The sequence below is a fragment of the Rissa tridactyla genome, chromosome 1 (assembly GCF_028500815.1).
Source record: "Rissa tridactyla isolate bRisTri1 chromosome 1, bRisTri1.patW.cur.20221130, whole genome shotgun sequence".
NCBI lineage: Eukaryota > Metazoa > Chordata > Aves > Charadriiformes > Laridae > Rissa > Rissa tridactyla.
Genome location: NC_071466.1, coordinates 88,800,117 through 88,852,716, shown reverse-complemented (window position 1 = coordinate 88,852,716; position 52,600 = coordinate 88,800,117). Strand labels below are relative to the sequence as shown.

The window sequence follows — 52,600 nt, the reverse complement described above, 5'->3', positions numbered from 1 at the left end:
TTCAGACATTACCATGGAAGACACATTGCAAAATAAAAGTAAAACCAGTCTTAACAACAATTACAAAACCTCTGATGTTAGAGGGGTTTGCAGGTCTTCAGGGAAATTGCACCTGCTCACAGTTCATTGCAGGCTCAGACCTAAAGCCAGCTAAGATGTGGATTTTAGCATGGAAAGGATTGTAAATGTTGCCATTTTGAAGACAATACAATCAGAACGTGACTTGGTTGGAAAAGTGTTTGGGCCTTGAGGAGAGCTAGTAGATATGTTCTGAGTAGTATTAATTGGTTGGGCATTGAGGTCAGCTAAACAGAAGAAAGGAAGGCTGGAATAAAACGTGATTCTGGAAACTTTTATGTTGCAGTGTAACTTGAAATGAAGGGGTGCTTTCATGGAGTATGGGATTGTTTGCAGAAGGAGTCCCTAAGTCTAGCTGAGAATTTCAAGTACAGACAAGAATCATAGAATCATTTAGGTTGGAAAAGACCTTTAAGGTCATCAAGTCCTACCACTGCCAGGTCCACCACTAAACCACATCCCTAAGCACCACGCCTACACATCTTCTAAATACCTTCAGGGATGGTGACTCAACCACTTCCCTGGGCAGCCTGTTCCAATGCTTGACCACCCTTTCGGTGAAGAAATTTTTCCTAATATCCAATGTAAACCTCTCTTGGCACAACTTTAGGCCATTTCCTCTTGTCCTATCATCTGTTCCTTGGGAGAAGAGACCAACCCCCAGCTCACTACAACCTCCCCTCAGATGTCTGTGGAGAGTGATAAGGTCTCCCCCCAGCCTCTTTTCTCCAGGCTAAACAACTCCAGTTCACAGAGTCATAGAACCTATTCCAATTGGGTTGGAAGGAACATTTAAAGGCCATGTAGTCCAAACCTATGCAAGGAGCAGGGACATCTTCAACTAGATCAGGCTGCTCAGAGCCCCGTCCAACCTGACCTTGAATGTTTCCAGGGTTGGGGCATCTACCACCTCGCTGGGCAACCTATGACAGTGTTTCACCACCCTTACTGTAAAAAAATTCTTCCTTATCTCTAGTCTAAATCTACCCTCTTTTAGTTTAAAACCATTGCCCCTTGTCCCATCGCAACAGGCCCTGCTAAAAAGTCTGTCCCCACCTTTCTTATAAGCCTCCTTAGAGTACTGAAAGCCCGCAATAAGATCTCCCCGCAGTCTTCTCTTCTCCAGGCTGAATAACCCCAACTAACTCAGCCTGTCCTCATAGGAGAGGTGTTCCATCCCTTTGGTCATTTTTGTGGTCTCCTCTGGGCCTGCTCCAACATGACCATGTCTTTCCTGTGTTGTGCTGAGGGCTCCAGAGGTGGATGCAGTACTCCAGGTGGGGTGTTACAAGAGTGTAGAGGGGCAGAATCACCTCCCTCGACCTGCTGGCCACACTTCTTCTGATGCAGCCCAAGATATGGTTGGTCTTCTGGACAGCAAGCACACATTGCTGGCTAATGGCCACCTTTTCATCCACCAGTACCCCCAAGTCCTCAGCAGGGCAACTCTCAATCCCTTCATCCCCCAGCCTGTATTGATACCAGGGGTTTGCCTCAACCCAGGCGCAGGACCCTGCATTTGGCCTTGTTGAGGTTCACATGGGCCCACTTCTTGAGCTTGTCCAGATCCCTCTGGATGCATCCCGTCCCTTAAGCCACTCAGTTTGGTGTCATCTGCAAACTTTCTGAGGGTGCACTCGATCCCACTGTCTATGTCATTGATGATGTTAAACAGTACTGGTCCCCATATGGACCCCTGAAGGACACTGCTTGTCGTTGATCTCCATCTGGACATTGAGCCATTGACCACTACCCTTTGCGTGAGACCATCCAACCAATTCCTCAGCCACCAAACAGTCCACTGTTCACATCCATCTCTCTCCAGTTTAGAGAGCAGGATGTTGTGGGGGACTCTGTCAAAGGCCTTACAGAAGTCCAGAGACATGACAACCGTAGCTCTTCCCTTGTTGACTGATGTAGTCACTCCATCATATAAGGCCACTAGGTTGGTCAGGCAGGACTTGCCCTTGGTGAAGCCATGCAGGCTGTCTTGAATCACGTCCCTGTCCTCCATGTGCTTTAGCATATCTCCTAGAGGATCTGTTCCATGATCTTTCCAGTCACAGAGGTGAGTTCCCGCAGCCACTCCTCATATGACTTGTTCTCTAGGCCCTTCACAGGCTTTGTTGCCCTTCTTTGGTCACAGTCCAGCTCCTCAATGTCTGTCTTCTAGCGAGGGCCCCAAAACTGAACACAGTATTCAAGGTGCGGCCTCACCAGTGCCGAGCACAGGGGGACAATCACTTCCCTAGTCCTGCTGGCCACGCTATCCCTGATACACTCCAGGGTGCTATTGGCCTTCTTGGCCACCTGGGCACACTGATGGCTCATATTCACACCTCCAGGTCCTTTTCTGCCAGGCAGGTCTCCGGCCACTCTTCCCCAAGCCTGTAGTGCTGCATGAGGTTGTTGTTGTGACCCAAGTGTAGGACCCGGCACTCAGCCTTGTTTAATCTCATACAAGGATGCATGAAAGAAGAAATAGATGGTCCATTAAGCACTTATGCTGGTTAGGAGATTAGCTCTGGAGGGAATAAAAAGATCAGAGTAAAGAAGAAATCTGAGACAGAAGAAGTGAGATACAGAGAGTGCCACGCTACAGACATGTATATAGCATTGGTTGTACATGTTTGAAGGACAAATATGTTTTCATTTACCTTACTGATATTATGTAAAAATTTTAGTATATGCGAGAAATTCAGGTAATGGCGACAAGTGATTGTGTGTGGTCTTTTAAACTGAGACCCAAACAAGAAAAAAAAAACTTTGATCCTTGGCTGTGCCTAGAAAAGAAAAAAGCAGAATATTATGCAATTTTCTTGATAGGTTTTTATGTTCCAATTACAGTACAAAACAGTCTTGATTTATTTTAATAGAAATGAGGTCAAAGTATTTAGTTAAGGTTCAGGGTTTGTTTGTGGTATTTAACCTGGTTACCAAAAATACATGATGGAAAGGTGGGATTTTGACTCTTAAAAGAAATGAGATTTGTTCTTAAGTCACTGTTCATATGAACAATGTAAGTAAAGGAAAAACACAAATGTTCATAGAAACATGCCTTTACTGGGTTAATCTGCTGTGAAGAGTAGTTGTACATGCTTTTCCACCATTTATTAATTTCTAGTGCTTATCTATAACAAAAAAAATCACACGTTTTTCTTAATTCCTACCAATTTTCAGCATTTACCCATATGTTGTAATTCTGTTAGGCACATCACGACTGGAATTGCATCTAAAAGAAGGTCCTCCAAAGCTGTTGCACTCCAAAGAGAAATGGGTGTCAGACTCTAAAGAAAAACAAAGAAAGATGAGAAATTTGAGAGATGTGGCTTGAATATTTTTCTAGAATCCAGTTCTTACAAATATTAGTTTGAGTCTTCAGCTACTCGTTTAGCTGAGAGTCTTGCGTGCTGACATGTTGGCCTTTGCATCCTCTGCAACCATTTAGAAGTTACGCATGAAAAAAAGCATGGAATATCTACTGTAGAGTAGTTATTCAGCATTAGGTCCTATGTTGGGATCCCTTTACAAATTTAAAAGTCTGTCCTTGAAAATCAGTTTACCTAAACTGCAGAAAAAATAGGCTCAGTAAATGAAGGAGGAGAGCACACAGAGGAAGCTAATGCCAAACAACTATTGTGCCTTTTTTTTTTTCTCTAAATTACCTGTGAAATCCCAATGTACACAATTGCCTACACTACTCCAGAATGCAAAATCAATATAGAATAGATTCAGTCCAACAGGTATTGTTTCATGCTCACTGTAACCTGAATAAATGCACGTGATAGTGTTAGACCTATCTAGTTTGAACCCCAAAACCTGCAGGGCAGCCTTGAACCCCGGGGAAAGAAGTGCACTTTGCTTAAGTCAAAGTGAGACAACACGTTAGCAGACTGTTAAAGCCTTTAGCCCTTCTATTCACTTATGCACATATGGTATTTAGCTGTTCTGAATAATAGGAATGTCTCGCACAGGACGAATTGATGAGTATAACCATCCACCTGGACTGTACAGATGGTTGAAGTAGCTCCTGAATTGTTTCATCTTACAGCTTAGCACTCAGTTAAACCATCACTGATTTTTTTTCTGCCTCAAGGACCAGGCTGTAAGGAGCTGCTTCATGATCACATAGCCCTCCACACAGTTGATAAACTGTAATCTTGACCATTGTCCCAGTACTACAAATCCCCTCTGTCCCTTGTCAGTCTGAGGACCTGTGACCTACCCATGACAAAACAGTGGTTTTTCCTTACAGAGATCAGGTTATGTTAGGAACCTGATCTAAGAACTTCTCCTTTATTCCTAATAAAAATAAATAATCAGTTTGAGAGTTGGCTGCAATAAAGCTGTGAACATCTTTGTGGATACCCTAGTCAGAGTATAAAGATTATGTCCTAGCACCTCGCCGATAGTTGGTGACCACAGGAAACACAGAACAGCTTGTAGTTCTCAAAAGTCATTTCCAGGACAGAAGATTTTGAAGCACCACTTTTAGCTCCAGGTTTTGGGAACTGAACTGTACTTCAAAGGGCTACCCCCTGTGTTGCACAGCCTGACATGACTGAATGAAGCAGCTTAATATGTATAGGGTTTTTTTTCAGGTTTGTTATTATCCTTGGATAGAAGATATTGCCAGTCCACAGCCCTGCTTCATATGGGTATAAAGTAAGATGTGAAGATTTTTAAAACTACTTTGTATAATTTCCTACAGTAAACTGTTTATACTGTTTTTAACATTTAACATTTTTAACATTTTAACATCATAAGATTTGATACTGCATTGGGAAACATCATTTAGAAATTAGCAGCTGGAGGACTTTACTGGTCTTCCTGTGCCAACACTGATTTCTTTTGGCAATTTCTCTCTGAACAGGTACAATATTTGCATGGCAGGAGACCACAGATGATTGAAAAATGTTCCCATAGCAGATCTGATTCAATAAAAGTAAGGTTTGGTATAGATCATGTTGGATTACTTGATAGATAGGTATGACTAGTGGATTTATTCATATCTTCACCATGGAACGCATTCATTCTTAATTGTCTTATTTTTCAGAACGTTGGAGGTATGAGAAGCTGAGGATTTTTTTCCTTGTGACTCATGGGAACTAAGATAAGTGTCCTGATATTGATTCAAACTCTAAAAAACTTCACGCCCACGATTTATCAATCTTCATCTTTTATTTTCTGTTCAGCAGATACAAACCAAAGATAGCAACTGATCAATCATGTATGAGTCAGCAGGTTAATGCAGTTGTCCTTGAATTTGGTAATTTTTTATCTAAAGACATTCAATTCTTTATAATGTCCTTGATATTCTGCTTCCTCCAGCCCATTGCCTGATCTCCCTTATTCTGGGTCCATCTTTCTACCAGGCAGATTTTTCATGTCTCAACCATGTCTTTATTCCTGCTAATATGCCATTTAGATGAGGAATCATCAGAAATTAGTCTCTGTTCTCTTTGTTAGACTGCAGATGATTGCTCTACTCAAGTCTACTGCATTTGCTCTCACAGCGGATTCATAGCTGTGTGTGAGCTGATTACCTGCATAGCTGCAATTTTGTTTCACGCTTTATTGCAAGAGACAAGTACAAAGCTTTGTGTGGTGCTGAGTCCTCAAGTCCTCTGGTATATCAGTACCTTGTTCTTGTACATTTTTGGGTCAGATGGCTGCAGCGGCAAAATTCCTTACTGTACATCAGGTGAGGTCTTAATCTGACCATTGAAGACAAGAGCTAACAGAGTTCCACAAATGTAATCAACTGACGGGGATGGCCTTCATCAAAAGAAGTCTGTTATGGGATTGAAAAAGAGACTAGATGTCCGTTCAGATTATCCTGATTTGTGAAAATTGTTAGGCTTTCTGTTCACAATTTCACCAATGATTCAGTCAGTTCCTATTTTGTCAAACTTATTTCTCCAGAACAAAATCCGATGGTGCAATGTCATGTTTTTTGTTTCTTTTCCAAATGATGCTGAATCACTATAGCAGACAGGATGTTTACAAAATCAGCATGTCATTTAAAATTCATATTCCCTTCAAAATCTGCCAGTACCCTTGCTCTTTCTTACGGTACGAGCTTTGCCAGGTACAGTGGCTAAAATTTCCCAGGAGAAAAGTGGAAACAAATTCGTTGCTTGTATGTCATCATCACATTTCAGTTACTCAAAAGCTTTTGGTAAGTAAAAATTTTACAGAATAAAAAGCAACAGAGAATATGGCTTTTGGGTAACTCAGTGGTCAGAGCTAACTTGTGTGCATTATATTCGTCATGCAGTTTTTAGAACTTAATACAAATTCTTAGATGATGCTGACAATGCTATTAAAAGATGCTGGAACTCTGAAATTTAGAACAAGGTCACTGGCAGCCTCTAATGAGACCATATTCTTAATACAAGGCTAATTATTTCTTGATGGAACAGTCTGTGATAATAATCACCATGCTTTTATATGGAAAAGAAAGAGAGCAAACAGGAGTTGAATTAATATTCAGCAGCTCAGAAATGTCACAGAAACAGAATCATCTAATTTAGATATGTTTGTTGATTTCCTGTCCACTAGATAATAGCAAACATTTTTGCATGCTATTTTATGTCATTCATTATTTAAATAGCCTGATGTTATTGTTGTTGGCATAACTGTACAAGTAGAAACTCAAGAGAAAACGCTTGATTTTTTTCTTGATATTAAGAAACATATAGACAGTAGGAAACTAAGAGAAACAATTGAACAGTAGATGATACTTCCTCAAATAACATTTATTTTGACAAAGCAGCTGAGGTCTGATATTCTTTCTGCAATCTAGGTTTCAAAATTAGTTTCAGTTTAAAGCAAGAGTAAGAATGGGCTCTGATGCCTGGTAATTGCCAGCTCCACTGTATTTTAAATTTTTGTAGTTCTGGCTAACCTCATATGACAGGGTACCATTGCTAAAAGTCTCTGTCTTTCATCAAGCCTATGCGCCAAATCATTGTTACAAGGAGTAGACACATCTTTACTAAGGGAAAAGAGCCCCAAAGCACAAATAAAATCTGTGTGAGTTAGGAAATGGATGGTGTTATTTTTTTTTCCAGGATCCTCTACGTCAGTCCTCTGATAAATCTGTCTGATAGCAGGATTCTTATTTTTAAATCTTAATCAATAACTTAGATGTGTTGAATTAAGAGAATAGTTTATCTTGCACTGCAACTTCAGTTTTCATATTCTTCACCAAACAATTCACATGAAGGTAGTGATAGGAATTAATTAACCAAATACTTATTATCCCAGGCCCACTATTCTTACCTGGTAATAAACTGTAATTTATAGAGCTAAAATTAAGATAGGGAAGCAAAGTTTTGCATTGCCGAATGTCTGCAGTGTGTTGCCACTACTTGGTGATTTGAAGCAAAACTCCAGGAATGTATCTTTTAACTTTTTATTTTAAGAAGTCTTATTTCAAGTGAGCTGAGGTTGTGACTGCTCCTTTGTTGACTTGCATTTTCAGTTGTTGTTTTCATTACACTAAATTGGACTTTACACATTTTGGACTATAATAGAAAAAAATTTTTTTCTTTTGGCAGACTCAGGGAAGTTATAGCTGTGCTCATGAGGTTTCTCAAAAAGCAAAACATTGAAGAAAGCACATTAAATAGTGACAGCTTAAAGAAACAATTCTGACATTATACAGTGAAATATCTTAGTCAAGAAGTAAGATACAACATGTTTCTGTTAACTATCAACTTTGTTTTCAAAACTAATAAACTGTTCCAGAAAGCATGTTAATTAGACAAGCTTGTAGGAAGGAATGCAACAAAAATGTATTTGAACTATATGAGGATTTTCATACTTCAAATAAATACATTGTTACTATGTCTTTTGGATCTCTGTATATGAGAAATAGAGAAATAGCAATTTTATGCAGTGTGTGTCAATGTACCTGGCCCTAACTTGCCAGGCATTGGATCCATCACCTGAAATGCACACATGCCTCATTCTTTACTTACTAAATCATCTGCTGCAAGTATTGAGCAGATGAACCTGCAAGTCATGGGGCTGTGCATCCCAGTAGTTATTCAAAGGCAATGGAACTCTACAAAAGAATAGTAAAAATGTCTATTTTTCCCTTTAAAATCTACTCAGATCTATATTTTCTGATATTAGTGATCAAATTTGAGTTTACTCCATTTATCCCAACAATTTAATATAGTTTAGGTGTGATAGTTTATGGGTGTTAGGTGTGTGACAGAGGTAGACTATCTATTAAATTACTTGTCACTGCTATGAGAATTTGCTGAAGGAAACAGTGTTCAGCTGGTATTTCTTAGGCATATTTGCAAGATGATGGGATTATAAAATGTAAACAATGGCCTACCTTTGCTAAATTAATGACACATGGAAGAAAGAACCATATATTCCAGAGCTGGTTTGTAATAAAACTACTGTAATACAAATCGAAATAAATTCCTGTACAAGACCACGTTACAAAAATATATCGCCTCTTTCATTGCCTTCTAATACTTTTGTTGTAAAGGTGAACCTTCACAAGGGGGTATATAATGCCATTTGTCTGACTCAGGCTTTGCTTTAAGGTGGTCTCAACTGCCTGGAAGGCAGGACCTTAGATGTTAACAGCAAAGTCCTCCATTGTAAGAGGACAAAAGGCAGTTCCATGAGCCCTGTTGTGAGCTTTGCCATGTTTCAAGTGCAGTTGTCTTCTCGTGCCTCAAAATATTTGACAACAGCCATGCTCAGCCTTTCTGAGGAAACAGGCCAAGGGGTCCCCTTGGAAGGAGCTGATTGCTCTACGTATCTCCATCAATCTTGACCATGCAACACAAATGCACGTGCCTGTTGTGTGCATAGTTGTGTGTTCATCTTATCATGGCTCCTTGGGAAGGGGGTGGCTATGAGTAGTCTGCAAGCTGCTAGAGCAAGGCATCAGCTTTATCAGCTGCTTCCAGATGACAGCACTTTTGGGAGAGGGCAGCAGAGAGTGAGTCTCAGGTTTAATGAGGTGCTCTGGGAGGTCGTCTTCCTCTTTGAGATACATGAAATGAAAAGAGTGGTTGGTCAACTAAGTTAAAGTCAAGGGAAATCCTCTCAGAATCACTATTCCAAACATTATTTGTTATAAATATCTTTGGCACTAATTTTGAAAATTGTTGATCATGTAGAAGTTGCCCTATCCTTCTCCAGCAGCAAGTGGCCAGTACAGCGTCACCCATAATGACACTGCTGTTGTCACTGTTGCGGTTGTGGGTCGGGTGGAGAACAGGTACGGTAGCGGAGTGATGAAGAGGAAAGCACTCTTGTGAAGATGCAATAAATAGAAGACTTCGCTTCTGGGAGTGGAAACGTGAGGCTGTGCCCCACACACAGCTTGCTGTGACAGATATCCTTTGGTAGCCTTCACTGAAGACAGCACTCACAGGTAGCATGAGCACAACCGTATAATAATGTGTCACTTCCCTCACAAGCTATTGCATCTCCCTCCCCCCACTCTTCATTTAGCTTCTCTTCATCCACATGCCCTAACATTCAGCCACTGGCTGCTATGGCCTCGCACTGTCAGAGGTCCTCCTCCCCGTGACCTCGGCTCTCCTGCACGCAGCAACACTACGCTGAGACCCTGAAGCAGCCGCTGCGCAAGTTGGCTCCCAACCCAGCAGCGATACAGTCACGTCGGTGTGGCATTCACCTCCCCTAGTTAGTCCCTCCAAGGTGAATTCTTCATAATTACGTCTCCACAATTATTTCCTTCTCTGGTGCGGCAGCAGGGAGGCATGCGCTGCCCCAAACACCATGGGAGGAGTTGTGTGTTACCTTCTGCTGCCGTATGCCTGGCGCTTGTGAAAAGCCCAGAATGGCAGGGAGAGGGAGGGCAGGAAAAGGACCCAAAGGTGTGTTCCTTCAACACCTCCTGCTTGGCACTTGAGCCCTGGTTTTATGATGGTCAAGTGTCACAGGGGACCAAGTTACAGGGTGAATCAAACTCTATATTTAGGAAGAACAACTGGAAGCTATGACAGGAATTCCCTTTTACACTTCGCTTCTCAGCCGAGTCCCACTCCAGCCTGGAGCAGCTCTCAGTGCCGTCCGGGCTGAAAGCATCGGAGCTATTTCAGACACATTAAAAGGATCACAGTCAATACCTCAGCTGGTAGAAGAAGGTGCCTCTTTCAGCATCAAAAGGAGGTGCACATACTCACTTGACGGTTTGGAGCTTTTCTTATATAAGTAAATAAGTAAGCTAATCTTGAAGGGGTCAGTTAAAAACTTGAAAGACCCTTAGGAGAACTCTTTAATAAGTGCTACGAGGTGACTACAATAGTTGTGGGTTTCTGCTTATTTTAATGTTTCGTGCAGTGTATCAGCGTATTCAGAGCAGATTGTTATAGTTATTGCTTCATAGTCTGTGGGGATCTTTAAAGATTTAAAACAGAAAGTCACTTAAATGCCTAGTGACTCATAAGAAGCCTAACTCTGTATTAGCTTGAATACTGTTGTATATAGGTACATGCTTTCTATGTGTTTGTTATGGCGAATGAAATATTACGTGGGGGTTTTGATGGTAAGAGAGATGTTCTTTCACTGTAAACTTAACAGGTAACTGTAGTGGAGAAAACTGCTTTATGGAAAATGTGATCGCATTTGCCTAGAGCATGTAGTAAGTTTTTGTGTAACAGGATGGAAGCTGCAAAGGGGGGGTTTCTCTTCTTTCTTTGTGCTGGCTGGGTCTCACAGTAGCCCAGTTCCTGTCAAAGACTTTTAATAAGATAATACACTGCAGTTCTGTGTCCAAAATACCCGTTGCGCTTGATGCCGTGAGTGCGGCGGGGGGAAAGGACGGCTTCCAGCTGGGGTGGGGGGAGGGCTCTCCCTCCTGTCTGTGTGCTACTGTGCATCTCTTGTGCGGATTACAAAAGCTGGTATTATGATATCTCATCGCATTTAAAGCAAATTGAATAAGTCAGCTTATTATCTTGCTGCAGCCCTGTCAGCGATTATTTTTAGCAGAGGGGCAGAAGATAGATCCTTTGTTTTTCGAAGGTTCTTTTCAAAACACTGAATTATTTCACTGTAGTGGTCCTGTATTTCACAAGTAGTCCTGTTCACGGGTACTTTCATTGCGAAGCCAGGGAATTTGCAAGGGAAGTCTGGCATGAAACAGCTCCGAAGTGCCGTTGCTTTCTGAGTTTGGCTCAGCATGCAGCCCATAAAAGGTAAAAGGTAAGGTGTGGGGAGGCCAAAAAGACACCGGGGAATACAGGCTGCGTGCATCTGCGTTTCTCTGCCTGCGTACATGTGAGACCCTGGTGTGGAAATCAGAGTGAAGAGTGACTTTTGCAAGTTTGCAGAGCTGATTGGAATGCCAGAAACAATACAATCACTGCAGCTCTCTCAACTCTCTCTCCAAGACGCGTGGCCAAAGAACAAAGGAATTTATAAAAATGAAGTAATCACTTCAGTAATAGATGCATCTGTAATCTACGGTTTATTTTCCTGTGGTTGATGGTCAGTGCTGCTCTGGAGGGAAACTTAGGGAAGGGAGGGAAGGGGAGAGAGCCAGAGAAGATCGTCTATTTTTACTCAGTAGCGTGCTGTTGTCCTGATTTCTCTGGCGGTAATGAGGACAGCACGAACTGGTAGGAAAATCACCTCCTCCAAAAGCAGTCCTACACAATTGTATCATCCATCCGTCTTTAGGAACTGGTGTCTGATTGCAATCATTTCGAACACAGGCTTCTTGCGAACCCAGGGCACCTCACTGAGGAGCACTATTGCTGTGCTTCTTTTAAAATCCAGATTAAATATAAATCCTTGCCCATTTAGTTCTAGGTGGCCCAAGAAGCGTGTATCGGTGTTTTTGCAACGCACGAGCTCACAAGATGAAGGAGTATATCTTACCTTGAATTTCTTTGCAACAGTGTTTACAAAGTAGATCCACAGGGTTTTAAAATGTTTTGTGTTAATTTCCTGTGCTTTTGTTTCCATTTTTCATTCTGATTACAAAGAGGAGAGGTGATAAGAAAAATTAATTAAACTTTTCTGTATTTTGAGTCTTATCTTTCCAATAAACTTGGGGATCGTTTTGTGTTTATCTTTGGAATACAACCACTGGTTAACAGCACAGTTATTTCTATGCATAGTAAAGATTTGCAAAAAGAAAGAGAGAGAGTGGAGTAAATCCTTTTGGCTTTTCGAAATCTGTGCGAACTTTGTCATGAACTTCAGTGACTGAGATTTCATCCCCTAAACTAAATTCTCAAGTTTTTTAAGCTACCTCTGATTTTAAGATTGTAAATGTAAATGTAAAACCACAATATAAAACTCACTGGAAGTGTGCTGATTTTATTTTCCATGGTGGGATTTTTTTGATGATTTACAAATTTAGCAGAAGCAATTTAAACCCGAAGCAATCTATGAAGACGCCTTCCTCTGACTTAAGGCTCTGTGTTGGTTTGGACAGCACTCTTCACGGCTGAGAGTGCGATCAGGGAGAGACCTCTAACGGTGGGTCATTTTTCATTTAGGTTCTGCTCAGCATTACACGGATTTAAAGCCTATGTGAGAATATGCAAGGGCAAGTCTTCCATGCAGCCCCAGTGATACAGTTTCAGGCTGACATTCCAGGCTGAAGCCAACCTACAACTGAGCTATACTTTTCCTTTGGTACCGCCTCCATGTGACAGTCGTACTCTTCGGAGTACCAAAGCCTTTGACCCACTTTTGATTTCTTGCTATATTTCTACTATTCCCTCCTACGTCATTTATTACTTTTTGCAATATTTTTTCTTCTCATCTCAGGTTAAATATAGTAGTCAAAATAAGCTGTAGTGCGGTTGTGATCAATGAGTTCTATGGTGAACTCATTTCTCACCTTTTAGTATTACTATCTTATTTTGTATTATAATGGTTAAATAACCAGACTTTGATGAAGATCTAGCCCAGTTAAAATCTTAATTCTCAGTGAAAGAATAAAAAACTGAGGTGGTGTTTCAATTAAAATTAATCTGATAATAAAATTTCTTGCCTTTTTTTTTTTTTTTTTTTACCTTTACAGAATCTTTTGACTTTGGTGTATTTCTGCTTGTTATTGTATATTAATATTGTATCAGTCCATATTTCTCTGCCTACATAAAATTATATGGAAAACTCTGTTCTTTTTTATCTTATTGCTAAAGAAAATTGATGAATCTATATGATCTAAAATTTGGAAGAGACACTACTTTGTGCCATAGCAATTGTCAAAGAGAACTTTACAGTTTGACCATCTTGATTATTTCCAGTCTATAGGTATTAAGGATTTGCAAGGATTTGTGAGTCAGAAAATGGTTAAGCCTGCATTTAACAATGTTTTGTAGTAAGTTGTGCTTTATTTGAAAGAAGGTTTAAACTGAGAGTTCTAATAATTCCGACATACATACTGTGACAGAGATAATCATACGTTGTTTATCCTCAAATGCTTCCCTTAATTCTTACTCATTTTACGATGCTCTTAAGGTATGAGATATTCCTTATCTCTACTCATTATTGTTTTTAATGTGAAAGAGATAGCTCCATTTGTGGCTATGAAAGATTAATTGGAGAAGCTCAGATGTTCGGTCTCCTTGTGATATTCAGAAGGAATAACTAAGCAACTCTGCAACTGAGATGGAAACAGGAGCTGGGCAGATGAAATGGATGCCTGTCAAGAGGCAGTGCGGGTTAAGTTCTAGCTTATCTGCCTTAGCTATCGGAATGTCAGAGCCTGTAACACTTTCCCATTTTGCTTGCAGGGATAAGCCTCTGTCTTAAAAATGTCAAAACAGCCAGCATCACATGTCAAAGCCATTCAGGTAAGAGACGGTATTTATGTTTCTAATATAATAAAATAATAAATCTCAACCTCCATTGCTTGGAAAACTGCATTTTTGCTCAGACAAAACACCACAGAAGTGCTATCTGGGGATTATTCTTTCAAAGTGGAAAGCTTGCTAGATACGAAAGCACTGAAAAAGTTTGACCTGAAGAGCATCTTATGATCTGAACTGATCAGATAGGTTGGTTGATCGCTTGCTCGCATGGTCTTTCGAGTGTTAGGTTATGCCTGTTGGTGGATCAGCTAAGCAAAACATGGTGATACATCTGCTCATAACTGATCAGTATTATGAGTAAAACTAATTCTTGCAACTATTGGATTTTCCACAGTTAATGTAGTGCTGGAAAATTTATAGACTAAAAAGATAGCAGAGGTGTTGTGAAGTTTTTCATGTCTGCAGTCCTTTAGGAAAAAAACCCACAAGTTCCAATGTTTGTTTAAGAAACATTTTATTTAAAAGCCAAGGTAAAATGAGAGAAATGTTAATATTTTCATTAAAAAACCCCTTGTATGTCACATACCTTCTCAAGTGGCATATGCTCATAAGGATGAAGTTGGTTGTTACATACTTGTAAAAGAAACAGCTGAAGAATTATCACAACATCATCATGAAGCAGCACCATGAAAAATGTATTTAGCTCATGCTATCATTGATTTTTCCCCAAAAGCCAAAATACCTCCTGAACTGCAGAATTTTAAAGAATTTTCATGCATTTTGTAAATTGCACTTGCAATGAAATTTTACAACGAGTTCAGGTTGCCTTGGAATTACATAAGAAACACAAAATGGAATTTCTAAAGTCTGATTTGTCCTCTGTTTCCCCAAGATAATACTAACTCAGTGGATTGGAGTATCAAGAATATTAATTACCCAGTGGCTAGACAGCATACTGAAGTTGCAAGGCACTGTAAAAAGGCGAATTCTTTTTGTCATCATCAACACTACTGGAACAGGCATGCAAACTGCTCTACTCTGACTCAGTTGAAATTAGCAGAAGTTTGCCATTGATTTCACTCAGTTCAAATTTTCATCCCTCTTTTACAGTGACTATGGAAATGTTTCTATGATTAATGAAAAGTGTTGATAATTTATAGCTCAAAAGTATTTACATTTTACAAGTAAACTCTATAGGCACATGCAAGCATTTTTAAGGAATGAATTTGGTTTACTTGTTTCCTTAAAGTAAAGAAGTAGTTATAGACTCCTTTTTCATTTCATGATGACTTTCCAACTTCTAAATGTAAAAAATTGCTTCTAGTTTGTCCACTTAAAAACTGCATTAAGCTCAGGTATTAAGTTTAATATTTTAAGAAACTTCAATTTTTGCAAACGTAATTTGAATCCTGAGAAGAATAACAGCACAAACTTTAAAATAAATCTATTAAACATTGTGTCAAAGGTTGCTCCAGCAGGGAGACTTGCACTGGAATTGATGCCTATTACTCTTTGCGCACTCTAAGAACTGTGACTCAAAATGTCACATTACTTTTGTATGTTGTGATTCATATATTATGATGCTTTGCTATTAGGTGCTATTATAGTAGGACCGACATCCCCTGGAGAATATACATCGTGCTGCAGCAATGGAAATGTAATGGCCCTTTACTAACTGAAGTATTGCATGGTACTCCATGTCGGAAGTGAATTCTTTCTGACCATATGAGATGTATGCTAAAATCTTCACTTGCCAACAGCCAGTAAATACAGATGTGAGAGAGTTAACAGTAGAAACTGGTTCCCGAGAGTAGTTTGGAGCAATAGAGGACCAAAGTGGTTCCCAAGAGTAGTTCAGGGTGATAGAAGACCAAAGTAGTGTTAATTCCTGGTAACATTCCTTGCTGGCCTCGCCCCCTCAGTGTGTAAAAGGCTGTGTATAGCTCTGGCTGACAAATATTCTACCTACAAACACCACTCTTGGCTTTCCCCACAGGTAAGGGTGAGGGGTTTCCTATTTTTTTTTCCTGAATTACATTCAGTTTTGTCTGTAGTTCATCTTTTTTTTTTTTTTTTTTTTTTTTTAACTTGCATATGTTTATACTGAAGTGGTTGTCCAGCTTATTCAGTCATCCTTCTGGACAGCTGGGAATGGCTGTGATGCTGTGGAGAACTTACCCGTAACAGTCCTCAGCTCATGCAGGGCTGCCGGTAATTCCAGACCCAACAGTTCCTGGTCTGGATGCCCTGTCTCTAGTAAACAGAAAGAACAACACAAACACATCTCTAAATACCAGTTTAACTGAGTCAAACCAGCTTACAGATATTTTTCCTTTGGTCTGCTCAGGAAGACCTCAGTCCAGTACATCAGTATGCATACCTACTCACTATGAACGCTGCAATGACATCCAAAATATGGTAGGCACTTTCCAAAAACAAAGGAAGATGCAAATCCAATAGTTTTAATAATTAATATGCTTTAAAATATTAATCACACCTAGATAGTCTGTCTAAAGCAATTATTATTTAGGATTTCAGGAGTTTGGAAGAAAAAAAATTCCTGCTTAGCATTTCACTGGATGGGGAGCAGGCGAGGAAGAGGTAACTGAGGCTCATATCTCAGCCCCAGCAGACAGGTGACAAGAGCCCTGAAACATGTTTTAAAAACAAAATTGCAAACTCGTGCTGATTGCAGCACAACACAGTCCTCATGGAGCTACATTGGCGTGCAGAATTTGGTCCACCCATTACACATCTGCTCAGCCATGGGAAGGGACCAGCATTGGATTAAGAGGGAGACTTAGAGCTCCCGACTTTGGTACAGGAACTGTTCGGCAGTCAGTCATACTTTCATTTCATACTAGAAATACTTGAATTTATAGTACATGTTATCAGATCCAGACAGTGTTAAACTATGTCTTAAAGGCTGCTTGTTTCACCAAGTAAATATTTCATGTCTGCGTACGTCTTGTCCAAACTCTGATGCGAATGCACTTGCTGCAGATAAAATAGTTCAAACCGCTTCCGTGTGACACAGATTACTGTGAAAATGCTGAAGCAGACCAAAGAGAGGCTTACTTAATTTAATTAGCAGTCTGGCACCTAGTAGTTCATTTTAGTCCCGGTTGGCCTGTCAATCACAGCAGGAAGTGCAAGGGCCGGGTATCAGAATTAGGGTGTTGTGGTACGCCCCGGGTGGCTGTGGGAGGTTGGCTCCTGCTTTTACTGACTCCGAGGGGAAGGAATGCCTGAGTATATAACAGGAGACATACCTCTTAATGGTTCAACTCTGCAAACTTGTATGACCACGCTAGCTGTAAAGCGCAAAGAAGTTTCTCGTTCCAAAAAAAGAAGCTGCCCAGAGGTACCGGGGCCTGGAAGGGCAGATGCTTAAAATTAATAATAGCAAAGCTGTTTTTTTTTTCCACTCCTAAATGAAATAATGGGTTAAGCACTGCGAGGCTGAAAATGTGCTGTCTCCTGGGAACTTAGGAAGTGCAGGTGAAAGGTTTCACAATATCTAAACTAATGCTTTGTGAAAAAGCATTATGAAATGAATACCCGGTTGTCTATAAAGTACGTGGCCTTACAGGCATTTGCCAGCCCCACTGAAATGGCAGCATCGCCTTGCATAAATAAAATAAATGGAAATAGATAAATAGAATACAGGGAAAGCTGCTTATTTCTTGTCAAATGGATTCTTAATTTGCTTGAGGTTTGATTGCAGCTGTCAGAACAGTTGCTGTTACTGAAAACAGTGGGCTGTTTTCCTGTGGTTGCCCAACCTGGGGCACGATCTGCAAGACCACGATTTGAGCAGAAGGACGGGATTATTCATCTTCATTTAATGCAAATCAGTCAGATGGTAAACTACAATAGCACAGCTTGCTGTTGGAAGGTTCTCCGTTTCCGCTCCATAACATTACTGATTCACCCCCTGGTTTTACCAGTGGGAGTCATGATATTTTGATGACATTTCCTGGGAGCAGCTTCTCTTCTGAGATCACAAGATAAGAATAGGTATAAATTGTGCATTTAGTTGATCATGCCATTTGACTTTTAAAATAATCCAGGCTGGGTCACATCAGGAAATAGATACATTTTAGCTGCTCTTTCCTGAGCAATGTTTTCTGCTATTCTTTTATCAAAATTCTTTATTTTTAAGGTATCTATTGTAAGCCCCATTTATGCTATGGCTACTGGCTTTCGGCCACAGTTAAAAAAATCAGACTGATGCAGTCGTATGGGTACCATTCTGCAGGGAGTTTGCCAAAGCTGGAGGCTAGCGGTCTCTCTGGCACTGGAGCCGGCTCAGCCTGCTCCGACCAGTCAGCCCCCACTGCAGACCGGGCTGGGGTGGCTGGACAAAACCCAGCGGGGGCTAGAGGGTCGTATTTCTAGGACTAAGGCATTGCATTTGCAGTTTGTGGCACCTGTGGATAAATTTTGTCAGTAAAATCATGTTTGAATTGCTCATGGCTTAAGTTGGCTCAGGACGGGCTTTCCTTCCGAACTACCTGTGATTGAATGAGATGAGAACTGGTGTCACTGGGAGAGGGACAGTGGTCCGGTGGTTTGGGTGTTATTGTAGGATTTGGGTGATTTACTCTTAAATGCTGATTCTAGCACTCCCTTTCTGTTTGACCTTGGCCAAGTCGAAGCAGACACAGGTGCCTAAAGACACGTCTCGTACGGATTTGTTTAAAGTCCAATGAAATCAGGGAGCATTAGACTAAAATGCAGAACTTCAAAAGCTTTCTAGGCAGCTTTGTTTTTCCACTTTCCATCTTTAAAATGGAAATGAAAGCACTTCTTTTTCCCATGGGAGTGGTGTGACAATGCATACATTGAAGGCATAAGTGCTCGGAAACCTCAATAATGTCTATACTCTTGTCCCACCCCTTTAGAGTTTTGCCATTTACTGACTGCATGTCTGTTTGTCAGTCGCTATTATATGCATCATAATTTCCTTCTCACAGGCTAATATTAACATCCCAATGGGTGCCTTTCGACCTGGTGCAGGCCACCCTCATAAAAGAAAAGAATTTACACCTGAAGAAGTGGAGGAGGTAAGAAAAAAAGGTGGTGGTGTTTTTTTTTTAGTTTTTTTCTCCCAAGAGAATCTCTGCCATTGATGGAAGAAAGCCTTTTAGTCAAGTTATAGCACTACGTACCAATCTTAGGTAACACAGATGAACATACACAGCTGATTCCATGATCATTCATGGAAATAACTGGCCACCTACTGAACACTTCATATATACATTGTTCTGGTTTTGGTGCCAAGGAACCTACAGGAATTTAAACTGTTTTAAAGGTGTGTAGCTCTGCTTCAACAGCAGGATGATATCTGCTGTCAGGAAAGCCAGCCAGGATTTCACCAGCAGTATTTATCGAGACTGGAGTTGATGGGATGTAGCAGAAAAAGTTATAGCGAGGCTTTGGAAGAATCCGCTACTACCTGCTGCCCTGCAGAGGGATTTATTGATACAGCTTAACAATATTGGAACAGGTTTTCAAACCTGACACTTTTTGGAATATTTACCAGCAAGTAGAAACTGAACATGAAGACTTCACATTTGCAAATTGTAAACAGAAATTGCGAACCCGTTTACCGGCATAGGGTGAAAATACTCCATTTTAGATGGAATTCTGTGTTTGCATGCCTGTATTTTACAGGAGCTATTTAAGACTGAGTTTTGAATAGGAAGTCAAATTTATACCTTAACCAACATCGATCACAAAGGTTACGATTAATCACAGATATCATATTTCTGGATGATATTAAAGCATCTTATTTACCATGAAGTTTTATAATAAATAAGGACTAAAACCAACAGTGGAGAACAAGGTATCGGGATACTCTAAACCAGAAAAAAATGCAAGTAAGGATGTGTGCTTATGGCTTCCTGGACAGCCGGCTTAGTTTGGATTTACAAGCCCCAGCTGAGCACTGGCCCTGCTGGGCCAGAGCTGGGGATGCTCCCCAGAGCCAAGGGCAGGAAAGGCTCAAACCATGCAGCCAGGCTGCCGCTGGCAGGACTCGGCCAGGGGGACGTGCTGCCCTGTGGGTGAAGCCAAGCCGTCGTGGCTGGAGGGAGTCTCACCCTCACAGAGAGCAGAGCCGTGAGGACCAGGAGGGAGGTGGGTACCCACGTCTCTCCAGGCCTGCAGGGGCACCGCTGCTGATTCATCCCCAAACAAGAAGCAGCCAGGTTAGTTTTGGACGAATCATCATCTCCTTCTGACCTGGTATTGGTACTTAAAATGCTCAGGTTTAGTTGTGTAAGAGCTAATTCTTCCCTTTCTGTCTAAATCTGACTGATTTCTTTCTGAATTTCAACATATTTGATATAAATAGCACTGTGTTTACACAGAACTTTCCTGAAGAAATCAAACACAGTTTGACTTAACTCTTCTTAAGAAGATTTTAAAAAAACAAAACCAAACATACAAAGTGACCTTGAACACATATTGTGGCTTTCTCCCCTGGAGAGAAATGAAAGCGTATTCTCTCTGCAGTAATTAAATTGGTGAAGGAATGCATGTTATTAAGCAGAAACTAATATTGCATGTGTGAATTCTGGTGGTATTTAAGAAATAAAATAAATGACTTGCACTGATAATTAGATTTGGTTGGGTAATTGAATATTGCTTTGCTTCTCGGTTATGTGAATACTATATATGAAACAGACATTATGGAAGGAAAGTTCTTGGCCCTGGTTTTGTAGCCACCAAAGCAATGGGAGTAGACTACAGAAACAGATCTTGTAATAGAAATAGAATAAAAATGCTACCAGCTTTGTCACCTCGTCAGGTTTTGCAATACAGCTTGTGATTCTTTATCTAAAGCTTTACACAAATACAGCTTTTGCTAACAGTGCTTAGCATTTCCATTGTATTTTAAAGCCTTGGCAAAGGAGATGAGGTAAATACGAGTCTTACTCAAAGGGATGGTGGAGTCAGAAGGGAACGTGTATTTTGAAGGTCAATGGAGCAGACATGTTAACATGCAAAAGTAAAAGGTGTTGGAAATTTCAGAAAATAACTCTTCTTCAGTCAGAGCATTTCCATACATGTATTTGGTAACTCTTGTCGTATATCTAAGACACTCTTCAGACTTCAATAAAACTGAAGGCTAAGGTCTGATCTCAGCTGTGCATTGCACAGAGTGGGTGATATAGAGAGGGATGCAGTCATAAATAACACACACCCGAGATTAGATGGGAAGCTAACATCAATTTATGGAGCGCAAAGTCTCCAAAACATGGTAAAAGTTTGCACCGTTTGTACTACAAGAAGGAATGGTGTTGTTCATGGCTTGAAACAGTATTTTTAACGCCATATCTGTTATGGGGGGTTGAGGCATGGTAGTTTTTCCTGATTATTCAGATTAGCTAGCTGTACAAGAAAACTGTCAAAGGCACCAATACAAGCTGATGGCATCTTTGACTACTGATACAATTTTGTGCATTCCTTCAAACACCTTCTGTATCGATTTACTTATTCTCCTGCTGTGCTTTGCTACTCTTCCAGGATGTTAGATCATTAAAATAGATATTAGACAGTGTATATAGTATCTGGGGCTGGACTAATGACCGAAATTTTAAATGATCAAAACAGAAACAATAGTATGATGTTATTAGTATTATTTTGAATTAACTAATAGCATATTACCTAAAAAGTGAGAAAAGATGATACAAGTTTACAAAGCCATGCAATACAGTTGTTGCTTTGGTTTTCTTATATCTGGTGATCACCAGAAAGTTCGTAAAGATCAGGTAAGAAGAAAATATCAGTTTTCTAAAATTCCTTGGTTCTTTGCTACTTGACATTGCAAAAAGTCTGCTTCCTGTTTAGCATGTAGTCCATTAGTCAATAGAAGAAGGAGGGGTTTATTGGCCAATAATATTTGACAGATAACTTTGGAATTTTAAAAATGAAGTCAAATATTAATAATTGACTCTTCACAGTCAATACACCTTTCCAAAAAGGGTGGCTAATAAATCTAAATATGAATTAACTCCAAAAAGCCCATACCAATAGGATATCCACAGAGTAATCAAAAAAGAAAAAATAATTTCATTGTGAAACTATTTGCAGTAAAATATGAATTCATCTCTAAACCTACATGATTCTCCCTATGTGCCAGCTTTATAAAATATGGAAAAGGCTGGAACAATCTTAAACTCCCTACTGGAAAACTACTTCTTCAAAACATTGCTCAGTCTAGAATAGAAATTGTCTAAAATACATGCTCTACCTCACCTAGGAGCAATAGTGCAGCTGAGGTACCAAGGGCTGAAATACTGTAGTCCATTGGGAAATTAGCCGAGATGCTCACAATTGTGTAAGTGCTGTTATTTAGCTTGTCTTTTTACAGTGTCAGCAAAATAGCCGTCAGGTGCTACCTTAATTCAAACATAAAATGACAAAAACCCTTCTGGTCTTACAACTAAGGTTAAGAAAAATTAAACATCAACTCAACCTGAGTTTGGATGGAGCTTTTGGTGTCCATAACCTACTATCATAGCTCTTCTCCAGAGCTGCAGAAGTGCATGATGGTTTTCTTCCACAATTGGCTGGCAACTGTGAGACTCTGAAAGAAATTAGATGATAAAAATGGTGCTTCTGCTTCTTTTCCCTAAAATATGAAGGACCTGAGAGTTGCCTTTAGTATTCCACTCTGTTAATTTTCCACTAATGGTCTGACACTGTAAATTCTTCCTTGATACCAAAAGATTTACCACATTCCTCTGCACTGAGCACCTTCTAAATTTTTTTTTCTGAATATTTTTAGACATTTTAGACAACAACTAACAAATTAACCTGTCTCTTCCTGCCCTCCCCCGCTCCAATTTCCATTGGGATTGTATTTAATATAAAAACATCCTTCCCTGTTCCTCAAACAACTGACTTACACTCATGCTCAAGAGATTGCTGTTGCAGCAGTAAGGTCACTGATATCCTTTTGTGCAGAGTGTTCCTGCTTCAACAGAAGAGGAGAAAGACAAGAAACATCTCCCAGGAGCTAAGAAACTTCCAGGTCCTGCTGTCAACTTGTCAGAGATTCAGAACATAAAGAGCGAGCTGAAATTTGTCCCCAAAGCTGAACAGTAGCTGGAACAAGCAGGTGAGTAAAAGAGAGGTTCTTTGCATGGCTCTAGGAGAAGCAGCCCGATCCAGAAACCTCCTTGTGTCAAAAGATGGTTTTCTGATTGCTTCAAAGGACCTGGAGTAACACCCATATTTCAAAATATAAGAAGGTAACTCTCCGTATTTCAAAATATAAGAAGAAAAGTTCATAATCCTTGGAATTCTCTGTTGTTTCAAACAAGGAGCATGTGGGAGACTATACCTGATGATATATGGCACGCACCAACTGGCCTAACAAAAAGCGTATTCAGCTATTAGGAGTATTGAAGCCAGCTTAAAAATCTGTGATTCAAAACTGATATGCTAATGGCTTCATGTATTTGATCGCATAAACATACCCAATGCTACTTGTGGCACCCAAGGACTTGCTATATATCTGTGCAGGGCTCAGAAATACGATATAGGAGCTTGGGGGGATCTGTGCCACGCAGGAGCGGCAGCTGGAGACCAGGCGGGGACCCTCAGGCACTGAGGCAGCACCAGACACCTACGGCTTGAGCCACTGGTCTATGACCAGCACCACAGCTCATAGTTCATCTTATTTTATTTAAAAGGAAATACTCAGCACTTCAAGGCAGATTTCGGGATTATTTCCATCTAATTTCAAACAAGGCCAATAAGCCTCTGTTGTTCTACATTCTGAGCCCTAAAGAAATTAATGATCATTTTTGTCCATGAAATTATCCCCTGATTTTCTTTGAAAAGTCTGAGTCGGTAAAGATGCATCAAGCAATTATGATGAAATTTCAGCTTTAAAAAGAAGTTTCGATTTTAAAAAAAAAAACAAAACTACCCAGGGTACGGTAAGAAAAAGATAGTTGCGTCACATAGTAGCCATCTGAATCGTCAGTTGTGCCTATTGACACAAGTCCTTTTTATCATGAAAAGAGGCAGAGGAGCTAAGCTGAGGAGAAGAACACAATCTAGAATTTACTACACCGAAACATAAAGAAGAAAACAGAAAGCAGTGCATCAGGGTTCTGTGAACATAGAAGGGCTATGGACGAGGAATCTTGAAGTAAATGGCATATATTCTGAGTGAATTGCCCCAATACACACTGCAACATTAGCTTATTTTTTATGTGCAGCATAAATATGTCATTTAGAAGGAAAAAATGTTTATTTTTTTCCTGTTTTTACCCTGCTGTGTCATAATGTTCCTGTTATTTTAAAGAAACAACAGTCTTTCTCTTCAGAAAACTTGGGAAAAGGAAAATTAACATCTTGTAAAATGGAACATTGTAGTCATCGCAATAAAGCAGTGGCCAGAGAAATATGAATTTTTAATGTTGAGGCTTTAAAAAGTTTTTTTCTCTGTAAGAGATATTTAGGCATAAACGTAACCCCATATTTATTTTCAGATGATTGCTATTTTCAACGTTTAAGACAGTTTTTTAATAGTCAGCTCACTGAGAGTCTGACAGAAACATTTAGGGTATGCACAGAGATTCACTCTAAAGATAAGATTTCTATGGAAAGGTCAGCAAAGTAAAGGGCATCTTGAAAGCTGTGAGGTCATTATGAAGTCATTTCTATCTCCATCATTCTTTCAATGTTGTCTTGGTTATCAGGTTCTGACAGTGACACAGATTTCTAGATTTTGGATAGGACAGTCACAGATCATATCTGAAAACTTAGTTTCTAAAAGCGTTGAAGACAGTACTCACTGGAGACTAGGATTTTGGGCTGGGAGTTGCAGCGCAGGACTAAGCGTGTGCATAAATTCGGCATAAAGTTGTGGTGTAAACCAATCACTTGCCACGTCCAGCAGCCTTGAATGGTACTAAATCCAAGGATTGTCCCCTATAGAGGTCAGTCATCACTTCAGTTGTTTTAGGCATGATCTGTAGCCTTGTATACAATGTGATATAATCAGTGAATTGTTTTATGACTGACCATGCCAAGCCAGTGAAGACTTTCTTTATTTGCAAGAAATCCACGCTCACATCTGGCTAATACTTTTCTTCATCTCCAAGAAAGGGTTACTGATCATCCTTTGGATGTGACGCTCTCTAAAGAATGATCAATAGAATATGCCTGTGCAGAGTGTGTACTGATAAATGAGTGCGTTCTTTGGTTTTCACAGTTTGGAAATGAATTCTCTCTCACATCAGTACAATAAACTCTTCAGATATCCACTGTTCAGGGATTTCCCTTTCTTAGTATTTTTATATTTCTTGTGGTGCTCTGTGGGAAATACCCTCTGAAACTGGTATAAGAATTGCAAATTCTCTGGATAATTTCCGTTATGCTGTGACCCTATAACATGATCTCATAAAAGTATCAAAAATATACATAAGTATGTCAAAAATACCAATTTTTTTACAGCTACAACAATTATTTCTAACATTTCTTCCTAGTATTGTCTTTCTTCGTCAGATAGTTTCAGTAAATCGCAAGTCAGCATCACCAATTTTGTTTTAATTTTGATCCAAGTTTTCATGCTTGGTTTTACAGAGTGCAAAACCATCAGCAAAAATAAGAAACCTGCAAAACAGTACGTTGGTTCATTATTTACAAACCCATTCCTACGTAATTTGCGCTTTAGAGTAACTTCTGTTAAATATCTTTGGTCTTGCTCTTTCACCAAATCAGGAAACATGAATCGACTTGCTAAGGTCATAGTTGTGAGTCTAACAGTTTGTGGGAGGGATATAATTAGTAAGATGTCATGAAGCTGGATCCACTGAAGGTCATAAAGTGCTTATCAGTTAAGATATTCCTGTAGTCATCCCCTGCTGCTGGTCTATCACCTATAATTAACTAATTAGCATACTCTTCTGTGTCGTAAAGAATTTTTTTCTTCCACAGGCCTGCAGATGATGTGTTTGAGACAGCTAGTTTTAATATACAACATGAGTTGTATATTCATTTTCCTTTTCTTCATCTACAATTTTTTTTTTTTTGCTGCTCCCTTCACATGTGTACATTTCTTCCTCCACAAGAGCAAAACATATGCAAAGTAAAATAGTAATAAAATAGCACAGGCTAATCAGCTAAACATATGTTCTATTGAATAACTAATAGTAGGAAGCATTCAATTTGTGACAAATGGAGCCTCCTGAGATTTATTGCTGACTGTCGTGATATCTCATGTGGTATCTAGTATGGTGATTGTACCTGAAAACATGCCTGAGCACAAACTGGCATTTCACCTGAGAACATATATAATTGCAACCAGTTACTGCTGTAAATCATGTTTGGGTTCTTTCTTCGTTCTGTACCCCTTCGCGTTTTGTGTCCCAAAGTGTAGGGGTTTGTGTAACAAGACTTTTTACAATGTGCCACGAAGGGCCGTGGAGTCTGAATGCTGGACCTCCCGTTTGAAGGACCTAAACCTTCAGCTAGAGTGGTCTAGTCCTTTCCTCTTGAAGGAGACTTTCATACTTAAGGAAGGAACTTCTGAAAAGGCAAAAAGAGAAATTTAACTGCCTTGAAGTTACAAAAAAAGTCTGTTGTGAACATATGGGCAGCACCCCTGGCACTGCATTCTGGTCGTGTTTGGAGAACAGTGCCTGTCAGGATCCCCATTGCAGTTCCACTCAGAATTTGGTCAGAGAAGGTTGCTGAACCATACCGGGGCGGTTCCTATCTTGTTTAAGGTGTGAGAAACCATGCCACTGGTACCTGTGGATAATATGTTGTCTTTACTTGGAACTCTAGTAGGGAGGGTGGTTTAGTTGCAGAAGCTGAGTGGTAGTTCTCCTGTCAGGTTACAGAAGCAAGGCAGTTGTGTTTTGAGGGCAGAAGATTAAACAGCTGGCAAAAGCTTATGAGGGCAGCTTAGGATTTGTATTACTTGCTGCATTACCTCTTCTATAACATATTAGGAATTCTGCCTCACAAAAAAATGAGAAATCTTATCAGTAGAGCAGTCTCTGAGATTGACATCACTTGGGGAAGAAAGAGAGAGGAAGTGAAAAAAAAAGTAGTCCCTTAGGGAAGAGAACTCTTATATCCCTACTTACAAGGTGTTCCTTGGTGTTGCTATTAATTATTTACAAAAAAATGTCAGTTACCCTGGTCTAAAAATACACATTATAACTTTGTCCACTGAGTACTGCAGATTTTAATTATAGTTTCATGCTATAGACTGCTCTTAAGCTGCATCTCAGTTGACAGTACCTGTCTACATCTCTCGATGTCACTGCTCTGACACACTGTTCAATGGTTGTGTCTTACCGCTGTGCTGCCCTGGACCAGGGGGATGCAGTTACACTGATGTAGAGTAGCAAGCAGAGTTATTGCCATTTTGTCCAGCAAACACATCCCGTGCCTTGCTAGTAGAGGGACTCTGACATGCTGTGAGCTCTTCAAACAGCCCCCCCAGTTTTAAGAAAATGTGTTTGTTTGGTTAAGCCCAAGAAGCCCTCATATGAAAGAAAGGAATTTTACATCCAGAGGATGCCAAGGTAGGTCAAGAGCTCAAGTCTCCTTAGCTGTAATGGGAACAACAGGGTGAAGAAGGAGCATGGGCTGCAAACATTTCTGCAGGACCCTTCTGAAAAAGTCAAAGATGGCGCAAGGGGGAACTCATCAATGTGTCAGTACCTGAAGGGAGGGTGCAAAGAGGATGGAGACAGGCTCTTTTCAGTGCTGCTCAGTGACAGGCCACCCCCAGACCCATTCACTGTTTGGCCTGTGTTCATTTCAAAGTACTTCTTGTGGTTTCCTATCCTTGGTTTCCTACCATCCTGCCGTCTCTGGTTCAGAGTTCCCCAGTTAGTAGCACTTGGGGATTTTATGGCCAGCCATCAATTTTACCAGGTCACTTCTGTTTGTGAAATTGTCCTAAGAAACTAGGTAGTTGAAGGTGTTTAGGATTTCTTAACAGCACGTTTAAGGTTCTTTTGGTTTGCCTTCCAGGTTTTGTGAGTCTACTTATGGCATGCTTTCAGACTTTAAAACAGAAGAGTTAGAAATTTCTTTTCAAAGAGAAAACTGGAATCCCCAGGGCATAATTTAATATTAGAGGAACCTTTGGAATCATATTTTCTCCTTGGGCGAAAAAAGTTATTAATGTTTTTGTTCCCAGAGTTTCTGTGTTCAGAAGTAAAAATTTAGTTCATTGGCTCTAACATGGCCTGCAGCTGTCCATCGTGAACTGAGTCTCTTCTCCACCACTGAGGAAATGCTGTGGTAAGCCCCCAGCACACCATTCCTCAGGCCTTTCCAAGTCAAGGAGAGATTTTCTTCTCCTTCTCTTGTTGAATGGTGGAAGTGAGGAGGAAAGCAAATTGGAGAGACTCTGCCTTCTAGATGCCTAAAAAAACTTGAAGGTATGCGTTAGGAGGTTGATTTTACTGAGTAAACACCAGGGCATATCCTTACAAACAACAAATCATTTTACGTAAACTAGTTAGGAAAAGATTGGTTTTGGGGGTTTTGAAAACTGCCTCTAATAACTTCAAAACAAACACTGAAAAATCAAAAAGCATTTTTCTCCGAAGCAAAATTCTTGTATTTTTTCAAAATATAAATTATGAAAAAAAAAAAGTATTTTGTTTCCAAACTGTGTCTTCAAGCAGAGCGTTTATATTGCTGGAAGAGGCAAGCACAAAGTAATAACTCCAAGAACTCTCTACTAATTTTTAGAACATGAGCATGTTATTTACTCCTCTACCTTTGCCATAGTCAAGACAGTTTGCAGACACGTAGAGAAGAACAGACCTCTACACACAGACAGAAGAATTTTCTGTCACTTTGAAATATTAATGCCCTTATAGTAATAAAATACTTCTGACACTAGCAATTTGGTCCCAAAAATCTTTGCCCCAATCCTGAGTGAGAACTGACAGTTTCTGGGAGAAAGTTTCATGTATTTTCTTTGAAAGATGAAAATTCTCCTTTTTTTTTTCTTAAAAGATAAAGACTCTCTGCTATTCAATAACTGTTTTCCTGTGATCACTCTGTTGATTACTTGGTTCTGAACTTTTATTGTCAGAGTCTTTTATATAGAAACCCCTATGTTCCCATCCATGCTGTTCATGTCAGAATTTTGTAAGGACTAAACTTTTTAGTCAATTCCCTCTGTTGGATGTAATTTCTGGGGTGGTTTCCCTCAAATGAAGCTCAGAAAGGCAGAAGGCCTCCTGAAGATAACAGCTGTGGAGGGATCGGTGAAGTGTGAAGATGGGATACAGTCAGCAGGCTTTTTCTTGCTTATCTCTGTTATATGTATTAAGAGGTAGTATGTATGAACTGCAGCATTAAACAATAAGTACCACTGGAATGTATTCCTCTTGGAAATCCCAGAATAGGATATCAGGAATCTCTAAAACTTCAGTTGTTTACTGTGTGAACAGATCCTGGTATTTAGAGAAGGTCCTGTGATTTAAATGGCTCTTACCCCAAGGCACGTGCATATAAACCCCGGTAACCAGGGAACCCCCGACATTAGGAACCGTTTGAAGTGTGGAAAAGAGATAGTACTGACCACTATTAAAGGGTTAGGAGTGAGATGAGAGCGATGCTGTTCCTCTGTACCTGGGAACTGTCCCGCCAGCCTGAGGTGCGCCTGCAGCATCAGACGCTGTAATGGCAGGCGTCATCAGGAACCCAAAATAATAAGTAATTCCTGTCTCTCTAACCTTGTGCAGTTCAAAACGTGTTCAGCACAAAGGTTTTCAAGTGCCTACATCACAGTAAAAAAGCTAACCGCTTTTCAATGCGTGAAGTGCAACTTCCTACGTTATTAACAGCTCAGATAGTTTTATCAAATCTACATAAATTGTAGCCAATTAAGCTGACAGTATGATCTGAAATATCACAGCTCTGATGTGATAATCAAATGAATTCTCTTCTAAATTTAGTGCCTCATCATTTTGTTTTATAGTTTTTATTCGTTTCATTTGATAAAAGACTACCTAATTATGTTTTCACAGCCTTGTGCTCAAGAACCACATAAATTACTGCATCACTGTACTTTGTCATCTCCTGCAGAGACAGCTTGCTATTGCACGAGCTTTGTGATCCCGGTCTGGGAGCAGGCCATCTGCAAGTGACAGGAGCCCTACTCTGTACTTAGGACGAGGCCTGCTTCAGCCACCTAATTGTTCCTCATCTGCCTTGTTTTGAAAAGCGTAGCTCTTTTTAGTGCCAAGGCTGCCTCTATTCCACACTCGGTTGCAAAGTCCTTCTGAGAATAAATAGCATTGTATAATGGTAGAGCTCATGGTATATAGGTAGAACGTCATATATAGGCAGAGCCCACAATTACGGTGATCCCAACATCTGTTGCCCCAGTCAGCAACACTACCGAGGACATATTATGCTGCAGATCTCCAACTCTGGAGACATTCAAAACCCGCCTGGACGCGTTCCTGTGCAACCTGCTGTAGGTGACCCTGCTCTGGCAGGGGGGTTGGGCTAGATGATCTCCAGAGGTCCCTTCCAACCCTATGCTTCTATGATTCTATGATTCTATGTTACTGGCTTTTGCTGTCCCTGTCTGCTCCTGTTTTAACCTGCTAATTCCCCTTTGACTTGCGGCAGCAGTCTCAAATACACTGTATTTCCATGCACTAACAGAACAAACTGCACGGGATAAATAAGCATTTCCTACAGGAATATATATTGGTTTTACTCTCAGTGTTGGTCATACTTTATTTTTCACACTTGATTTGCTGCAGGGTGTAGCTGGTTGAAAGGAAACTCAGCTGAACTAACCTTTACTTGAACTTGGGAACAAATACGAAGTCTGGTTTTCTCTCCCTCCATTTAGTGGTTATATTAGTATGGCTGTATTTGTTTCTGACCACAAATGACTGAGCCGCATGTACAGACATGGATTCAGAAAAAGCAGAATAAACCCCTCAGACTTGGTGCTCAGAACTTACCCCCCCACTTTGGTAAAGTTGCCATAACATTGCTTTTAATTTAATAATTCTGTCATTCAACTGATAAAAACCAAATTGCATCCTTCAGCTTTTAGCTCTCCCGGGTCTTTGTTCCTGTTTGTTGCCTCGGAGCCAACCTCGACTTAAAATTGCTGTTCCTCCTGCACGGCCTTAGAGAGCCTTTCGTGGTGCAGAAACGTAATCTTGGAGCACACAATAGCTGCGGCCGTGAATGCACTTAGGGAAGAAGCGGGTGATGGCCGTACTTGCCCCGCTTTCTAGCAAATGAAGCCCGGGAGAAGCAGGGTAACCGGCCCACGTCCGCTGCCGTGTTAGTGCATTGTAACGGCGGTGGTAGCAGCAATACTGGTGCGCAGGAGGAGAGAGCGGGGTCTGGCAAAATTGCTTTTGCTGAGGAAATGTCAAAGAACAAAAAACTTCCCCCAAAGCCAAACTGCTCCTGTTCTGAGGGAAGGATGATGACAATAACTAGATGGTGTTGTTTCAAGGCTTTGAAAGGTGCTGCCTTTATATATAAGATGAAACCAACACAAAGCGTGTACTGAAATGGAAGAAAATACAAATCCAAAGACTTGAAACCAAATATTTGAGCTGAGATAGGCAGAATACAAGGAAAAGCAAACCTCCGGTTGTTTCTGTGTTTGCAAATCATGCTGTTCCTGAGTGCAGTATCCTTCCCAAAGATTGTCGGAGACCAGCAGAGAGTATGTCCTCTCCTGTAATTAATTAAGGATCTCAGACCTTAATTTAGCATTTAATTAAGGATCTCAGACGTCTTACTTCTGAATTTCTCAGTTTCCTTTGTTTTGTGTTTTTGTCTGAAAATAGTTGAATTGATCTTGACTTGGTCTGTCTCCTCAGGGTTTGAATGGAAGTGTTTATTTTGGAAAAAAATGTAATTTTTTTCCCTTTTAGTTCTCAATTCAAGAAGAGCTCTCTCTGTGAAGACGAGAGGCATATTTTCAGTTTTTCAATCCATTTTGCTGAAAGTAAATTGAATTCAGATGAGTATATCTCACATGTACCCTGTTTTTTAGTTTAAGACCTTCATTCCAAAAGTACCAAATTATGTAGTATTGCGGTCCTTCCCATTCTATACATGCTTTTCTTTTTTTTATTCTCAAGTCTGGCATGGGATGGATTTGCTATTATATACTTGAACAATTACTTCTGGGGCAAACCAGTGCTGCTTAATTAAGGAGCAGCTAAGTGTTGTCTGTCAAGGTACTTCACCTGAGTCACCGTTTAGGACATGCATGCTTCAAAGTCTTTGACAAACCAGTAGAAACCTCAGTGAAGGTGTTCATGTTCTGCTTCACATGTATAGAGAATAAGAGGTTGAACCTGGCCAAAGACCACAGCTCAGCTGACAAGCAGTAGCTTGCTGGGTCATGGGACGATTTGGTCACATGTCCAAGTGTGAAGTTATCTGCAGTTTGGTTGAAATTAAAGAAATCTGTTTCACTAAGGCAGGATGAGAAATAGAGCAATTAGATCCAACTCCCTCAATGCCTTACCTTAATAGATGCCATAGAGGTGACTGGAGATTGGCTCCCAGAGAAGCTTGTGCTGACCGGAGGCTAGAGGCCTCATTTTTGAGCAGAAGATTGACCACCCTTGAGCAAAGTCAAGTCCTTGGGACTCCACCTGCAGTGAGAGTTTTGGCATCTAACCATTTCCATCAAGGCAAGCCCGTGGTATGAAAATCATGTGCAATGGCATTAGAGTGCCTTGAGCCAATGGAGTGTTTCTTCACGTTCCTCACCAGTGTCTGGGATTTTATTAACAGCACAGGGATGAGATACATTTTGGGCAGAGTGATGCAGGCAGCTGTTTCTGGTAGACATGGAGGGTGGCAGCAACATGCATTACACCACGTCATACTCATTTGCCTCAGAGAGGCACTACAAGCTCTGTGTCTCCCAAAGTCTTTCTTTACCATGGAGATGATCCTCTTGCATGATCTACCAGTGGATACAACTGCCTGGACTCTTCCTTCTGTTAAACACCTACTGGCTGGCTGGCATCACCTTTTAAGAGGGGAGATAAAGTGCCCCAGACTCTGGGGGTAGGCAGACAGGAGTGGAGAATAGGTGGCCAGAGCCTATGACCTTGATTGCTGTGTCTCAAGGCCCGGATGAAGGTCAGTGTTGTCTTCCCCTGCCAGCGTGCACTAGTGTTGCTCAGGGACAAGTCCTGGACCCTTCCAAGAGGAAACTGGCTGTATGGAGACATACAAGGTTACAGAGAGAAGAAAGGGAGGTGGAGACCCCTGTGTCACCCATAGTCCCCAGTGTCTCTGATCACACAGGTCCATTCAGAAACCTTCTGCCCTGCAGAAACTCACTCTTCTGCCATCTCAGGAAGATGGCGCTCCGTACACTGTTAAGAAATCTTGAGCCACTTCTGCAAGCAGCATTGTAAAGCTTGTGTGGAGAGCTGTTTAGATACATCTAATAGAAAAGAATTAAAGCAATCAGGTTGTCTTCTCTGTGGCTTCATCAGTGTCCTGAGTAGAGCCAGGAGCCATTTCCCCTCACACTGGATTTACACTGTGAACCGTTTCCTCCAGATTTGCACCTGACTACTTTTTTTAAAAACAAGAAGAACAATTTGAAAACATGCAAGAGAAGGAACATGCTGGTGGCCCCTCCCTTCTGCCTTGGCTCAGCGATTATCACACATACCCAGCCAGGATGCATGAATAACGCAGGTCAATTCCTTCTTCTCCTCAAAGGGATTAAAATTCACATTTCTTGCCTCCCTGGAGACTGCAGACTGCCTTGGCAGGGGGGACGCTGCCTAGACTTTGAGCTAAAGCTAGGCTGCTGTGCAGAAATGAATTAAAATTAATCTGTAGACAAGTGAGCCTGACGGCAGCTTAGCAATGTGCAGCTCAGCTGGCAGGAGGGAAACCCGCTTCCATGTGCCTTAGCCGGTGGATTGCTGTGTACCTTGTCTAAAGGCTAATTTGTGTGGCAACAGTTTCCTCAAGCTGTGCTTTAAAAGAAACCAGGGTAGCTGCTGCTGTGATTTTGCACGAAGCCTGATGCAATTAGGTAGGTGTTGAGGAGGAAGGTCTCTGTGGGAACCCACTGAGTTTCTGGGTGCTCCTCAGGGTTCTATGTCCCCCTGGTACTCAGCTGAGCAGTATTTGTAGATGGGGATGAGCACAGCTTGAGGTTACGGTGTAGTTGGACCACGGTTTTGGAGTTAAGCATCTATGTCCCGTTTGCACTTTAGGCGTCTAAATCCCTGGGACTCTGTCGCCCAGCACTAAGGAGCACAATCCCATTGCCACTCAGTGGGAACCATGCTCCTAAATCGCTTAAGTGCTTCTCAAAATCCCACTCCAAATGTGAATATGCAAATTGCGTATTGTTCATTGTTAAGAGTGAATGGGCCTCTGTGTCCCTCGGCAGTCAGATCCAGGACTCGTACTGATACAGCTGTGCGAGTGCTCCAGCAGGAACTGCTACATGTACATTCTGAGAAGGGCCCTTCTGCCGAGCTGAGTAAAACAAATCTTTTCCGCAGAAACTGTAGATCAGGATGGTGGTGCAAATTCACAACCAAAGTAATTGGTATTGGATACATGTTTTTTACCAGCAGGTGATTCCTTTCACCTTTTCCCCGTTTCTCTGTGGAATATATACTTTTTATTTCTTTTTGGTTTGTTTAATCAAAAACCAATTTTGTGTCGTGAAACAGGGTATCAAGGGAAAGTTTAGTTCCCCCATGTATCTACCACTCAATCCTAATACCTCATTTCTAAATGCTCGCCTGCCACAGATTGCAAAGTCAAGTATTAGCAGAACAGTTTTGTACAGACAACATGCTGTAATGCCTTCGTTATGCTTATGCATCTATTTATTCCATGGGAAAAAAAAGGGCTTACATTTGGAGCTCCAGTAAATGGCAAAACCCTATAAACACAACATATATATAGTGCTTACTGATGTGAAAGAACTTCATGTGTACTGTAGCTGTATGTATCAACTATTAAACGACTCGACAATAAACTTTCCAAAGCAGAGACAATTACCACGCTACCTGCGGTAGCTTTGAAGGAGCAAGATATGTGATAAGCATATCCTGCGTGGAGCAGATGTCAGGATACATAGTTTTCTAATACAGTCAGTTACATGTCAAATTAAATGAGCAGCCTGAGTGTGATGTCTTGACTTCATGCTTATCCATCTCTGAAGAGATCCTCTGGGTTATGGACAAGACGGCTGTCAAATTTCCTGAGATGATTAAGACACTTTTCCATGGCAAGGAGGCCATGAAATCCAGGAGAAGAGGGTTAAATATTCAGAAGAGGCTGCAGAGAATGTGGGTTAGGGAAAGACTATGCTGGGTTTTGACAGTTAGCAACCACTTTCTTACCATCCTTCCTTTTCCTCCTGTTTGCTGTATTTTTTCAATGTATTTTGCTTCATATGAAGTGCTAAGCATTTCAGAAAAAGTGTTCTCAAAGTGCAGAGAGACATCTTTGTCCTGATTTGAATATTTTGAAAATAAAACCATAGCCAGCTTCCATCTCTTCTCTGACTATATTTGCAGAGATGTAACCATTGTCTCGGGCCCACTCTTTTTATTGCACATGCCAGAGTTATATTGGAAGAGAACAGGTGGATGAATAGTACCACGATTAATCACGGTTCAATCGTGCTATGATATTATCTGTAGGCATATCAGATGTACACTATATTTATATGGAACAACACTCAGTCATACATTATGAATTCTGTTGAGAAGCAGCCATATGACCAGGAGAAAGTCGCATTTTTAGAAACTGTTAACTAGCACAGAGAGTCAAACGTGGGCTATTTGCAGTGCAGCCTGGGTAAGGTGGCAGAAGAGGCAGAATTCATAATGAATAAATTGGATATCGCTACCCAAATAGAGACAGCTGAGATTTCCATTTTCTTGCTTGGAGGGGAGCCCGTTCTCAGTGTCTCCAAGATCACAGAGCTTGCTGCTAATGCATTAAAAGCAAAGAAATCAATCTGAGAGAGCTTAGTGATGGGTACTGCTTCAGGAGCAGCAGCATTTGGCTTGCCCCAGACCCACCATCCCCACACTCCCCATCCTTGTTCCCACCATACAAAAGTGGGGAGCCACACGGCGGAGGAGCTCACAGCAGAGGAGAAATAACCTACCCAGCCTTCGCACATCTGCGAGGACCACTAAACACCGCCTCAGTTGACGGGCATCTCTGGGCACATCTTCTCTTTCAGCTGAAGAGCAGCAGCATGGAGCAGTGCCGTTTGCCTTGCAGAGCTTCAAACTGCCTGAGTGCCAGGAAAATCCCTGAAAAATCCCCAAAAAGCTGAAATTACAGCCAAGCTATGTCCCTTTGCTGGGGCGTTCAAACAAACCTGAGATCTGGGCAAAGCCCTCGCTGGGGTTTAGCTCTAGGTGGCTGCTGAAGCAAAAGGGGATGATTCTCTCTCAGTAACTTTTATTGTAGTTTAGTTTTGAAGTGGCGAGTGCAGCAGGTGGTAGCGGAGGAGCGTTGGCAGGATGGTCGTCCGTCCATCCGTCTGTCCAGCCAGCCGTCCATCCCCACTCCAGCTGGGGGGCTCGCCTCAGCCCCTGGGCACAGCGGAGTGGGAGGAGGGAGAAGGCACCACGCTGGGCAAGGGTTACTTGGGTTTTAAGTGCCAAAGAGCTTCTTGTCTTTACCAGCAAAGGCAGCAGGGCATCACCTCCCTCTGTACAAAAAGGACTTGTGTAAGTTAACCAGCTGTATTTTTTCCCTTTCACTGCAATAGCAGAAGCAGGTATCCCGTGCTGCTGCCCTCTGGGTTTCCCTGGCTACCACAGAAATGTGCCTTTTTACTTCCCCCACCCTCTTCTCAGTAGTAACAGTCTGTCCTGCGGCTCCTTCAGCCATGGGAACTGCTAAAGTGCAAAAGAGTCTTTTCCGACAATCATTTCTCTTCTTGTGCTCACTGGGTTTGTCGTTAATAAAGGGTATTTTTGTTTTTCAAAGCTTTAGTTTTCAAATGAAATTGTGATTTTACTAACTCTACTTATGATTCTAGTAGAGAACGTTGCCCAAAGGGTTAACTCTGAATCTACTTGCTTTACACCCTGGGTTGTTAGTGGAGGTCTTTTTTGGAGTGGGAGGGGGTGAGGTTTTTTTATTATTATTTTTTAATGGGAAAGAAGGGGAAATAATTGTTACACTGAGACAAATCACAGTCAAAACATATATCTAAATACTGAACCGTGACAGTAACTCTTCAGGGAAACTAGAGGGCAGACTTTTAAAATACTTCAAGCTCTGTAAAAATGTAGATAGGTACCTCATCGGCTTCCCAGAAAAACGTTAAGTGCCTAATTCCTAGGGGGTTTGCATGTTTAACCAGCTAAATGCTTTCAAAATACTGTCCTGAGATGGCTCAGGAAGCTTATTGCAGGAAAATAATAGTTGTTGCTGTGTGTCATCAGCCAAGCAGCTCCTATTGTAAGTCTGCTAATTATTATACCCAATATAAAGGAGTTGCCTTTTCCCTGTGCCTCCCTTTGTCTCAAAGTTTTTGTGTCATGAATTATGTCTTATTGTGTACTAGAAATCACTTTGGACTGGACAGGGTTTTTTAAATTATTATTACATGTGTGAGTATTGCTTAGCATCTGTGTGGGGCTTGGCTTCCGACCCGTTCATTGTGGGATGTTTACAAAGAACCTTGCAGTGGCAGAGAAAAATGGAGAGAAGTGAACCCTCATGGTCAAATCGCCAAGAAGGAAATTAAATTATTAGAAAATGTATTTGGATTTTTTTTTTTTTAACGTCTCATGATCCAGTCTTTAAGTCTGTGGGAGATGGGGCGTACGAGTGTTTGGCATCAGACACCTGAATGAAGGTAGAGATCAATGCAGCAGGAGACTGAGAAGAAGCGAAGGCTGTGGAACCGGTTTGGACGTGCCAATTGATGTTATACTGCAGAGCTGGGCACAGCTGGACCTCAAAGGTGCAGGAATAGCTGGAGTAAAACCATACTATTTAGAGTTTTAAAAAAGCCAGAGTATTTCTCTCCTGATTTGAGAAACTAGCTGTCTCCAGCAACTTCTGGATGGCAGGAGTGTTGAGCAGGAATTAGGGTTTCCGAGTCTGGCAGACCTGAAATTGTCGGCCCTTGGAAACCCCTGTCAAAGAGCTACACCAGCCTGTTGGCAGCCTGCCGGGGAGCCAGCACGGCAGCTGATAAGAAACTGCCCAGATCAGTCATGCTCAATGTTCCATGTTGCATCAGGAGAATTGCTGAAAGCAAGATGTTTCCATAAAAAGTTACACTTTCAAAGCATAAACCTTTCCCAGTGGAGAAATGTTCCACCAGAAAATGTTGGACCAGTTTGACTCTTGGCATACTCTAAGGTAAAAAAGCTCATTGCATTTTAAATAAACTTCGGCAGCCTCAGCCCATGCCAACTCTCAAACAACAAATCAAGCAAACTTGACTTTTTCTCCTGTAATTATCCAACCTAGTAATTCTCTTGTCATTTTCCCCTTTTGCTCCACTGAAGGAAGAAAGATTGTGTTTGCATTACACCAAGATGCTGTTTGCTTCTAGGTTCATTGCCCTGGAATTTGAAATTCATAAACAGTCATGATATAAATATATATAGCTTTAATCCCAAATTACGTCTGCACAAACGGCACCAAAATTCAATTACCTTTAGGAGACACATGATCAGACTGGTTTATAAAACACTTTTTTGACATAGTCCTTTCCAAAACCAGCATGAAATGCACATTTTTTTCAGGGGCAAATGAAAGACAAAGTCTGCCTTGCCAAGGTTTGAACACACGGCTATTGAAAGTCTAACAAGTTAACACCTAATGCTTAGACCTTTTCCCTGAAACATTAAAGTTGCATGAGAGATGAAGAGTACTTGCAACAAGAAATGAATGGCAGAGCTAGAGGAAGATCCTGGAGGATATGTGAATTCTGAAGAATAATGAAATAAAAGTGTCCAGACAATGTTAAAATCTGGTAGGAACTGAAAAAACAGGCAGTACGGAAGCCTTTAAGGGGGAGTGTTTATGTGTTCATCGGTGCAGATGAATTAACATACTGTACAGACAGCCTTATATTGTGCTACCTGAAAACTACAATTTATAACAAACTAACACAGTAATGCCGATTCATCTTTTGTACATACCAGCGTGTCTCTGAAGTAGCCTACCTCACTTTATAGGGGAAAGAAAATTTGCTACCTATAACTTAACTTTTGAATATGAATAACCACTATTAGGCTAAGTGTTCCATCTTATCTGATTAACTGATGGTTATGTGAGTCATTTATCAACTTAATAGTGTTTTAATATGTGCTTTTTGTCATTCAGTTCCTCAACTTTTTTTGAAAAGGAAAAAGCCATTCGCTCCACAAATGTCAGTGGGCAACAAAGACCAATGGCACTTCAGAAATGCCATTAGTGAGGGCACGTAATTGTGGACTCCACAGGAACCAGCAACGTGCCAGATATTTCACTTCCCGCAGCCTTTGCCCCTGCAACTCTACCACCTCCCGCAAAATAAAAATTCAAAATCTCTTGCTTACAACTTTTTATTTAAAAAATACAAATAACTTTCTAAACAGTATGTGGAAACCACGCAGACGCCAAGCAGTGTTGCTTACCCCTGGGCATGCATCTCTGGAGGAAATGCCAACTTATCAGGAGTATTTAAGTGGCAGCCAGCATGACAATAACAAAAGACACGAGCATTCAGGTGTGAAATCAGAGAACCTTTCCAGCAGAAACATTTTGCTGTGTGATATGTTGCCTTCAGATTTGTGAGAAAGTTTTGTACATAATTTAGAGTGAAGCTTTAATATTTGATTGGAGAGCTAGCACCAAATAAAGTGCCAGCGTAAAAGAAGTCCAAGGCAAATGCCTTCTTCCAGAATCTCTTTCGTGGGCTAAAACAACTTACTTGAAAATCATTGCTCGTCATTTAATTATGTAGCACTGTTACGCATTTTAGAGTTCATATGGCATGAAACAGCATGATCTTGAGGGTGATAGCCCACTCCCACAATGCCTTTTATTGCACGGCTTGAGGGACTACAATAAGACTGCTGAAAGGATTCAACTGGAAGAGTCTTTACCCTACCATAACAATGTTAGTAAAAATAAAGTCACATTTCTCCGAATTTCAGCCTCCCCAAATCAACAATTTTCCTAGAAAAATGAATCTGGGTGGCCTGAATTTTCACAGAAAAGCCCAGAGCATCTGGGGATTTTCAATTTCCTGAGAAAGAATCAAAATTTTTAAACTAAATCGGGCACTTTTTGCGAGTAGCTTTCTTCTGTTAGATTCCCAACTTCCTGTCCACCTCGAATAACAAACAACATTTCTAAGTATTTCTGACACCTGTTGTTCAGTGTCTTCAGAGCCTTGACACTACCGGTCTGGTGCAGACAAAGGCCATTAAGATTGTTACAAAATTGTGTAGCCTGAGCTACTGACTGAGGATTTACAGGGCTGCGAGATGCCACACCAAACGTCCTCCTGGGCAGAGTTCCTGGTGCTGGCGGGCCCATGCAGCTCTCTGTAGGTCACTCTGAGCCAACTACCTGGCCAAGGCATGTGCAAGGCTGGTGGGGTGAAGCTTCCACCGAAGTGCATGGGACTGTCACGAGAGCAGGCAGCAAGGTTTTGAGAAGTGCAAAACGCGTTTAGTCCCCCTGCTTGTGCTGCCCTATGTGGGACATGAGAGGGTTTGACTTTCCAGAGCCGTAATGCTTGTGGTGAGTGAGGTCATGGTACAACCCAAAGGCTCTGGAGCCCGCACTCATAAGTCACTTTTCAAACAAACAAGGAATTCTGTTTTTTTCACTTTATAATAATTTGACTGTGTTTAATCCAGGTTACACAGCACAGTACCAGTTATTGTGTTCTTGCCTCTTGTACTTTAGCCGCAGACACCTGCAAGGCACTTCCCCCCCCCCAGTTATCTCTGTGGTGGGCTACCAAGCGCTGACTGTAGGGAGTCTTTGCGGCAAGAGCACTCACCACCATATACATTTTCTCCTAGCTGGAAACTTTGCTTTCAGAGACACATCCTGGTTGAGAAACCCCAGTCATGCAATTAACTCTCAGCAGGTGCATTTCATATTGCATCAATGAGTGCTTCCTTACAGAGCCTTCGTCACACTGACTACAACAAAGATGTCCTGTTGTTTCAAATGTCACAGGTTTTTGGACTTTTTTAGTAGTTGATTTTTATTGCTGCTTTTTTTTCTGTGCTGAAAGTCTTATGAATCATCATTTTATTTCTAATAGTGCTTAGTCTGGCCCCTTCTGCCTGGATCTTTGTCCTGTAGACATCACAGTTACCAGTCTGTGGGGTTGTTTTTTTTCAGAAGGGGAGCTAGAAACATCTTTTAAATTTCATGGTGCATCACCACCCAGGTGCATTTCTACTGGCTATTTTTCGCCCTGTGCCTGCAAGCTGCTAAGTGATTTTGGTTATCACTGGAGAAATCAATAGGATTTGTAGCACCTTGAAGGAGGTAATAAGCACTTTGCAGGATCAGCTCTTGGGCCTTGGCTTCCTCACTGATGAATTTGCTATGACAATAATTCCTGAAGTTTCACAGCCTCTGTTAGCCTTTGTCTTGAGAATCTGAGTTGCTATTATGGGGAATGAAAATGAAATAAAACTAAACTGTCCTGGAAATCCTTTTCTAATCTCAGTTGCCATAAATTTTTTACTACTTAAGCTCTTAAAGTCACCTGGCTTCATTAACAGTCTATTTGGGTGTCCTTGCTAATACGATCAGGATGATACCTTAAAAAGGGGACCCAGCCCTCGAGTGATGCCTGCACTGGGAATCAAAAGCCTTTTAAAACAGAGGTGGTATAGGTGAACGAGAACAGCTTAACATGAACTCAGAGAACAATTTTTTCCCTATATTGATTAATAATTGCAAAAAATAATAATTATAGGCACATGTCTGCATGAACTTAGCAGGGCTTAGTAAAGCGCCACAGAGGAAAACCTTTTTTTTCTCTTCAGAAGGCAGTAATTTAAAAGGTAGTAAAAGTACTGCAGCATAGTTCTCATTAACAGAGGTAGAAAGAGCCACTGCAGCTCCTCATCAACAACCTTAATGACGGTGTTTGGTATATAATGCCTGATTTTTACTGCAAATCCACAGCTGGAAGGTTGGAGATGCCAAAACCTGGGGTCAGCCCATAATTTCTAAGGGTTTCAGAGATTGTCCTCAGAAGTCAGATCCTTGAAGCCCCTGGACAGAAGGGCTCCCACAGGTTCCCAAATGTTGGACCCTGCCATGCAAAACATGGCTTGGGCCCTTGGAGAGCTGCCACCTCTGGTTGGCTCTATGGTCCATGGCAAGGAAGGAGGTTTGAGGGAAGAAAAAACATCTTACTTGAGAAAAACTTCAAGATGTTATAATTTGAGTGGGCCAGCTGCACTGTTGTCTTCTCAAGATAAGAAGATGTCTGCAGCTGGATAAGTGAAGGACAAGTCTCTTGCCAAAAAAATTCTTAAAGAATTTTTTCCTTTTGGGTAACAACTGCCCTAGAGACTAGCTGAACCATCCAAATCACTGGATTTTACTATTGTTACATGGTTAATCCAATGGCAACTAATGGGAAATGGTCCGTTGGGGAACTGATAGGCTTCTGTACTTACACAATACTTAGAAATTTGCTTTAGAAAGTTAAAAAATATCTGATGTATAGAACGTAAAGAAGCCAAGTTGCTGTTTCAGCTGGCTTCAACCAGGAGTCCATGCACAAACCTTACTATGAATAATATTCACATGTATGATTTGTTCATGTGTTCTTTTGTTCATGCTTATTAACTCTCTGGGAACCATTTGCATAAATCAGCTGCTGTGCCCAAGCAGTTGCAATCTCCAAATAACTAAGGGAACAACTTAGCAACCGTGCCCTGTTTAATACTTCTGCACTGAGCCAAAAATCCTCCAAAGAGCTTCAGACACATAATGATATCTAATCGGTTTTCTTTACCACTTCAACTGTTATGGCAGCCATTAGGTCAGCGCAACGCCATTCTTCTTAATTGTGTTATGTCAGATAAGTACCTAATTTATACCTTTTGAAAATGCCACAGATTTGTTCCTTATTTGGCAGGAGATAAATCTGCTGCCATATGACGTGGACCTGTTGGAGCGGGTCCAGAGGAGGGCCACAAAAATTATCAGAGGGCTGGAGCACCTCTCCTATGAAGACAGGCTGAGAGACTTGGGATTGTTCAGCCTGGAGTAGAGAAGACTCCAGGGAGACTTTATTGTGTCTTTCAGTACTTAAAGAGGGCCTACAGGAAAGATGGGGACAAACTATTTAGCAGGGCCTGTTGCAATAGGACAAGGGGTAATTGTTTTAAACTAAAAGAGGGCAGATTTACATGAGACATAAGGAAGAAATTTTTTATGCTGAGTGTGGTGAAACACTGGCACAGGTTTCCCAGAGAGGTGATAGATGCCCCATCCCTGGAAACATTCAAGGTCAGGTTGGACGGGGCTCTGAGCAACATGATCTAGTTGAAGATGTCCCTGCTCATTGCAGGGGGGTTGGACTAGAAAAACTTTAAAGTTCCCTTCCAACCCGAACCATTCTATGATTCTATCGCATATTCATTTGAAACACCTCCATTCAATAGCTGTGGCTCCAGTTCTCCGTTCAGAGCCACTGGGTTAAATTGTCTCTTTTGCAAATTCTTTTACTGACAAAGCTTTGTGTCAATGTAGGTAAGAAGAAATTTTATAAAAGGAGGAATGTTTTCACTTGACTGTTTTTTTGTCTTAAATAAAAAGGTCTATTGTGGTTGACTAGACATGCTGTTACACAGTACTCTATTGCAGCTCCCTTGTGCGTGCACTACTGAACCACAAATAGTGGAAAAGGTCAAAACTGTCCTTAGTTTCCCATGTTGTACTGAGAATTTGAGGAACAATATGTATGAGAAAGTGAGCATATGGCTCTCAATAATTTCTTTAGTGGAAAAGACATCATTTTTGTCTGAAATTCTTTGTCAGACACATCTAAAGAATAAAAGTTCTGATCTTTTTTGTTTTGAAACCCTGTGTGTATGTGTATGCACAACCTGTATCTCCATTTTCCCCAATTTTAGCTGCTTCCCCACATATTTCAATTGACTTTAGGTAAAGTGCAAAAAAAAAAAAAAGACAAATTATTTAATATTTCCAGTATTTCACAGAATCACAGAATGGTTGAAGTTGGAAGGGACCTCTGGAGGTCATCTGGTCCAACCCCTCTGCTCATGTGGGGCCACCTAGGGCAGGCTGCCCAGGACTGTGCCCAGAAAGTGTAAATGAGAGCAAATATATTTTAAAAAGATATACGAGAGGTGCTCAGATACAGGAGAGTTGCTACTATTATCCTGACAGAAATGTAACAAATGTGTTGAAATAATTTGCAAAAAGCATGCAAGAAATTTCAATTTAAAGTCGTCTTTTTCATTTAGTCAACCAGCTACCACTGGGAGGGAGTCAAAGGATGAACTCCCATTTGCAACCTAAACCCTCTCTCTGGTGTCCCATCACGGTATTAATATGTTAACCTGGAGCACATTTGACTTCCTAGTGCTTCTTCCGCCATCTGTGTGGACAGTGATTCCAGATACCCTACAAATGTTAAAGCAGTTACACATGAGAAGATGGTCTTAGCAAGTGGTGCTTACTGAAGGAAAGTGAGGGCAGACGAATTAAAGCATATTCCTTGGCTCTTCAGGTTACCGTTTCAGGAGAGACAAGGCTTTTACTAGACTTGTAGGAGAATTAGGGAGTCAAAGGGGACAGTCCAGCTTTATTTCACCAGAGCAATCAAAGTAGACATGACCCTGGATTTACTTTTTTCACTGGTTTTTCCTTCTGAAGGTCAGTGTGTTTGTAATTCTAGGCTAATTCTGCTCCAGACTAACAAAAGTTCATGAACTCTGTCCCCTTCTTACCTTACTGAAACTGATACCCTTTTCATTCCCAGAGTGCTATTTGCTAGGAATGCCCAGATGTCATTTAAAATTTTTGCGAACAAACCCCTTCTCTGGGTCTCCGAACTCCATAGGATGTCATTACCTTAATTCCCTACTTGTACTTTTGAAGAGGCATTTTTTGACCCTTTTTATGAATTTTTTCCAATCAGTGCAAAATCTTGTCCAAGTAGCCAAACCTGTTGTCTATGTGCAATTCCACAGTATGTAATGAAAGCTTGCGGTTGATTATAATCTTTAGAGTTCGCATGATTTAAATCATGCTTCACAGCTTGGCTAAACGGCATTGTAAGGAAAAGACCCAGTTCTCCAACTGTAACCCCCCTTCCGCTCCCACATAGAGGACTTCTTGCTGCCTTAAGTGTTGCATGTATGACTGTGATAGTGGTGAGTAAGAGATCTATAAATGGGTTCTGATGAGGAGTAAACATCATGTGGTTGTTCGCTTTGGAAGCTTGTTGAGTGGGAGGCATTTACTGAACCTCGGTGCACTTGTTATAATCACTGATTTTCTATGAAGTGCTAATGGGATATGTCTGTTTGCTCCTTTGTAAAGTTACTTGTTATAAAACAGGCTGCCTTAACAGAATCTTAAGGTTAAATATATAAGGCTGGAAACTGTTCAAATAAAGATAAATTTGATTAAAGACAGGTGATTCATGCATGGCCCTTAATTATATAATAATAGCACCGAATGTGGTCATTTTATTGCAAATATGGAGACAACAGCCAAAATCTGGATTCATTTCATGTTTCGTCTTCTTTCAGCTGACATGTTGTGTAAGAACAGAAAATAGTGACAGTTGGAATTACTGGTGCTTTTTTTTAGAGTAAATCTTTCATCTCTTTGCTGTTAACCAGTTTAGGCATATTTTCAGGGAGATTCAACATTAAAAACTATTTTTGAAGGAAAAAAAAAGTGAGATTTTGCAATTTATTTATTTATTTAGGTGTATTTTTGAAGTTGTATCTATGTTGAATAGCACCAAAATTAAATTATTTTTAACATAAAAATAGCCATTGCTTTTTCCCATGGCTAGAAAACTTGGGGACCCAGTCTTTTTTGTCCCAGAAGCTAACACTCGTATCTCATCGACTGCAATCACAGCCCTGCAGATTCTCAGACACGGAACGAAGAAACTCTTGAGGGCTGAAAAAACACCTAATTCCATGATTCAAAAAATCTCCTAAAGATGTGCTTATGTCCATCCTTAATCAGGAAAACATTTAAGCATTTGCTCTCAAGTACATCCTTTTCTGTTTTCTTTAAAATGGCAGAGCGTTGTTCAGTAGAATAAGGTTGATTGGATTGGCAAGAGAGGCGCTGGTAGATAAGCTGCAGCAGCTGAAAGAATAACCAGGGAACATAACTGTGAGGATTATTAATGTACCATAAGCAACCTATTTTTGAGTTTACAGACTCCTATTGATCTCTGGAGGAGTTAGAGCTCTAAAAATAACGTGCCTTTGGGAGCCGAGAGAGAAAGAATTGGAGCTGGCTGGAGGGAGGTCTGAGTGGATCAGAGCGTCATGGGGAGATAATAGAGGGTCCACTGACTGCAAAGGGAGTTCAGGTAGCAATTATAAGGAACCAGAGAGCAGAGAGTGCACCTGAGAGAAAGATAATATTATTAGCAGGTGTTAAAATAGCACTGCCGCAAACAGTGTGCTTTAGACAAAATTTGAGAACAGTGGGCTTGGTTTTCCTCAGCACCTGAGCAAGGAGGCAAGGCTCAGCATCATGACAATTTGGTTGCTCCTGCATTTGGATGGCAAGCGGCAGGGTTCTTGGGGCTGTAGTACTTTTCTTGCTCCTCTCATTAGTTAACTAGTCTTGTGGATGCATGACCTCTTAGAAGACTGGGTTTCCTTTGACTAGAGTTGCTATGGCTCAGTTGCGACTGGGAGAACTGGAGACAGTAGACTTTTTGGAGGGTCCACTGCCTAGTGAGGGTCCTGTGCCATGGGAGGGGGAAGAAGAGAGGTGCTTGCTTGGCTGCCTGTGATATGATGCCAGCTGGGACCTTTTTCCCCTGAGATCATAAAGGTATTAAGTGACTACTTGTCACTTAATATCTTTATTAAAAAGAGATAAACATGTTAAGTAACTACTTGAAAGGACATTGTAGAGAGGTTGGTGCTGGTTTCTTCTCACAGGTAATTAGCGATAGAACAAGAGGGAATGGCTTCAAGCTGCAACAGGGCAGGTTTAGGCTGGACATAGGAAAAAATTCTTCACAGAAAGAGTGGTTAGACACTGGAATAAGCTGCCCAGGGAGGTGGCGGAGTCACTATCCCTGAACGTGTTTAAGAGTCGTTTAGATGTGGTGTTAAGGGATATGGTGTAAGGGAGAACTTTGTAGAGTGGAGTTGATGGTTGGACTCAATGATCCCAAGGGTCTTTTCCAACCTAAATGATTCTATGATTCTATTCTATGATATGGGGCCTACAGGAAAGATGGGGAAGGACTCTTTATCAGGGAGTGGAGCAATAGGACAAGGGGTAACGGTTTTAAACTGAAAGAGGAGAGATTTAGATTAGATATTAGGAAGAAATTCTTTCCTGTGAGGGTGGTGAGACGCTGGAACAAATTGCCTAGAGAAGTTGTGGGTGCCCCGTCCCTGGAAATGTTCAAGACCAGGCTCAATGGAGCTTTAAGCAGCCTGGTCTCGTGGGAGGTGTCCCTGCCCACGGCGGGGGGGTTGGAACAGATGATCTTTAAGGGCACCTAATCCGAACCATTCTATGATTCTACGATTCTACAATTCTATGATTCTATATTAAAACTGATTTCAGCAGAAGCTGAGTGTCAAAGGTCTGGGATCTATAACTAAACGAAGGGAGGCCAAGGGAGTATGTGAAGAAATGGAGCACGTGGCTAAAAGTAATCCCAGCAGGCAGATTACTTGGATTATTAACAACACAGTAATAGGGTATATAACACCTTGTTGGTTTAGTTGTTAAACTCACTGACAGTTCCACAGCAAAGGAGGGGCAAGCAGTGACCTTGCACCTGGCTGTCATGAGTGGAGGACAGCTTCCCTTGAGACCAAAAAAGGCTCTTCCCAGACTCACAGACTGGCTGGGGCTTGAGAGCACATCTGGAGACCGTCCAGTCCAACCCCCGGCTCAAGACAGGGTCATTGCTCAAGGCCATGCCCGGTTGGGTTTTGAATATCTCCAAGGATGAAGAATCCTCAACCTCTCTGGGCAACCTGCTCCGGTGTTTGACCACCCTGACAGTAAAAGAAGTTTAGTTTCCTGCTTACATGAAATGCCCTGTGTTTCGATTTGTGTCCTGTCATTGGCACCACGGAGGAAAGTATGGCTCCATCTTCTTTGTACCTTTATCACCAAGATCCCTGGGGGCTCATTGTGCATATCACAGGATGGCTGGTATTAGGAGCTCAGGAAATTAAGAAAGGCTAAGCTACTTGGACAGTAATGTGGGGGAAGACAAGCATGGTATAAAAAAATCCCATATAATCCTAAAAAAACAGAATGCTAAGTTACAGCTGTCCTTCAAGCCACAAACCAGCCCACAATGCATTTGGAGGCAGAACCTGACGTTGGCCTCTTTGAGCAGAAGGATCAGAAAACACTTGTGACACCGAGGACCACATTGTGCTGGGATGTGCCTGCTGTGCTCTGCACACCCTCTCTTCTGATCCTGGTCTTCAGCACATGGGTTTAATCACAGCCAGTAATGTTTTATCCACCCACCACGAGAAAACAGTCACCTTGGGGTATTCAGGAACAGGCACAGGACAGGAGAGTACTCGACTCAAACACAAGGAGAGCGTGTGTAGGCAGGCAGTAATCACATAGGACAGGATTACACGTGCCTGCGTATCCTGGGGAGCCATCAAATACAGCCTTACAGTTGGATTTTGCTTTTGAGATCGGAAAGATAAGTGCCTAAAATTACCTGATTGGAAGGAAATTTCAGCTGAAAAAAACCAGTACGTTGCCATACTGAATGAGGCTACAAGACGATTCTGTTGTTCGATTGCTAATGTCCACAGAGTGCGTTAGTAGCACTGCATGTGGTTTTATGACCTCTTTCCCATGGACAATGACACCCCCTCACTTTTTTTCAAGTAAAGTTAATTAACTTTTGACTTCTTTATTCAAAAGTCACCAACACTTTCAAGCAGTTAGTGTAAGCCATGAAGGGTTTCTCTTAATGGCACTTCTTTTCTCCAGGGAAGCGTTTCTTCTCAAAGCTAAGCAATCCCAGCCTTTTGAATGTCCCTCCAATATTTGTTCAAATGTGTACGGCCCACACATGTTCAGGAGCACAGCAAAAGCTCACTTTATACAACACATTGTGAAATATAGAAGGTTGTCATTTTTTTTTCTCTGTCCTGTGGCTTTTCCTCTACTTTCCAAGCATTTGTTAAAGGTTCATGAGTTCAATAACATATACCAAAAATAGAGATATTCCTTCACCCCAAATACTTGAACATTAGCTGATTAAACACATACTCTGAGGAAGCTGGTGTCTTGAACTTTTGAAAGTCAGTCGCAAAACCTGTTTTCCTTGGTATTGAGCTGTCTGGAACTACTGATGCCAACAGCAACCACAGATATCTCTTAACTTCAAAAAGAACAGGAATAGACCCTACGCTGGGCTTCAAATTAGCTGTGACTATGCAGGGAAGACTCACTGTCGACAGGTCAATGGAAATTGCTCTTCATTCACCAGACAGCAGCTAAACACCTCCCACGGACCCCGCTTTTACATAAGTAAATAAATTAGCTCCAGTGGTATTTATACAAACAACACAGAAAAAACTGTGCTACTATGTCTAGAATACTGTCTCAGCGCAGGTCAGTCGTGGAAATTAAAGCAGAAATAGGGGAGGAGTGGAATTGTGACAAAAATAGTTGCAGGAACAGACACACTACCAAAAGAAGAGAGGCTGAAAATCCCTGGGACCGTTCAGTTTGGACAGGAGACAAAGAAGGAGACTCACTAGCAGTAAGGACTCTAAGGGGCAGAGCAGAGAAAGCAAGAGAAGAGGATAACCAAAGCAGCTGAAAAAAGATTTAAGAAGGAATATATATACATATATATATATGTATACCAGTAAATAGTATTTACTGGTAAAATCAAATTATATTTTGACTTTTATCCAACTGATGCATCCCTACTACCTGTGGCATGGTGCTGCTATGTCATACGGAAGGATTTGCCACCGGTGCCTGTGGAAGCAGTGCTGGGGCATCCCTGGGGACGAGTCCATGGGCCCCTGTAGGGTTGGACCTGGCTCACCCCAGGGCAGGGGCAGCCCCAGAGCCCCCCACACCTGCCGGGGCAGCTGGGCAATGGGATGGCGCAGGGGGAGGCACAGCTGCCCTGTACTGAGGGCAAAACTCAAGGCTTGAAAGGCCTGAGCTCTTAAGTGAGTCGTGAAGTTTCGTCAGACAGAGATTTAGAGAGTGGGCGGAAAAAGCTAGTGGATCAAAAAGATTTGTTTCACACCCACTCTGTATTCCCTGAGCTTGGGTGTAAACAAGTACACTCGGTGAAAGCAAAATTGCGGGTGCGGGGCATATACTCCCCCTCGCAACTTCCAGGCACTTTTCTGCATGCTCTCAAAATACCTGTGAGTGCACTGATGAATTATTGATTTCTGGTCTTGTATCTGTCACACAGGTCTGACAGGAGAAACCGAATGGATTCCAATGAATGGAGATAATTTGAAACATTTTATATATTTGTATGAAGACTCTGAACTTCCTAACTCTGCAATATCCCATAGGAAGCATCTTGGTACATTTACATCAACACTTTATTCTTGTCCGTTTTGCTTAACATAGGAAAATACTGCTGAAATAAAACAGAACACAGCAACTAGCAGTGAATGTATGTATATTCAGGAATGATTTTGACTTGAGAACAGGGAATAGTGTAGTTTGAAGTTTGAGCAAAAGTAGAATAAATACTTAAAAAAAAAATTATTTGCAATTAATTTGGTTTCTTCTTTTGAAAAAAAAAATCAATGGGGACAAAAGAGTTTTAAACTGATTTGACAAAATGCAGAATTAATGAGGAATGTAACATCTAATTTCCTGCTGTGTATTCCTGGTTATAGAACAGGAATCTTGTATCATGTGTGGTAAAGGAAATGAAAATATTAAAAGGGATGGTCTCTCTGATGAGTTTAGCTAAATTCTTCTTGTTGTTGTAGAGCCAAAGTATTTCTTTTTCTTGAGAATCTAAAATGCACTGGTGTACTGATATTTATGCATTACCTTTACCTTATACAATGAAAATACAAGATGGGAGCTGGCTGACAGAAAACCTGCAACCTTTATTCAAATAAACAGGTCAAGCAGCCTTGATGGAACATGCTCCTGAGCACAGGTTGAAGCATCACCGCCTCCAAAAGCCCAAATAAAAAGGGGACACTGAAATACTGATGCTGAGCAAAAAGCATGCATGATCACACCAACTCTTGCATACGATGCTTAATCCCTGGCACTTGTTTTATACGGACTGTACATAAATAGAGACTGTTCGATGCATATTCTATTTTTGGAAATGAGATCTTATTGTTAGAGAAATTTAATACACTGTGTCTCCTTGGTCTCTCTTGTGTTATTTACTGTGAAGGGAAAAGAGGAGTTGTTTTGTAACAATATTCTTCTACTGTTGATTGAAAACTGTTCTACATGCTCTGAAACTCTCTGCCTGGCTCTTGTTTATTCAATTAAAATAAAGATAATTATTCTGGTTAGAAAGCAGATTTCAAGTTGAATATTACTAACAATGACATCCCTTTAATTCTTGTTTGCTACATCAAAAAATACAAAAGCTAACTGGCAATATTTTTGTATTTGAAGTTATTACATATACATGCATGGCTTTGAACAGGAAATTAGAAAGGAGCTCTACTTGCTGCAGCTCAATTAAAAGGACATTCTTGTATTTTTTACTTTCAATATGCAATACCGACATTGCTCACTATCCTGCTTCGTCCTTATATGCTTATGTCTGATTTCCTTTAATGCGTTCCTTGGAGGCGAACGTCCCCAAAAAACAGGTTGAAATGAAAGTGTCAAGAGGCAAAATGCATCAGGAGCACCTTTCATTTACATACCGATAAGATTAACATGTCTATTCAATTGAAAATGAACTATTTTCCCCCACACTGCATTATCAGTCACTGATATTGGACTGCATTGTTCCTTCCAGTATGGAAGTGATAAAAAGAGGAGAAAACACAATCCCTTGAGCCAAAAGCATGTTGAAGGCGAGCTGAGTCAGGGCCTCTGCTTTTATTATTCTTTACTCACTTTAAAAATACTCATTTCAGAGAACTGCGGAAAGGTGAAGCCACATTTTTTCCCCTCTTTTCACAGTTAGGAAACTTCATCATTTCTGGGGAAATTCCAGGGGGTGGGCAGAGCTAGGACCACATCCCAGTCATCGTGTCTGAATGTGTAAGTGAAATAAAAAAACACCCATCCCTGACACAGAAGCGTGCTTCTTTTGGCAGATTTCAACTCCTTGCTACAAAGTGGAGGTGTACCACCAGTGGCCATCGAAATATCTTCATGGTGGGGAGAGGCTAGGCAGAGCTTTTTCTCATCTTCATATTTATTTTAAATGAAATTTCACAATATATGTAACTTCAAACCAACTCAAGGCTGACAGCTATGGGGCGTGGGGATCAGTGAGGACCCCGAGT

The 52,600-nt window shown here is 41.1% G+C and overlaps 1 protein-coding gene across 5 annotated transcripts; it reads left to right on the top strand.

The window, feature by feature from the left end:
• Window positions 1-10,057: 10,057 nt before the first annotated feature.
• On the top strand, window positions 10,058-51,650 carry SMPX (small muscle protein X-linked). 5 transcript variants are annotated; one of them, XM_054181886.1, is made up of 5 exons: window positions 10,103-10,257; window positions 13,842-13,901; window positions 18,839-18,928; window positions 22,839-22,992; window positions 50,563-51,650. In XM_054181886.1, the coding sequence occupies exons 2-4, from the start codon at window positions 13,863-13,865 to the stop codon at window positions 22,977-22,979; spliced, it is 270 nt and encodes an 89-aa protein (XP_054037861.1). In that variant the 5' UTR covers window positions 10,103-10,257; window positions 13,842-13,862; the 3' UTR covers window positions 22,980-22,992; window positions 50,563-51,650. The 5 variants fall into 5 exon arrangements, with proteins under 5 accessions (XP_054037841.1, XP_054037861.1, XP_054037850.1 ...); XM_054181875.1 differs by having other exon boundaries at window positions 10,120-10,277; XM_054181898.1 differs by having other exon boundaries at window positions 10,131-10,299.
• Window positions 51,651-52,600: the final 950 nt, after the last annotated feature.

Excerpts from the sequence above, each read along its gene's own strand:
- SMPX (XM_054181866.1), top strand. The coding sequence starts at position 10,085 with ATGACAGGAATTCCCTTTTACACTTCGCTTCTCAGCCGAGTCCCACTC. Across the intron at positions 10,278-13,841 it reads GTGCACATACTCACTTGACG|GGATAAGCCTCTGTCTTAAA; the intron begins GTTTGGAGCTTT and ends TTTTGCTTGCAG. Across the intron at positions 13,902-22,838 it reads CACATGTCAAAGCCATTCAG|AGTGTTCCTGCTTCAACAGA; the intron begins GTAAGAGACGGT and ends CCTTTTGTGCAG.